At 37.1% G+C, this 64278-nt stretch overlaps 1 protein-coding gene across 3 annotated transcripts; it reads left to right on the top strand.

The window, feature by feature from the left end:
- The first annotated feature begins 12830 nt into the window (after positions 1 to 12830).
- Positions 12831 to 55877, top strand: LOC139937414 (homeobox protein Hox-A5-like). 3 transcript variants are annotated; one of them, XM_071932550.1, is made up of 3 exons: positions 12831 to 12931; positions 35991 to 36637; positions 51514 to 55877. In XM_071932550.1, the coding sequence occupies exons 2-3, from the start codon at positions 36169 to 36171 to the stop codon at positions 51807 to 51809; spliced, it is 765 nt and encodes a 254-aa protein (XP_071788651.1). In that variant the 5' UTR covers positions 12831 to 12931; positions 35991 to 36168; the 3' UTR covers positions 51810 to 55877. The 3 variants fall into 3 exon arrangements, with proteins under 3 accessions (XP_071788651.1, XP_071788650.1, XP_071788652.1); XM_071932549.1 differs by lacking the exon at positions 12831 to 12931 and adding an exon at positions 26749 to 27021; XM_071932551.1 differs by lacking the exon at positions 12831 to 12931 and adding an exon at positions 27207 to 27311.
- Positions 55878 to 64278: the final 8401 nt, after the last annotated feature.

The raw sequence follows: 64278 nt of genomic DNA, 5'->3' as shown, positions 1-64278 counted from the left end.
TGTTTAATAGTGCTGTTTTTCTTCTGAAAAAAAAGAAAAAGAAAAAGGTTTTAGTTAGAACCACCCTCCACCCTCACATCGGTCTGTTGTCTTGCAAGCAGACGAAACTATAATAAACGATAAACGTTTACGGGGTAACGCGCATTGCCACAGTTTGAACCACACCACAACATTGTGTACCATCTCGATTGAAAGTAGTACACTTCGCAGTAATAATAATAAAACAAATAGCCTAACTGAATCTGAATTTGACTTGGCAATGTACTCGGCAAAACATCACAATATAAACATCTCACAAACTTTTTTTTTCCAGAGAGCACAATGAAGAAACTTCAGATTTAGACATGATAGGAAAACCCCTAGTTTGGAAAAACCACGTAGTCAGGTACAGGGACTAAACCAACCCGTCAACGTGCAATGCCCGCTAAGGGAATCGAACCGGGGTCCACTGAGGTGAAAGGCAGGGACAGAAACCACTGAGCCAACGATATACATTATTGTTTCAAAGAGAGTAATTCCGTACTACCAATGGTAGCAATCTTGCTATTTTCCAAACCTCCCATCCCAACTTGATGCAATAAAAGTACAATCTAAAACCACATTGTCTTATCTCATGAGGATGTATACAGTTTGGCGTATAGGAGGTTGCCCTCTAGAATGGAAGTTCAGGTTTGGTTATCAGGAAGCTTGGTATAACTTCCTCAACGCCCAGTATTGGCGACTTATTTTAAACAGTTTAAAGTCAGTCAACATGGTACCGGCGCGACTGGGCCTTCCGTTAACAGGGTGTTATTCACAAATAGAACTCACGGATGAGGAAATAATACGCTGGGTGTATTTACTCGAAGTTCGGTCTTTGGAAATCAACAGGTTTGAGTTCCTACTTAGTTTGGTATAAATGTTTGTTTTCAATGAATCTATGAAGTTATTGTTTTCAATGAATCTATGAAGTTATATTCTCAGCGTGCCTTACCTTTTCCACCTCCACAACTGACTTTTTTTCTTTAGACTTTTCATAGTTAATTTCATAGTTATTTCATAACATTGATATTCAAACCTAACTCAAACCAAACTTTGAAAATGTTTTGAAACCATCAAAGACACATTAGCCTTATCAAATGAAAACAAACTAACGAAGACAAACAATAATACAAAGAGAGAGAAAACTTGACCAGAAAAAAACTTGGGTTGTGAACACAAAAGTTCGTATGGAACGTTTGGATTTTTATTTTTTTTTTATTTTTGCAAAACACTTCCTGTAGTTTTATTTTGTTGCTGACCGAGTACAGTTGCATGTTGACAGGATTACAGTCAGAATTGGCCAACATCTCGAAAGAGCGCCCGCCTTTGACAACAGCGCTCATTGGCTTGAACAGAGTTCCTGTCTAATAAACTACAACTTGGAACGTTTGGAGAAAATATTTTTTTGTGTGGAACAAACTTCCTTGAGTTATATTTGTTACTGGGTTACCGAGAGAGTTGCTTGTTGACGGGATTTTAACTTATAACATTTCGATAGAGCGCCCGCTTTTGACGACTGTGCTCATTGACTATTAGAAAGAGCTATTGTTTAGTGTAGCCTTCAGCTTTCTGAGCAAGTTCGATCAGGGTACAATCGTCGACTAGTGGTTAGTTCGTCACGTACGAAGCGCATGTGCGCTGAAATAAAAGTGCGAACGCCTCTAGTCGTTTTCTAGCGACCGTATGTGAAAAAGATGATCGTGAGCCATGGCTCTATGCCGTGAACACATACAAAGTCCATACTCACTTCTTTTCAGCTATTTTAAGAATAACTGGTAACCAACGATGCGACCAACCTTGACCAGCCTCGAGTGGATGGTTGCAAAAAGTCGACTAGACTGGTCCAACTATCGTTGACTAACGCGGGTTTGATCGGAGTTAGTCGAACCATGGTTAACTATGGTCGTTGATCGAACTTGTTCAAAGTAAAATAAAGTTGTTCCACTTCCGAATCAACGGCTACGGCTACGGCTACGGCTACGGCTACGAACACTTCTAGTACTTAGGGTGTTGTTGAGAGCAGCCTAAGCTTCAATGCATGACGACGCGCCGGGTGACCAAGCCGAAGTCACAGCCGCTATTGCGGAGACGGCCTATTATTTCACGAAGGCTTTCTTCAAAATCACAAGAGGGCGGTATTGGACTTTAGCAGTTGAACTAACCATCACAGTGTTCAATCAGAGAATGCATACGGACTTGCTAAAATCGTAAAACTGCATACAAACATGAATTAAATGTAAATTGATGATTAATGTAAACTATTTTTAATTTTTCCAAGTGATAAAATAATCTTGGAGTTGAAAAACTTCATTAAATAAAAAGTGAAATCGGTTTGTTTAATATCCCCTACTCCAAGTAAGTAATACATTGAGGGCGCTATTTATGTTGGGCCTTGTCTTCTGGATGCGCTAAGTCACTAAGTTTACAACAGCAACCAAATACACAAAAATAACCGCAAGATATAATACAAACAAATATCGGCCTCTTAAAAACAATCAAGTGCAATGTTTTACAGATAAAGGAAATGCGCCTTTGAATGTTTTACATATTATGTACGCTTTAAAAATGATGTGTTATTATTATTATTAATAATTATTATAGTCTGACAAAACTAAACGTCAGCATTCTTTTCATTTGCTTGCGGGTTGGCCCCCTTCTTGTAACTTGTGTTCTCTCAGGAAAAAAACAACGCCTGAGTTCCCTAAAGCGACTTGCTGTAAGTTTTCATGAAGCATCTCCACCAGTTCCAAAGCCATATGACCAACTTCAAGCCAACACCGAGAGTGTCAGAATTTTACACAATCTAGTTTAACCCACCCGTATTTGCTTTTCAGTTGTTGCATTCTGTTGATTCATAGCTCTTAACGATGATCGTTAAGGTTGTGTTTCATTTCATTTATTGGATGTGAAGCCCATGACTCACCTAAAGGCAAACTTGGTGACTATACTAGCTAAAGAGCCCAACTGAGAGAACACAATGGATAGAGTTTCAGATTTGGATGTGGGAAGGAAAAACCCAGAGAACTATTCCAGTGAAAACTTAAGGCCCGAAAACCCCAAATCCACGTAGTGCCCCGGTGAGACCAGGGTCATGAAGATGTAAGGCGAGGAAAGAGACCACTACACCAACCATACTGCACTAACACAATATTTGCATGCTCCTTGTTTGATACTTTGTAAGTATGTCTTGATGAAAACTGTTTTTAAAATTGAAACATTTTTGTTTTAATTTCCTGTTGTAGCAAAACAAACTTACAGGATTGAATTGGACGAACAAAGAATTATGGCGAATTGTATACAAGCTTCTTCGATAGCGCCCTCTTGTGAACTCTCCCCCTTCAGCCCATGTTATTTCACATAACGAGGGACATCATCACCGGCGGATAGATTTACCCGTGACACCGACCACTTGTAGCTGAACTTAACACCCCAATAGCCTGAACATCTGACGTCATTCTTCAGGGGGTCCAGTCTAAACACCCCACTGCTTCCTAAATTAATGAACGTATCAGTGCAACTATAACAATGAGGGCGCTTTACACACCCACGGGTTCTCGACAACAAAGCATTTTCTAACATCATGTTGAGTGCTTCAGTTTGAGTTTAATTATAAACAAAAGGGCTCCATGTTTTCAAAAGTCACTCATCATTTGCGACCAATGAGGTGCAGAAGATTGATTTACACATTGATTTGTTTTGGGAAAGTGGAGCCCTTTGTTGGTGTTGAAATACTCTTTATTACTGGTCACGAAGACCATTCTCGTATATCAAGATAATTTATGGAGATTTACAGATTAAAACCTACCAGATTATGCCAACTGTACGATGCTCAGGCACGTAGACATACGTTGCCCACTGAAACAATGTCGTCACCGTACAAGCAAGTCTACTCGTAACCAGGTAAATGCTCTAGACGAGAAATGGGGTTAAGAATAACATTTTGGACGGTATCAAAATAAGCAAAATTGAGATGGGTTTTGTATTGCTCGGGATGGTGAGAGTTGATATGATGACTGATTGATTGACTGAGAAACACGAGAACTTGAAAGTATTAAAGAGAGTCGAATCTCAAGCCGAATAAAAAAAAAAAAAAAAAAAAAAAAACAGACCCTGGTTTGCAAGCCTCCGATCATCGATACCAAATTACTTAAATGTTCCTTAAATCTGTACTGCCACACTCTGGTGACAAAAGCTTCCATGCTGCTGCCCCTAAACTCTGAAATAATTTACCCTACAGAAGCAGCTACTCTAATTAACTAGCTACTTTAAGAGAAATCCATTAAAACTATCCTTTTCCCTTTTTATCTTTGTGAGAAAACAATTTATGAAACCAACTGTAAGAGCGGCATAGAAAACAAAGGATCAGATCACTAGTCCTGAAGTGTGGATGTGGTATTAATCTCTGTTGCAAGCAACACAACAAACGAAAGAAGGTTGACCACAAGAAGATGGGCAATATAACCTACATTTATGATCTACAAATAATAAGTGTGTACGATTAATATTAGTAAGTCATTTTTGGCTAAGTCGAAGTCGTTATCTGTTTTTGGCGACGCGGCACAATATGCAAAATGGGTGCACTGCACTTCTATGGCCAAACAAAATAGTTGGTAAAACCACTCAGTTGTATTTGTATTCATTATCCGAAATTTCCGAACTGTCGGAGTCTGAAGTTTAGTTTTCCAAAACTAGATCTGATTTGTTTTTAAGAGACGGAAATATTATATTATATAAATAAAACAATAAATAGAACATTAGAAAATATTGTTCAAACAGCATTGGTTGCTATAATTTGAAGATTGTGTTTTGTACGCAACATCATAACTTGGTTAGTCCAAGGGCGCCCTCTGTCTCTGCTATAGAGAGAAATGTCTCAATAATTAATAACACACTATAGAACGTTGAAAGAGGCCGTGAACAAAACATAAAATAATGTTCTTTTGAGAAAATATAAGTTTGAAAACTTTACATTAAGCACAAATCTTTCAAATAAGCTGTCTTGATAAGAAAACATGAACGATCAACTTGACTGTAGAACATTGCATGCAGCTTTTTTTAGGAGTAATGTTGGTTCTGAGAAGAACCGGTGGTCTTGACGTTTCGAACATACTCTACTTGCCTTGTACGTGGATACGTCGATACCACATCGGTTCAGCTCAGAACCAACACTTCTCCCAAAAGAGTTGCATGACATGGTTGTACAATCAAGTTGCTCACTATAGTTTTTCTTATAAGGTCCACACCAAGCAAAACATGATCTTAGTGCACAAGGCCTTATAATATCTATTTCACTTTTAATTGGAGTTCATTGCAGTACAGTTTAGTCGTTATACAATTACACAATGAACTGTGTACCATCTTGCGAATTTCAGGCTATGAGTTTCATTTTCTGAGTACAGGGTGTTTCGAATCGCTTCCCGGTCACCAGGCTATACTGCCGTGATTCGATCATAGGATCACAGTGAGATTACACACAGCATTCGGTACATAATATCTCCTACGATAACCCACCTCACAATGCCAAGCTTCTCATGTCATCCCGCACTAGCCATAATTCATGCTCATCAATCCCCACTCTGGGATTTTCAGACTCAAATCTACAGATTTATGAGCGAATCAAAGAAGAAATATTGTCACCAAAGTACGAGGAGTGATGGTTGACTTGGATGGATTGCCACCGGGGCGCCAAGGGGATGAAGACCCACTACATCTCATGGTCAAAGTACGGTAGTTTGTGGACATTCTGTGAGGTCGGAACCACCAGGCATGCCAAGCTCTACAGAGACACCACATCTCAGATAGAAATAGAATTGCCGTGAAAGATTTCAGTAAGTGTAGTTCAAGGGTGATTTGAGGGCCATGGTTTGATGGAATGCTAGTATTGAAACGAGGGGCAACCACATGCGAATCATCGTGCCACCGTCATAAGTTTATATAATGGCTTCTTATATAGCGCTCTTATAATTCATTCAGTGACGCCTAAGGGGTTTCAACATTCAGTATTTTACTGCAAGGTGTTGTGAAACCACGTTTTTCGATTATGATACCAATTCCTGTATATAGCATCACTTAATGGTTTACGCTATGCATCGAATCAAACCAGGAACATCGGGGCGATCCCCTTCTATTTTTTTTTTATATAAATGCACTGGGTCCTTATACGAGTATTACAAAACACACGCGTCTTGCTTAAGAACACAAGTGTCTCGACCAGAATTCGAACCCGCACTCTGATCATAAACACTAACATGCTCTTATCTGCTCAGCCAGGACACGTCACGGTACATTACATGATTATGGAAGTGAGGTTCCTGTCCACAATATACGAAACAGTCAGGTAACTACAATGGGTTTGTACATGTGAAAACAGTCTTTGGATTGGGAGTAATACACTGATTGACGAATGCCACAAACATAAAATGAAGCTAAGCAAAATGTTCCCGAAGAAAAACAATCGCAGTGTCAACAAAAGAAAAGAAAAACAACATTGTTGGTTGCAACCCTTCCACGTAAAAACGAAAACCAAAATTCTAATTAGCTAGTTTTGTTTCTTCTAGAACCATCAGTTGTATGTTCAACAGAAGCATGAACATGGGCCAATATAGAATCACAACGGCTTCTGCATTATAGTTAATGCATTTTACTTTATTTTAGGGGTCTTGTGTCATTTGTATAGTCGAATTATATTTAGCTATCTTTTTATTCACTGTCAAATTGTAAATTTGAGACAGCAATTCAGTTTTTAACTGCCAGTGTCTTTTTTTAAATACTGTTGAATAAATAAACCATTAGTTTAATAAAAAAAAAAATAAAAAAAAATATATCATGGTATTTCGACATTGCCTTGTGAGGAACTAGAAATGGTAATCTCGCGAGATTCAGTCATTCACTGCGGGATTAATGATCTGCATAATGTGTAAAATCTGAGCTGGGTTGTTTTTCACGTTCAGAAACTCAGTTCGATAATTTCTGGACCAGATAAACATACATGTCTCCAATCTGGGTCAAGCATAAAGATGCTTAAGCAAAAACAAATTTGCTTAATACAAATAAGTATTTCGCTATGCAAAATTTAGCAGTATACCGGTCACAGACTGTAGATGAGAAAATACATTTTACCATAATTTAATATTCTAGTAAAAAACATAATTTTGTCGTTGAGAGAGACAAACTAGAAGAAGGCGAGATGAATTAAGAACATGGTGGCATTGCTTGGCAACAGACAGAGCAGCGCTAGAATGAGATGGAGAATTGGTGAAGGGGTTTTCCTCCTGCAGTGGAGTGAGATAGGCTAGAAAGAAGACGTAAAAAGAGTGTACATCTTTTGTTAATGACGGGTTACTGGAAGTTCCCCCTGCTTCGTTGACATACATGTTCGTACTGTGTACTGTATCGCATTGTCCAAAGAATAACAAATGAATAATGTATCTGTTCTTATATATTTTTTTGCGGCGTTTCCAATGACACTTAATTGCGATGAGAAGCTCTCTATTTCGTCGTGTACTTTTTTTGCTAAATTAATAATTCATGATGAATGTTAAACAAATCAGTAATGTTATACACATGCTGTGGCATAATATTCCACATCAACATACATAATTATACTCCTGCTTCGATACTGAGTGGATTTCAAACCGGCAATGTATTCCTGGTCACGCTAAACAAGCTGAACACTCGCATAAAACCTTTTGAAATTGTAATATTTTGGATTTAAATATTTACAAATGGGACGAACTGCGGAACTGCAGTCGCTTATTCAGACGCAAGTATCCTTCCGATTGATGTAATCGTCTTTGCTTAAATGGAAACCGATGTTTCTTAAGCCTCAAGATTTACATTCAATATTGATGAGATTGTATTTTAGTCTCTACTGCAAGTCAACTGTAAACAAATATCCGTTACCTGCCAGGTAAAGTGCCGTAAATTTTACAGTGGAAGTTTTGTGAATTATGCCGTGAAGGGGTAGTTTGCAAAACTTCTACCGTGAAATTTACGGCACACTACCTGGCAGCTCAGGTGTCAGGTAAAGTACCGTAAATGTCACCGTTATTTTTTTTACAGTGTAATGAGACTCTCCTTGCGTTCACACGACTTTGCGTAATAATATTTAGGTATGGAAAGGTTTGCGGTAAGACCATGTAATGACTATCTCTAAATGAGTTGGGGTGGTTCTGTTAAAAGAACCGTTGGTTTCAACTCGACGTTTCGATCAGTAGGCATAAACTCTGATATTGCCTTCTTTCTACAGAAGACCGCAAACCTTTCCCTATCGTTTTTTCCAACGTGCAAAGTTTCAAATCCTAAATATTTAGGTAAATAAGACTATTTACATCAGTGTAATATGCAGCTTATGTCAAAGGTCAAACAAATCATCCAGATTAACTTTTATTTTTTTTATTAGTCTTAAAGGCATATGGACACATTTGGTATTTATTGTCAAAGACCTGTCTTCTCACTTGGTGTATCTCAACATAAGCATGAAATAACAAACCTTTGAACATTTGGGCTCAATTGGTCATTGCATTTGCAAGAGAATACTGATTGAAAAAAAAACCACCCTTGTTGCACAACTTTGTGTGCTTTCAGATGCCTAATAAAATACTTCAGGCCTAAGGTATTTCACAATTTGAGTAAAAAGGACCTCTATCTATAAAAAACAAAATGTTACTCACAGGGAGCCGTTTCTCACAAAGTGTTTCATTATCAACAGCTCCCCATTGCTCGTTACAACGTAAGTTTGTATATGAACGATTACTTAGAGTATTAAGCAATATACCCAGTGCCTTTAAACAAATAGTGTGTATACTCTAAATAAGACTATTTTTTATATATATATTTTTTTTTTCTGGGGATGATAAATGTTGTCTTCTGTATGAAGTTAGATTAATTTGCTGTCAGAGGCTCTCTGATTATAATTACTGGACGAGAAATATTATTTGGTCTTGTCTCTGGCCTTGAACGTGAATTAGAAAGTTGAACTAGCGGTAGATTGATGACTTGTATAGCAAAGGACAATGGTGCTATTGACCTAATACTCATTGTTTACTATCTTTATTAGTCTATGACAATTATGATTAAACGCAGCGTTTTCCTAATGCCCATTTTTTTATAATGCATAAATGAGGTTGTTTATATTTTGGTTTTATTTATTTATTGTTTTATTGTAACGGTTTGTTGATGTTGATACCGTTATTGAAGCCACAATGCTGCTGCTGCAGTTGTTGTTGTTGTCGTTGTTGCTGTTTGTTTGTTGTTGTCAGTGCTGTTCTTGCTTATGTTACCCTTGTTTTGGCCAGTTATTGTTACTCTTGTTTGTTTTATCTTGATTGTGTAACTCTTTGTGGTTACTATTGCTCCCATTCTGATGTAGATTGATGTATATTGTAAAGACACTGCATCAACACAATCAATGAAACGCTACATTGTGTGTAGTACGCTTGCAAAGACAGCCCGTGTCCTACATCGAGAACTGCGTTTCTATTTCTCACTGACTCCAGAGGGGAAAGAAAATAGTAATCATGCTAGAACGATTTAGGCAAACCAGTCGACTGCGATTTGGGACCACGGTTAATTTTCCAGCAATCTAAGACGGAATTACTTTTGGTGGCGTCCGTGTCAATTCGTTGCCGGGGGCAGGGAGGAGCGAAGATGATGTTGATGACTTGGATACACTTGAGAGGTGCTTGGAGCACCGTCTTAAGGTGTGTGCAGGAGAAGTAAACCTGGCATTTGTGATGTTGCCGATGGAGGAATGATAAGAAAGTAGATATAAGAAGATGTTGGTGATGTGGGGATGGGGGAGGAATAAGATAATCAAAATGGCCTGGACTAAACGTCTTGAGGAAAACCACTGATACAATTACAGAAGGAGCTAATCAAAAAGAGAACATCCTTCCCCATATAAGGAGATGAAGAGATATAAGACGGAAAAAACAAAACCTAATCCCCCCTAAAAAAAACTAAACAAAAACAACCACAACAACAACAACAACAACAACAACAACAACAACAACATCAACAACGAAACACTATGGAAAGGTTTATTATCACCTTAGTATTGTTATATAACCATTGTTTTGACAGAAGTAACCTCTTTGAAACCATACACCAAATTGATCATTTCAGGAGTACGGTTTATAATGCTGACCCCTCCCCAACCCTCCTCACCCTCTCGCGGTGCCCTGAAGATAACAACCCTTGCCTCATCAGCGTAGCTACATATTGAGTGATGGTAATGATTGTGATTATACTTCCTAATCAGTGAGAAGGAGAAGGCGGTCCCGGCGAATGATTCAACAAGAAGGACAATCTAAAAAAAAGGTTCCTACATTAATGAGACTAGAGCCTCTCCAACTCACCTCACCCGTGTCCAATTCTAGTCCCAAAACGTACTCAGAAACCGTATTATAGAGTTGCAACCTTGAGGTGTGTATTTTGGTAATTAACGTTTCGGGTACACGGGTGCTCATCTTCAATGCTCGTCATGGTTGAGTGAACTCAACGTGTCCAGCTATCCAACTATTCTATCTGTGCATATTTTATCCCCAAGAAATTGTGATATATTATGTTGGATCTAACTAAGGTTTTAGGAGGAGACCTTTCAAGACACTGGGCACTACTGGTAATTATCAAAGACCAGTCTTCGCACTTGGTGTATCTCAACATATGCATAAAATAACACAAGCCTGTGGAAATTTGAGCTTAATTGGTTGAGAAGTTGCGAGATAACAATGAAACACCCTTGTCACACGAAGATGTGTGCTTTCATATGCTTGATTTCGAGACCTCATATTCTAAGTTTGAGGTCTCGAAATAAATTTCGCGGAAAATTACTTCTTTCTCGAAAACTACGTCACTTCAGAGGGAGCCGTTTCACACAATGCTTATAACTATCAACCTCTCCCCATTGCTCGTTACCGAGTAAGGTTTTATGCTAATAACTGGTTTGAGTAATTACCAATAGTGTCCACTGCCTTACAATGATGTTTCCATGTGGCCATGTTTCCATGTGTCCATGAAACAAGACATGTGTGTATGTACATTTTGATTTGTGAGTGCTGTGTTCTGTGAACGAATTGTTCCTTATCGTGTGAATTCACGTGAGATGGTTCCTTCAAAGTAAATCTAGGCTAATGACCACAGTTGGTATCCTGTGAATTTAACATATTACTTAAATGAATAAATACAATAACAAAAAACAAATCCCACCCTCATTTATCTCAGCTCCGGCAACTGGTATTTTTATGTTGTAATTTGCTTGGTTTTGTCAGCAAAGTCTTTAGCTGTTGTAGTTTCGAATAATGTATCCTCCTTTTTATGTTTTTATTTATAGAAACAATATTTTAGATTGTATTGATGAAACAACCCCCCGCCCCCCCCCCCACCAAAAAAAAAAACAAAACAAAAAAAACAAAAACAAAACAAAAAACCATTATCATTATTAAAAGAAAATAAATGTATTTACCGAAATTATGCGCGTAAAAAAGAAAATAACAATTTTTGTCAGCTGCTTACGAAATGGCACTTCGAGTTAATGGTAATTTTGATAATCACCGCCCAGAGTTAGGATGTTGAAACATCAAAGTAGTACTTTCAGTTTATACTTCGGGTGATTTAGGCTTGTCATTCCTTTGGGCAAACCTGAACCGAGGTAGTTGACTCATTTTAGTATACCACTTGATTTATTCATTGGTATTACCTCGTGATCGATATTTATCATGCTGCCTCTATCTTGGGCATGTTCCTCGTATCGCATAACACTAAGGAATGCTAATAATTATGTTGCAAACACGAACCAGACTAGTTTGTTCGTACGGCCTCGGTTTGGTAACATTGATATCAATGGGAGAAATTAAAGATGTCTGCACCACGATAAAGGTATATTTACTGTCCAAGTTTGGTAGAAATCATGTTGCATCAACGAATCAAATTCAAATGTTTTCTCATTGACAATGAAGAAACGCATCACTTCGGGTGATTTAGGACCGAGGTAGGTACCACGTGATTAATTCATTTGTTACGTCGCGACTCACTATCCAAGTTTGGTAAAAATCATGTTGTTTATTCTTCTCAGAGAAGAAATGCAACACACAGAAATTGAATTTGCTGATCTCCTAGTCCCCCTAAAAATGCAAAAACGAAATGAATTTTGGTTATTTATGCACTGGTGGAAAGACGATCTGGATAGCAATCCGCAAAACAATGTTACAAGGAGATGCTATTTCCGCCCCTGCATCCTATGTTTCTCCCAGATGATCGCTACATCTCAAGGAATTAAACAAGAAGGAAAAAATGCACTAATTCATTCCCAGCCACGTCTAAGCGTAGACGTGTTTACCAAAGCAGTCTCGCTTACCATCAATACAGCTCTGATTCGATTAGTTACACGCAAAACGATTACCCTTCTGACACGCGCGGGAACAACTTGAGAAACCAGAGATAACTTAGGTATTATGTGAAGAAAACAAACTGTATCCAACCTCACATAGCTGTGCGGCTGTAGCGTTTATCGCTCAATTACACGCATCAGAGAGACGAACATCCCTAGAGTCTTAAGCCGCATCTCTGAGTTATCAAGTACCGTGGCTACCTCTCCCTGAGACCCGATAGGGGTACCCGACTGAACGGGGCCCATCCCGGCCGTGTCCGCGGGGGAGAACTCGGTAAAAAGGCAATTAAATCGGAGGTTACGCACGGCCGGATAACAGCGACTTTTCATTATACTTGAGGTCCTGGGAGAGGGTCCGTCACCCGTAGCATCATCGTCCTGGAGACGGGGGAAGGAAGAGAAGAGGAGGTTGAGACATCTGCCGGGAATGAGATGGAGGATTCTCAATTCAGTTGAAGACAGAAATCCTCCTGGTGAACAAGCTGAGACAAGAAGTTCTTCAGCGTCCAAGGCCGGCAGCAGGTGTGTTACATTTTTGTTTTCATGTATAAAAATAAAATAAAATAAAAACCTTTTCGGAAACTTGTTTTTTTTTTTTTTTTTTTATGGATAATTTCTAATCAGGTGTTTCCATGAAGATGTACTTAAATGAAACTTGCTTGTATAAAACTTTTCTCCTAAAAAAGTTCAGAGATTACTGTTTGTTTGGTTTAAAATTTATGTTTAAGTTACAATTGTTGATGATAACTCTGGATAAATTTTATAATCTCATAAAATTTATGATGCAAAAAGTAAGTCGGGAATATCCAACGGACACAATTCCAACAAATCATTTCTGGATTGAGTACTTACAACAAATCTTTATTTGTACTTTAAGTGCAATTACAAATTTTGATTTTAAAAAGTCAAGGTTGACAACGAGACATTGATAGAAAGGTAAAGTTGCATCAAGTTATTGCAACGTAGCGAGTAGAACATGTTTATCAAATAACCAGTGAGAGAGACTTCGTTAAAGTCAGTGGACACTATTGGTAACTACTTAAAATAGTTATTAGCATTAAACCTTACTTGGTAAAGAGTAATGGGAGAGGTTGATAGTATAAAACGTTGTGAGAAACGGCTCCATCTGAAGTGACGTAGTTTTGGAGAAAGAAGTAATTTTCCACGAATTTGATTTCGAGACCTCAAGTTTAGAACTTGAGGTCTCGAAATCAAGCATCTAAAAGCACACAACTTCGTGTGACAAGGGTGCTATTTTCTTTCATAGTTATCTCGCAACTCCGACGACCGACCGCGCTCAAATTTTCACAGGTTTGTTATTTTATGCATATTATGTTGAGATACACCAAGTGAGAAGACTAGTCTTTGACAATTACCAATAGTGTCCACTGGCTTTAAAGGTAGCTTATGCAGACACAAACTACATGAAAACTTGTTGCTTTATCACGATGTTAATGCTGTCGAGTTAATATCATTGCAACTTTTAATGCTCTAGTCAACTGGTGGACGATTTATTCGCAGGTAACTCGCAATTCACTGGTATCCAGTAGCCAATATCGATGAGCAATTATCACAATCCATTTTTGACATTCATGTAAAAGCTGTTTTTTTTGGGGGGCCCACGAAACTGACAGGGATTCAAACAAAGCGAAGGACATACGACATTCAATGAATGACAGTAAAATAACCAACAAAGTCACACGGGGGGTGGGGGGGGGGAAGACAATATTACGTAATGGCGAAATTACGGTATTTAAAACAAGGCTTGTGTATGTACTGATTAAGATGACGTTGGCAATATGATGTACAGCGAGTTTAAAGAAAGTTGCAGGCTGTTTAATTTCCTAAACACATTTTGTACGTGGAAATGGCAGGGTGAATTATTATCACTAGCATGGACCAAGCACTTCATACATATATTATATTTTATTTTATTTTTTTTTTCTAAGCGGAGCCCCCCCCCCCCCCCCCTTTCTGGTGGCATCGAGGGTTCGGTTTATACTTCACGAAACATTTTACAGACACGGTTACTTTTTTGTTCGACTTCTTTGAATGTGAGACAACATCACATAACGGTTCTCATGGTTGAGCATAAAATAAACATAACAATACAGATATAGGCCTATGTCAGTTCCGATGATATTTTATTTTATTTTATAAAAATGATATCACTCATAATGGTGTTCAATTTTGTGGGGTTTGTTTTTATGCTTTAATGATTTTAACCATTGCTTTAGCTATTATACCAAATCAAAATACAAAGGACGGATCGGATCGAAAAGGGGGGGGGGGGGCACCTTTGAGATACTTAACAAATCGTATATATTGTTGTTTTGGTAGAGTTTAGATAAATGATAAATCGCATGCTTTAAAAAGTATGGTCAGTGTTTCTTCATTGTAAGTCACATTAAGACCGTTGTCTTACAAGAGGGCCAGGTAAGACAGATCCCGCCTATTTCTATATTGTGCTTTTTGACCTGCGATCGACTATTCCAACCCAACGCAGCATAATTATAATTACCCCCTAGTTACTGAGATGAAATATGCAAGGAATACCCATCACTTCATCACTCATTTTCGAATTGCCTACAAAGAAGATGAACACTTGCCAAACACAGAATGGTGTCTAGTCAATACCGAGGGCATCTAACAGGTACAGTAACAACAAAACATGTAAAACCACCATCTAGAAACTAATAGGGTGTCCAGCGCTCTCGGGCAGGCTTTGGTACTGGTGTTTGCTCTCCTCGATGTTTAAACAACATCTCAAGAAACTGATGATCGGCTTCGCTGAAAACAATGCCTTGGGATTTTTAGCACTCATGTACAGCCTAAGAAGTGTTATACACCTTTATGATGAAGAGCCGAGGGCTGGGTTTCTCGTCTCTACACCCTGGATGACATCGCCAGCTAACGGTAGAAAGCTAGGCGCCGGTTGATTGGTCCTACATCAATCACGATCCCCATCACCGGATACGATGGCTAGCTTGCGTCTGACGTAAACGTCTGCTAGAGAGAGAGAGAGAGGGGTGGCGGTGGCACTTTCGACGGCAGCGATGAACGCAAAGATCAGGACAAAACAAAATCATCCCCCGTTTTTGTTGTTGTGAGGAAAGGAGACAAGAACAAAAGCAAAATCAATACTTCCTGTGTTGGGATCAATTTTATCACAAAGGTTTTCTTTTTAGGAATCCTTTAATTTGACAAAACAAACAGCAGTCAAACCGACAAGGGAAAGAAGTGCAGCTGTGAATCATTATGTAAAACTCATTCTACTCTATAAAACAAACACTGTATAAAAAAAATACTGTAGTAAAAACAAATAATGTAATCATAAAACAAATACTGTGGTAAAAAAATACCGTATACAATAAAATAAGCCTATAATGCAACCATTGCCCAGTAGTTCAATAGTATTTACTGTTAATTGGTCATGTGGAAAATATTCATCTGTTTTCATGTATTTCCAATTCAATGTCTATGTTACATTTGCGTTTGCTATGTTGTCATTAATCCTTCGAGAAAGATTATATTAGGATCGAAACATCAGACCATTATTTTTTATTTAATTAGGAAGCTTTTTAAACAAAGTTTCGCAATGCTTGATGAGTGTACCTTTTGGTTTCTTTAGCAGTTTGTATCTAATTCGTTTTCTTCTGTCATTAAATACAATTTATATAATTGGTTTGAATAAGAGTGAACAGTTTGAGTTAAAGAACAACAGTTTTGATTTTAGAATGTAGAAGACAAGGTTTCGCACTTGATGATTGCATCCGTCTGGGTTCCTCTTTTTTAAGCCAAATTTGTTTTACACTTGCTTTCTTTGAGCTTCTTAAACAACAAACCATCACATAATTGAAAAAAAGAGAGTTTATATTCTTGACGTATTTAAAATAGCACGGATATTAATTTACCCAAGTTCTCTTTTCCCCCAAATGTAATGGTTAATTATTATTTGTATTAGGTGTTTGGCCATATATGACAAAAACCTGCTATTATTATAATATAATATTAACATGACTACTAACATACAATTATTATACCAAACTACTACTTTATATTTTGTTTAGGAGGGGGTGGGTGGGTTCGTAATGTTTTGCAGGAGCAGATATGAATAATAATAATTGACCATTTAACTTAATTTCGGCTGAAGTCTCCGACTTCTAACCTTGATTACCTTAATTCACGGAGAGGGAGAGAGAATCGCTGAGATTGTTTTGGTTAAATGAATAACGAGCATCCGTCGCAATAATGAGCTTTATTTAAATGAATGATATTAATCAAACATCACTTCGCTTAAATCATTCAATTTATAACAGTGTCCACACTCCTCTAAAACATCTCATTTCAGTCTGTGGTTAATAACCATGTCATTATATGATTTCACTGTTCACTGCAAGCCAGCCCCCCCCCCCAAAAAAAAAAAAAAAAAATCTATCCCCCGCAGTTTCTTGGTCTCGCAGCTCAAAATTACTCGCACTATTACATAGATGATTTTCCGGTAGAAGACACAAACCGGGTATATTTAACTGTCACTTCTCGTGAAATCCCGTATCTTTTCTAATAATCAGTCTAGGGGGCCCTCGTGTGTTCTCTAGTATGATAGTTTATTGCTAAGGACGGTAAATATACATACATGGCTAGAGTTGAATTGGAAGAAACCCTCGGGCTAGTAAAGCGTGTTGATTCACAGAGAGCAACGCGTACGATAAGGACTATATCCGGTTAGGCTTCAAGAGGTAGAAGTTTAACCGTCAACAACGGCTGCAGTGCCCGTGGCCCTCGCCCTGTGAACGCAAGGTCTGGCTGTTGTAAAGCGTATCATTGTCAATTTTATTTATTCAAATCTGAACCGGACGAACTAATCCGTCCGATCCAGCTCAATTCGGGCAACTGCAGTCCAATTCAAAATTAGCTAGTCAAATCCAGTGAAATCTAGTCGAATCCGGTTCAATCCTGTTATACAATCCACTACAGTCTTCTACAATCCACTACAAAACCAGTTCAATCCAGCTTAATCAAGTACAATCCAGTAATAACAATGCAGTACAATTAAGCACAATCCAGGATAACCAAGTACACTCTAGCCACCAGCTTAAAGACAGTGGACACTGTTGGTTATTGTCAAAGACCATTCTTCTCACTTGGTGTATCTCAACATATGCATAAAATAACAAACCTGTGAAAAATTGAGCGAGATAACTATGAAGGAAAAAACACCATTGTCACACGAAGTTGTGTGCTTTCATATGCTTGATTTCAAAACCGCAAATTCTAAATCTGAGGTCTCGAAATGAAATTCGTAGAAAAATACTTCTTTCTCGAAAACTACGTCACTTCAGAGGGAGCTGTTTCTCACAATGTTTTACTATCAACCTCTCTCCATTACTCGTTACCAAGTGAGGTTTTATGCGAATATTTATTTTGAGTAACTACCAATAGTGTCCACTGCCTTACATCCTACACTCCAGTACAACCCAGTACAAGCCAGTACAAATCAGTAGAATCAACTACCCTCCTGTACAATCCGGCTCAATCCAACTCCATCAAGTCTAATCAAGTCCCCAGTACAATCAAAAGTCAAAAATGTCTAATGAGCAATAACAGTTTTAGCAAATGGTGATTTAAAAAACCCGTTGAGTTCGCGAAAAACCAATCAACCAGGCAACAAAACAAACCTCAGCAAAACAGGTTGCAATTGTTTCCAATAAAGTTGGAATAAATATTTTTCTTCTTTTATAGGCTACCATAATAAATCTAGAGTATCATGTACCTAGAGTAAAGAGTGGACCCTGGCAATCCTAATGGGCATATTCCATACAATCCAAAAACAACATCAACACAAGCAGCCCAGCCCCCCCCCCCCCCCCTTAAAAAAAAAAAAAAAAAAAAAAAAAAAGTAAATTGCCTTAAACACCCATTCAATGCAAATATTTCACCCGCATTACAGTATCAATGTGGTTTACGTCATATTTTGTAAATAATCGAGGTTCATTAATTGTATCAATGGTTGCTATAGTATTACTGTCATTTGGGGTGCACAACTTCTGGTAACTGACCTGACTATACACTGCAGAAATCAGGTGTTAAAATTGACACCATATAGATACCGAATACAGAATCGTTTTTTATTAACAACAACTCAATAGTAACCTTTTCTTGTTAATGGTTGCCTACGAAAGGGGATTTCTGTGGGTGGCTCTCTACATATCAATAAATAGTTTGGTTGTATACGATACGCAGCTACTTTACGATGGCGTTCTCGCTAAAACATTACAAATTAATGAAGCATGTCAATACTATGTTTTAAGTCCCGAGGTTATATGTTGAAAAGCAGAGTCAAACTCAAATCCATTTTTCCATCGGAGTTAATCCATACATCACGATTCCCAGTGGGGCGATTAATATGTTTATGAAAAAAACATGTAACTAAAAAAAAAGTCGACCAAAGATTTGGTATAGAAGAGTTATTGTGACAAACATGAGTGATGTGGATATGTACTTTTAGACCTCTGCTGTTTAAGTAGACACAGAAATGCAAGTGGTAGCTTTGTGGCTAATTCTGTAACTGATGTGGAATTTAAATGATAACGGGAACAAATATCACATACATAAATAAATAATATTAATAATAGTATTAAAAATAGAGTACAACAATATTACTTCGTCTTCCCCATACATTGTCCCGTTTACCAAATCGGTTTATTTGAATCCGATTTCATAACTGTCCCTTGATGATGTAATTATATAAACCAAATAGCGTTAAGTTTGCAATGCCAACTTCAGCCACTTTATTGTGAGCGATCATTCCAAATGAATCCTAACTCTGAGTAAACTCTTTTAAAAGCAGTGGACACTATTGGTAATTACTAAAAAATAATGTTAAGCATAAAACCTTACTTGGTAACGAATAATGGGGAGAGGTTGATAATATGAAACATTGAGAGAAACGGCTTCCTCTGAAATGACGTAGATTTCGAGAAAGAAGTAATTTTCCACGAATTTGATTTCGTGACCTCAGAATTAGAATTTGAGGTCCCGAAATCAAGCACAAAACTTCGTGTGACATTGGTGTTTTTTCTATCATTATTATCTCGCAGCCTTGACGACCAATATTGAGCTCAAATTTTCACAGGTTTGTTATTTTGTGCACATGTTGAGATACACCAAGTGAGAAGACTGGTCTTTGACAATTACCAAAGGTGTCCAGTGTCTTTAAAGATAAGGGCCCAAGTTCATAAAGCCTTTATAATAAGCATTAAAACATTCTTAGAACAGAAATACATGTACATGCTTAGCAGAGACAGCCAATATCCCCTTAAATTTGCATTGTTTTGACTTATTGTTTACTTAGCAAAGAGTTTTGCTAAATAGTTTTATGAAATGGGCCCAGATTGAATAAAATGATTGGATATGATGGTGACATGAAAACTAAAGGAAAAACAAAATTTCGACCATTTTCTCTACAAATTGAAAAAACTACTGTTATGATTTGCATATCAAAATCACACATTTTGATTGCACTCGATGACGTCACCCGTTCCGAACACTTGGCGGCCATAACACAACAATTATTCACTCAATGCTGAATAATTCATGAGCTACACAAAATGATACAGCTTCAATTGAATAAATTAATCAGTATGCATACAGTGACGATTACCCAATACTGCCATGGTTTGGAAATAATTACCATTAGAGTCTCTTTGCACATGGTGTTTATTTTTCATAAAAAAAAGAAGAAAAAAAAGAAAATGAAAAAAAGAAAAAAAAAAAAAAATGAAGCGTAAGTTCAAGGCAAAATAATATAATAGTAATAAAATATAAGTCTTATATAGCGCACGTATCTACTTAACAAGGTACTCAAGGCGCTGAGTATATACAAACTTTCAGGTAATTGAAGTGATGAAGATAGGTCTCTTATTATTCAGCTGAGTATGACCCAAAAAGTAACAGTTCAATAAAACAAACGCAAATAAACCTTCAAATGGATGTGTTGCCTTACTTTTGATTTTTGAATCTGCCACAAAATTGAAACAGAATCGAGACATATCGAAGAGTACTTTTTAAGCAAAAGCTTAGTATGGCTTCTTGCAAGGAGGTAATTTCGATTCAAAATAGTGTAAGACATCATTATGCTTGCTACGTTATTTAGAATTGTTGAGTGTTAAACACGATTGTGCGGCACATAAATGTAGCCCGAGCCCTAAATGTAGCCTGACCTAAATGTAGGCCTTAGGGCTCGGGCTACATTCAGGGCTCGGGCTACATTTAGGTGCCGCACACACGATATTATAGATTTGACACCACATGTGCGCTCGTCCTTTTTTAATGTTGTACTTTTTAACATATCCAGTGTACGCTAGACACCTGCATTATTTTAGGCCACGTCAACAGTACACAACACTGCTATTATTTCCAACAAAAATAAACCACCATCGCAACACGTTGAAGTAAAAGTTGAATTATCTTCAAAAGAAGAAGACAAAAATAACAACAAAAGTGTACTCACTTCTGGTCCCAGTGACCTCCACTCCAGTCGTGTTTCCAATTTATTAACTCTTCCAGCCCATCTCTCATCATTAGTGTGGATGAAGCGAGTCCCAATATGGAGATTTATAGGCTCGACTGGAGACAATCAAGCTACCAACTTTTAGTCTGATGTACAAACTTCTAGATAGGCGACTGTTTGATGTACGCTCACTGTGCCTGACATCAACGGCTGTTTGTAGCCTAAGGTTTGCAGAAAGAGGAGGACATGTTGGTTATGTTAAATACAGATATGGACGTACGAAACAATGACACTCAAACTTCCATTTGTGGTCTCTTGAGTTTCTGGCAGAGTAAGAAGTTCGTTCGTTTGAAACCACGAACTCATTGACCTATTTCAAATAAAAGCATTTTTTATTATACAAAGTAGATTTGTATGATGTTATGTTGTCTCTAAATAGGACGGGTTCACAACAACCTGAAGAAAATTGTGATTTAGACCAAGAAATTTTGCAGTCCAAAACGTCATAAGATTACGAATTACGCATTGCAATGATAAAAATGTAATGTATTTACACCAAAAGACAACAAATAAATAAGGTAAATAAATACATTAAAAATAGTGCTAATAAAATTACGGTCAAAACCAACACTATAACAAATTATAAAAAGTTCAAAGTAATTTTTTTATTTAACAATTATATTTCATTTCAAATAGTCGTCGATGGTTGATGAGGTTAGGTTTTGGTGTCCAGGGCCAGACAGTGTGTGTCAGTAAACTGTGTTGTTCTAGTATCCGATTTGTGATTTACACGATCGTGGTTACGAGGTTACCACCAATAGGAGGGAGCGATGAGCGAAAGCCACCCACAGTTTGACCTTTTGGAATGGTGCACCATGGGAGATGACCTCCGACAAGAGTGCAATGTGGAAGTCCACCACTCAGATTAGGGCACTCTGAAAAGTTATCACTTTAAAATAATATATCCCTTCTTGATAGGTGGCAAGGTGCAATTCCACGTATGATCTGCTTAAGCAGATTGTTTAAATGCTAAGCAGAAATGAGTAGGATACCAGTCATAAATTGTACACATTACATAGTAGTTTGACTGGTAACCTTATTCTTTTAATTTTGTTGCGATTGGCTACTTTTTCTGCTTAAATGCAGCCCTGTGAAATTAGGCCCAGGTCAAAAAAAAAATAAAACAAAACAAAAACTACAACAACACCTCACAGTTGACTGCAAACGAACCTAACATCATGCTGTACCTGGAGTGGGGTGCCACTTTGACACTTTCGAGTGAACATTGTTTTTCGCTCAAAGAACATAATATTAAAATAATATGGAATATTTTGCTTTCTAGCAGTGCTCTAGCAGCGCAAATGTCGTGTGTTCGAATCCCACCCGAGTGATTTGCCTGTGGATCTATTACATATAGCTCGGAAAAGCAATGAGTATCCAGTGCTTAATACACGTCGCTGTAAGGGAACAAAATACGTTTTAATTGTGCTTTCATTAAAATTATACATTACTGAACTATTTTATTTATGTAGTTTTATGTTGTTATCATGCTACAAAAACACAATTGTAAAGCCGACACTGTGGGAAGTTCATTATCATAGTCCGAATGAAACAAAGTGTCGTCGGCTTGTTGTCGTGCATGAGAGTCTACAATGATTGTGTATGTAGTGCAACAATAGGCAGTTAGTCTCGCCTCAATGCGCCACATCAATTTCTCTCTTGTGTGGATGCTTTAGATGGGGAGGACTAGACTTATTATTTATAAGAAAACGACTGCAGACATTTATCACTATTCACACTCTTATCGTGGATCTAATACAAGATTTAAGAAGGGCATTGAGAGAGACTTAGTTCTTTTCATTTTCATGGGGAAAAAGAGAGAAAAAAAGTGAGTTGTTAAACCGAGCATTTTTCATTCGAGTTGGACTATGGTGAGTCATGTGACATTGATCAATCATGAATTGTTGTTGAAAAAAGGCGGGAAAGGAAAGGTGACACTTTTTTGGTCGCAGTTGTGTAAAAACGAATGAATGGAAGTTTAAAGGGTAATGCGTTATAGGGATGGTTTGACTACAAGTTGTGTTTTCTATTTTTGTTATCACACCAATGTTGTTATGGTTCAAAAGTTGTTTCTTTGGATTTTTGCAATTGTCACTTGGCAGTATAGACATGGTTACAATTAATAATGTCTTTACTTGTATCCATTTTAACCAATACTAATGTAATGGAACTACAACAAAATGGGCGGCGGTCATGCTTTTACTACAGCTAATTTTTGTTATTTATTTTCAAACTTTGTACCTTAGACCAACAACTGCAAAGGCAACCACGGCGAGATAGAGTCGAATCTACAAAATGTTGTACAATTCTACAAAGATATTGCAATGTTGTTTGAAATGATTTTAAATGTTATTGACATTGACAATAACATCAAATAAAACTTTATGCGAAATTGACATTGACTAAACGAACAAGTCCCCAATTTGTTTTAGTGATACTTTTTTCTCACGACTTCGGCTCAATAGTCTTGACGGGGTTGAGGGTTAATTGCCTTCCGGGTCTTGACTGAAATTAATGAGAGGTAGAGGTGGGTGCAAAATTTAACTTGAAGACATTTCAAACGGGAGAGGCAATCACAATGGAGCAGTTTTAACCGTTAACATCGACCAAAAAACTAACCCGATATAAATCAATCGCGACGCCCTCTGTCATCGCTTCAAACAATTCGTAAATTAGCGCGACTGTTTCGCCTTTCTCACACTCTAAAGGCAATCGCAAGCACAGAGCCCCCAAATCAAAATGGCACCAAGACGTCGAGAAATCAACCATGATACAAATAAACGAATTCCCTTTTTCATCTCACTTTTATTTCCTTCCCGGTGCATATAAATCCTTCCACGAACAAGTACATCTTGTACGGCCACACAATGTGGATTGCTGGGTTGCCAAGCGGGTCGATTTCACCCACAGCGCGGCCTAACCACGAGCCCTTTTCCCCGGGTCGTGTGACCCTTGCAACCCTCTTGGCCTAATAACTTCATTTTGCCAACTGTTTCACGCCCATTTCACGGCATCGAATTCTTCACGTCCTAACGGCATTGTACTTCCAAATTAATGCAATGAAAGCAAGACGTTCATTGTTTTCTCTCTATGCAAACACTTTTTCAAGTGTTCTATTCTCGGCCCATTTAATTTACCTTCGTTCCAAATAAATAACCAAACTGGATAATGATGGAAAACAACATGTGCTCTTGATTTGCCTTCTTAAATAATAATAAGATAATGTTAAAAGGTTATAGGTCCGAGAAGATTATAATACATTTTCGGACAGATTCAATCAACGAAATAAATACAGAAGCATTACAGAAATTAAATGTCATACTTATTTCAACGAGGACATTTTCCAACCGACTGTACACACAGGTACGGTAGTCACCCTTTTAAGTAGCTTATAAATTCCAATTTACAAATTACACTTAAAACAAAAGAAAACCAACGTCCGATATCTTATAATAAAATAAAACTCTCGCTTAACTTTGGCACACCCAAAGAAAACAATACGCGGTACTTGTATACATTTACAAGATCCCCACAACTGTGTCATAATCGTATGCAAGACGTCTCACCACACATATCAAGCTAATTATAGGCGGGCCCATGCTATGACTTTCAAATTTCAAATATGAGAAGTTCTAAGACCGGGGACTAGAAAAAGGGTTGCATTTACATGAAAAGGCAATTTACACATCTAATGAGCTGTTGGGCCGGACTCCATCGGGACCGTGTGTTTCCCGGGGCTGGCGACCGTGTTTTGGATTCACACTCCCCTATAAATATTTCATTTTAACCCATCAGAATTTCGCATGGAAGAGTGACGATAAACTGTTAGTCTTGTTAATTTATTTTTAATCTACTTAATACGGAGAGCTGTGTACTGCAATTGAGGAATTTTGTCTTGGGGTTCAAAAGTTTGAAAGTTGTTTTTTTTTCTTTTGAAATAAAGAACATTAAATGAATGCAATACAGATGTTATTGATGCTGATTTCACGATGATTATGATGATAACTATGATTATGGTTGTGATGTTTATTTTTTAAACTACTTAAAGCCATTGGACCCTTTCGGTAAACAGTGTTGTCCTAGGCCCACACTTTGTGTACCACAACTTCTATATAAAATAACAAACCTGTGAAAATTTAGGCTCAATCGGTCATCAGAGTCGATGATAACAACGGAAAAACCCACCCTTGTTTCCGCGCGTTTCGCCGTGTCATGACATGTGTTTCAAATAAATCCGTAATTCTCGTTAACGAGAATTTATATTGTTTTGCTGTTTTCTCAAAAAGTAAAGCATTTCATGGAATAATATTTCAAGAGAAGTCTTTCACCATTGCCTTCTGTAAACCCTGTAAATTATTTGTAAATCTGTGAACTTTTTTTTTTTTTTCTGAACCGAAAGGGTCCAATGGCTTTAACACGGGAGCTATGCACTGAAATTGAGGAATGTCGATCCTGAATGCAATGGGTTATTGATGTGGATTTCACGGTGATTATGTTGATAATGATGATGACAATGAATGTGGTGATGATTGTGGTGATTGTGATTGTGGTTGTTATGTCTGGGGAGATGGCAACATGATAAGGTGGTGACAATGAAGTGATGAGAGTAATGTGATGGTACTCTCAAAGTTTAATGGTGATTTGAGTGGTGAAGGGTTGCAAATAAAAGGTTGCATTATGGTGATTCGACTGAGTGTAGTAAAAAGCTGGTTGAAGGTGGTTTTAGGGTGAAATCAGTGGAGAAGGTTTGGTAAAAATGTAGTCTGACCGTGATATAAGTGATGAAGGGTTGTATGATGGTGATTTGAGTGGTAATGGGTAGAGATGAAGGTCGTTTGATCGAGATCAGTGGTGATGATTGGTAAGGGTAGTTTGATGGTAACTTGAGCGGTGATGATTGGTGTGATTAAAATGGTGATTTGAGTTACGACTACGACTGTGGGTATAGCAGTGGGTGTGTCGATGTTAAGGGACACTAGGAGGTGGTAGTGCGTGACTGTCGTGTTAATTTTAGCAGTTGACAGTGGGTGAGGGGCGGGGGCGAGACAAAGATGGGGGCATGGTGGTGATTCTGGGTAGTGATTTGGGTAGTGATTTGATTGTAGCATGATATGCCGGACATGGTGAGATGCCTTATCGCAATAATCACCACTCTCGATCATTAAATCATAATTCCGAAACTCAACTCAACTATCACGCGCTATATGACAATGATAAATATGAATATCCCCCAAGGCGGGTAAAACCACAATTTAACAATGACATTTATTTCTGCGGTTTGAAATGCCACAGTGTTGAAATTGAACTGACTTCATTTTCGCAGGATTGTATATCTTTTTTTATTCCCATTCAAAGGGCAGTGTATGCAGAACGCCATAGAAATTATGGCAATTCTGGCCTAATGATGAACGGGTTCCATTCAAGCTATACCAGGGTTGAAAGGGGACCTCTCGTCACGCGTGGTTGAGAAAAAAAGCTTTTCGCAAACCCATACAGGAGAGGTATATTTATGGCGAATTTGGGCTTTGTCATCCTTTTGGCTTTGCCAGTTCCTTTGTGAATCTAAAAAAATATGATACCTACACGGCACCTCTGCCTATGAGCTAGGGTTAGTTCATACCACTGTTAACGGGAAACAAGCTTGCAACTGTAACTTGGAATACAAACACAATCACTGTTATGCCAACTAGCTGTGTGGAACACTAGGGGTAGTTCATGTACTGTAACCGGCAGTGAGGACATGATATTGGAAGATCAGTAACACAAGTCCGACTGTTCCACTCTTCTTGCTTGAATCAGAACGACCTTGGTGTACTGTACACCTTCTCCAACAATCCCGCCAAATAAAGGTAAAGTTTCAAACGGCGGTGTCAAACTAACTCCTTAGTCCCTCGCTGGTTGATGAAACATTGTTATGGGGTACGAACCGGACAGGTCCTCCCCTAAGACACAGCACCCAAGAAACCTCAAGTCTTAACCAGCTTCGTGACCAAGGAGGGTAGAGGGCGGCAAGGGACCACCGCTCCTTTCATCCAAAAAGGTGAGAATTTATGCCCCCTCTGACACGCCTCGCGTGAGTCGTCCAGGCGTCTTATTTGCACCTTGCCAATGAAACCTGTAATTAAATGCTTGGACAGTGGCGTCTACAGTGCATGCTAGACTATGGAAAGGGGTGAGACGGGGAGCCCAAGATAATACGTGATCTGTGGTGCATATTTGTTGGGGGTATACGTCTAGTGAGCATTTTTGTTGAAATAGAAACTTCTACAGTACAGTGAGAAAGGCTTTGTTTGCTGTTTGGGCAAATCTGAGTGAATTTGCAAAGTAAAGGTGAGTGAATACTGGTATCATATTATTTTAGATTGTGTGCAACATAATCACAATAGTTTAAGATTTTATAAATACATATAACTGGGATTATATTTAGATATTTAAATTATTTTGGGATTCATTATTTAGCATGCCTTCATCACATGATGTAGTTTTGTATAGCATTTGACGTTATCTTATTAGCCGTTGCAAACTGCTTACCAACAAAAATGACCTATGGATATATGCAAACAATAATTAACAAAATACTATTATTTTGTTGTAATATTAAGTAATCCGAAGTGTCAAACTAATTAAGTTCAGAAAATCCATGCCCTTGAAACTGATGATACCCACGCTCTCCAGTCTACCAAACATCACCAAACCCCGTCAAGGGATTATACTGATGTCACCTTTTAAAAGTTGAGCATTGAATCATCATGACTTGGGGACGAGGTTTTTCAAAAACGAATCTTCCCCATCAATTTTCAGTAGAAAACAAAAATCTCCTGGAGTTGGACATATTATACACCCGGTACTACCCTGGTCTCGTGTTGTGAATCCACTAATATAATAAATGGCTTGATAGATATTCAAGAACCATAAACTATAATAATGGCTGCTGTTCATCACCATTTTAAGCTCGAAAAAGCCTGGCTGGCAAGCGCACTGGCTAATAGAACTTGACGGGTTTCCTGAGATTAAGAGCCATTACTGAGCTAAGTGGTGATCGTTACGACTAATAAAGTACGCTAACATGTTACCCCTCTCGTAATCAACGGAAAATTATTTAATATAGCACACTTTATCCAATAAATGGGCAGGGGCCGCTGTGTAAGAGCTTCATTCACCATTAATCTCAACCGATGAAAAGTGAAATGAATGACATTTTGTTGGTGTTCCTTTATAGTTTTGCTAGACCTTCAACGAAGCGCATTTATACAAAAACATAAATGGCAGGGTAAGGTTTGTGCTTTTAGTGTCAGTATCACAGGTAAATGCTCATTTATTTTCATGTTGATTTTTTCCCCCTTCTTTCTTCCCTGAGGGTGACTGAAATTGAGCACCGAAAAAAAAAATATATATATTTCCATAATATTTGAAAAGTCTGTATGTTGCTTGGACTGAACGCGGCACTGAATTAACAAAATGGTACAGTTTCGTTTATCAGTGAGCAGACTTGTGGACGCTGTAGACAGGGACACATTTAAAAGAGCCTTTAAGCACAAAAAACAGCTACGCATATCAACAACCACAATAAGGTTACCAGCCAAACTACCTAGTCACGTGTACAATTTGTGAGTGGTATCCTGCTCATTTCTGCTTATCAGACAACTGTTAAGCAATATAATCTGCTAGTTCGTAAGCAGCTCGAAGAAATTGGGGTCTGGTTAAAATAGCTAAATTCTAAAACTCTATTATTTAGAGTTGCATGTGGTGATCGTATCTCACAACACACCGAGTTGAAGTCACTGTGGGTTCCACACTTAAAAATCTGACAATAAAAAACTACACTATCATATTAGTGTTAATTTATCATGGTGTTCAATTTGTATCGGTGTTTAAATAAACGAATTACTGTAAATGAGTATCGGTGAATGTGCAATCGTCATAATTTGTATAGGAAGACGAATAATGCATGTTTCATAATAATCACGATTTGTATAATAATGACATCAATACGTCTCTTTGCGTTGACGAATCACTTGACATAAAACTAAGTCATTTACAAACAATATTGTTTTTAAAAACCCATTGGAAAAACAAATCCATACCATTAGATGTCAATTTATTTCGTTGGAATCTCCCTATAGCCTTGTATGCTTTTCTAGTGGAGTATACTTTCATACGTGGTTGACACACCTCTAAGATGTATATACGATCATGGCGGGTTACACTTCTTGACTCATGGGATTAGATCATTACGCAAGCTGATGGAGCGTCTCCAAGTTCTCAAGAACAGCGACATGACCCAAATCTTAATACAGGAGTCCTCGGAATTGATTGATTTACACTGATCTAAAAAATGTCATGCATAATGATCCACAGGTAAACATAGTATAACTCAGAGGTATGTGTATACTTATCATTTGTTGTGCCCTTATTCGGCAAACATACAAAGACATAATGGTTAAATATATTAATGAAGTGGTATTAACGTCGGTTTGCTCAAAATTCGTCAAACTAAGAACTTTTGATCAAAAACTCTGACTCAAAGTTTTAGAGAACCATTTCATCTATCATATTAACATCCCTTAGATCGTAGATAATGCTGCGGAAATGCAGTTGCAGGACCACAACAACTTATGTGTATCCATACAAAAATAAAGAGAAAAATTCCCCACATATTTAAGCATACTAATCGAACGAACGACAACAACAACATCAACAATAAATAAAAAAAATAAAATTTAACTTAAAAACAAAACATTTGTATGAATTAAAACCGAAAAACTATTGAAACAAAAACTTAAAGTTTGGGTCACGGTGTGAAATGAGCATATCATGAGAAAAATGCAGTTGATATAAAATCATTATTACAAATTGGTTGTTATGTTTTTGGCAATGTCAAAGTCAGCTTTGATACATGAATGTAGTAAAGCGAATCTGAATTCAGCATCATAACAGTTTGACTACCATCACACTGTAATACTCCGAACCCAATAGTCCACACACGAGTTCAAGACTGCATGACGAGGCAGGCACGGTACACCGTGAAAAGCGAGAGGGTGCGAAAACCTTGTCGTCACGGGGCCGGGCCGTACGGCTGGCCCGACGGGTGAAAACTCCACCTTCTCGCTGCCTTGGAGTCTCTTGCCCCTGGCTGGGGTAATTACTCACAGCTACCGTATACTGTCATCGTGTTGAATGGGGAGCTGTGACGAAAAGGTCTTAGGGCTGCTGTACAGCAACTTTCATCGTGAACAGCCTGTTCGCCACCCCGTTTATGGAAATCACACAATCCTTGGTTGATATGAATCGAGGCTAAGTATCAAAATGATAATTTTGGTTTTTACTGGAATTATGCAAGCTCGAAGGATTGATAATGATTTATGTTTTGTTTTTAGGAAAGAAAGAGCAACCTTGCCCCTGTAATATGACTTGTTGGATAATAAGACAGTTCATCTGTAAATTCGTTTTTACTGTTTCAATGCGTGTTATTTGAACACTTAAAATGTCCCTCATCATTCCACAGGGTGCTGTTTTTAGACCATAACAACCGACCATTTGCGTTTTAATTGTTAACATGAATTCATTTATTTATATTTTCAATGAAGTGGTACTGCATTCCTACCATTCACAATTGTATCAAACAAAAACTAAAAGGTCAACCAAAAGTCATTTCTAGGGAAATGTTAATAATACAACCTTCTACTTGATGTAATTTTTTTAACATATTATGATGTTGACATGTGCAATTCAGTTTTTTAACTGCGAGTCACGTTTTAATAAACCATTTTTGAATTGAATTGAATTGAATTCATACCCAGTCGATTGTATGATTTGAAAATGTGCGCATGAATGATTTTCAAAAACAGAGAGTGTGACCCCAGCTTAGTTACTTATGAGTCAGTCAAAATAATGTTTGGTTTACATTCTAAAAAAAAAAAAAAAAATGCGTATACAAAAAAAAGTTATGAAGGAACAGAGAAACAAAAATGTAAGGGTGTGCCTGGGGCAACAGTTACTGTATCAAGTAACTGCCAAAGCAGGGCATGTTTTCTGAAGTAAGTGCCCCTAGATTACATACTACTATTTATTACAAACTCAAACCAATGATTGAGCCCCGAGTGGGCGACTCATGGATTCAAACCATTTTAACAATGCGCGAGAGTCGTGTAGATAGCAAGTTTCTATATTTAAAGGCATTTGACTCGTTTGTAGTTGTAAAAGATCAGTATTTTCACTTGGTGTATCTCAACATATGCATACAATATCTAATCTTGGAAAATGTTGACTCAATTGGTCATCGAAGTTGCATAAGAAAAATTAAAGAAAAACAAAACCTTTTGGGTGTTTTCATATTCCGAAAAAAGCTCCATGCCTGAAGTCTTTTAATATTTGAGTGAGAAACTACCCCTTTCTCAAAACTACGTTACTTCAAAGGGAGCTGTTTCTCACATGTTTTATATTATCAACCGTTCGCCATTGCTCATCACAAAGATACGTTTTTATGCTAATATTTATTTTGAATAAAAAGTGTCCATTGCCTTTATTAAGTTAAGGAAAGAAAGACATGGAAATTACCGGGATGAAAATACGCACTTTGCAAGTTATTATTATAATTCAGCCATTCCATATGTATTTATTATTGGAGGCAGTTGTATTTTTTTCAAAAATTTTGTTCTGTTTTGGGGGTTGCCTTGTGTTTATTATATTGGTAAACACGTATACTGCTGCCTTATGGCGAATAATATGTAACTAACATGTGCAGGGGTAAACCAAATCACAGTTATGGGTTGTCTTTTAACAGCAGATGTCCCTTGTGACGTAGGGGTCAAAATATCAATGCCAAACCAACGCATTCAGGAACCTTCATGGTGTGTATTGTTGTGTTCCCTCATATAGTTGTATACACAAGTACACTAAACCATATTATTACCCCAAAACTGTCACCAAGGATGACTCAAGTGGACTGTAGCTCGCGCAAGCCAGAGGATACCTGCAAACAAGAATGCTTGCTACATGTATAATATGAACAAGAGACACCGAGATTAACCTCAAGCATGTACACGGCGTATGTGTACATGTTGTACGCCATATGAGCAGAGGAAAGCAACAAGGTTATAGTGGTATCAGAGAAAGTAGTAGTGCCTTCATCTTCAAAAGTTTTCTTCAATCAACATTTATTTCCATACAAACACAATATACAAATACAAACAATAGGATGTTACAAGACTGAAAACTGTATGGAGGCATGGCCCATTAAAGCAAAGCTTGTAAGCTGGGATGCCTTTACAAAACAAAGGAAGGTAATATTTTCTGTATTAATGGTAACAAGGTGCAACTTATACGTTTCCATTTCCTCGAGTGCTTTTTAAACTGATTTGAAAAGACAAAGCATACCAGTTGCAGGATTTCCACTGTACAAGCTCCCATCCATGCATTTTGCGTGTTCGAAAATAACAGCATGTGCACCATGAACTCTGAAAGAGCAGTACCTTCCAATATACACACACGCTGTTGATACAAAACAAAAACACCTTCTTTATCAAACCCAACTGAAAGCTGTCAGACGTGCAGTTGTGCCAGCATCGAAAAGGATACAAAAGTCCAGCATATTGGTCGTCACCAGTGCATGACAAATGGCTCCAGAAGAGAACGAGGCACTGGACTGGAACCAAAACCTTTTGTCCGTGGGGCAAGATGCGCCTTTTCCCCGCCGGCAGTACAGTGATGTGTGACGGGGACAGACAACGGGCCGCTGGGCTCGGTGGTCGAACCGATGGCATTGTCTTCATATTCGGGGAATCAATGGGGGGTAGTCTGTCATGGTGTTTTGTTCAGTTGAATAAATGATAGAAAATCTGGTAAATGACAAAGTAGTTGTCACTGCTGTATTTTTTATTGTTTGATTTATTTATAGTAATTGTATTGTTTGTTTGTTTTAAGTATTATACCATCAATTACATAATTTCTCGTAGTGACTGCCGTGTCACAACAAAGGGTAAACAAAAACAGCGAACCTATACTTGTGCAAAGTTGTATTGATGATATAGGCCTATTACATAATAAGAAGAAGTGTACATTATTATACTGGCGTTATTTTTATTCATTTGTTTATTTATGTAGTGTTACAAATCGGTGAACATTTCATTTCACCAAGATCTCTAGAGAAAACAGTAGGTTAAAAGGCAGTGGACACTATTGGTAATTACTCAAAATAATTTTTAGCATAACAAAAAACTTGTTTGGTAACGAGTAGTGGAGAGCTGTTGATAGCATAAAACATTGTGAAAAACGGCTCCCTCTAAAGTAATGTATTTTTCCATAAAAAAGTAATTTTCCACGAATTTGATTTCAAGACCTTAGATTTAGAATATGTTGAGGTCTCGAATCGAGCATCTGAAAGCACACAACTTCGTGTGACAAGAGTGTTATTTTATTTTTATTTTTTTCATTTATATCTCGCAACTTCGACGACCAACCGAGCTCAAATTAATTTCACAGGCTTGTTATTTGTACGCATAAGTTGAAATGCACCAAGTGGGAAGACTGTTTATTGACAAAAACCAACAGTGTCCATAAATACACTTGTTTTCTCCCGCGATTTTATTCAGTATTTGTTTGCCAATTACGAAAATCCATACAACAGCTGAGTAAGGTGATGCAACTTTCTCGAACAAACCAGTATGTATAGTATTACTTTATTTCCCATGACCATTAGTAAAAGCTAAAAGGCTAAGTTTACCTTTTGTCTTAGGAACCGTTCCATTGATGTCATCACAATCATAATATACATTACAACTAACCTGTGAAAACTTTAGTCCAAAAGGTGCTCTCTTAATGTAAAAGAGTGAAAAACACAACTCTTCACATTTCGAGTTGTCCTTCAAATGGCTCTTTAAAATAGTGGTGCTTATTTCACTCTTTTAGAGGGATTTTACTCCAGGACGGAGTGAACAAATCACTAAAAAAGATGCAAACTTCAATCTTAAAGAGTGGGAGACCACTCGAAAAAGAGTAGTTCCCCATATGGTTCTTCAAGGAGTGCTTTTCACTCTTTTTGATTTAGAGAGTGGTCGCGATGTTGAGATAATGTGGAGCGGTTTATGTCCACGCAGGACATAATAATTCGTAATAATAATAGGAATACAAAAATCGGGGAAACAAATCTTTTCTTAGATTGAACATTTTGTTGAATCGCTATCACATTTATGATAAAGGAAATGTTTCTCAAAAATAATATTATACATTATCAACGTATGTGGTGCTTCAAAGTAGGCTAACACGTGGGCCCAATTTCATAGAGCTGCTTAAGCACGACAAATTGCCTAAGCAAAACAAATCATGCTTAGTAAAATCAGATTACCCGCCAAGACTCCAATCAATTGTTATGGTAAGTAAACAACATTCAATACTAGTCACACGCAATGTGTATTGCATGACATTTTGGCCAGTAATGTGTGTAAAATAAGCAAGCTATTTTCGTGCTTAACCAAATTTTTTGCTTAAGCAGCTCTATGAAATTGGCCCTTGGTCATTATATAACTTTTGAAATAATTACCAAAGGTAGAAAAACATTCATGAAATGAAGGTAGCCAAAGCGAGTCTGAGTGGCAAACTAAGTAGTCTGAACTCTTGTTGATGCATTGGGAGTCAGTGCACACTGTAGTGTCTATGTACACAAGGTATGTGACTGTAATGAATACAGCATGGTTGAGACTGTTGGCAAAGAATCACGTTCGTGTTTATACTGAATACAATAATGATACTGTTTATTTTGTTTAATTTTAATAATTCAAATTTACATGAGATTTGAATAAACATTAAAACTAGAAGCGTCATCCCATTACGTCATCATACCCAAAACAAAACTTTTGATTGTATCCATGCTTATGGCGGTTAGGTTTAACCATCTCATCGTTTTAGGCACGTAGCCAGCTTTATTGTGTGTCAGGGTATGTTGTGGGGGGGGGGGGCAAAGTAATTTGTTTGGTTCTCCATTCAGGATATTAAAGTTAAACACGTGTACTAATATGACCGAATTTGCACAACGCATAACTGTTGAAACATACGTTTTCACCGCCAGAGGGATACAATGCAATTTATTACGATCGAGACTCGGCCAAGCTGTCACCAATAGCATAAACACACCGTCCTCAATTATAAAGTAATGAGAAGAAAAAAAAGAAAAAAAAAAAAATGACGGCAAAACATATTTTGGTTGGAAGCCTACAACAGCTTTCGATAATAAAGAACTATTCAAAGTAACATTGAACTTCGAAATGAGATGCCCATGTAAATAATCATGATTGGGATAACATTACACTTCCGAGTGTAAACTTGTTATGTGTTTTCACATGCACCATTTTGTCTTACATTTTCACTTTTGCCGTCCCCATTCACGCCCGTGTAGGGGTTATTGTAACTCCCAACCCCACCCCTTCCCATGCCAACATACTGGTAACGACATGGTGTTGTTTGAATACAATGTTTCGTATGATACACATTTGTATTTTTGTTCTTTCATTTTGGACCTTTGCTCTGAATTTTATTTTGTACTGTTATTGTTGAGACAAATAGTAATTTATGAGAAATGTATTATTGCACTTTCACTGGGCACCTACAGGTAATATCACAGAAAAAGAGTTGTTGCATTTCAAATAAAACAATAATATTGTATTTTCCAACACTTCGAATAGAAGAGAAGTGTACCCATCGTACACTCTTATATCGGTGACCATATAGAGTGTAGATAGATATAGAGTTTGTATCTATCCTCCATTCATACACCATACTCAGTGCACAACTTGAGTTCTTCAAAATCTGAAAATTATCCATGTATGACAAAGTATACTTTACATCCAGTTATTTATGAGTATTTCTTTTTATGGTTGTATCTCTATTGAGTGTGTGTCACCGAACAAAAGCCCCCCGCGTCATCAGTCACCTTTTAGGTGAAGGGGGAACTGTTTGTTTAGATGATTGGTTGCCTTAATCACGTGGTTTACTGTGTTTCTCTTCCGTATTTGGTAGTTGGTGCTGACCTACGTTGAGGTAAGTCGTGGTGTACTCCATTCATCATCTAGCAGTCGGTGCTTGAGTTGATCGGGACAGCTAGACAGCCAGAGCAGCTCTTACCACGGCAGCAGTCAAGCCACTAATATCCACAAGGGTCACAAATCAACGAGGTATAGCCCTAGCTACAAGACAGATGAGCTCTTATTTCGCACACTCGTTGTCGACGGCCGCGTCAGGCGATTTCCACCATGGGTCGGATTACCCTTCCGCTGCGGCTGTGCAGGGTTACACCCACCAGGCACCCCATTACCCGGCCAACAGTACCCCTGTTAACTACAGTTACAACTACGGGACGCAGTTGGACGGGAGTTTCTACCACATGGATCGAACCCCGTCCATGGAGCCAACCGTGCCCCTAACCCACCCCCAGAGCTCGCCCGTGTCCGGTGTAACGGCTACCACCACGTCGGCTTACAACCGGTGTCAGAACCAGCATCAGACTTCGGGGGCCGCAGCCGCTGCGTCCGGGGTCTCCTGCGTGAAGATGACGAGTCAAAGTATGAGCGGAGATTGTGTCAAGTCAGCGATGAAGGGTGCACAGACAGCCCGACAACCTGAGCAGATATACCCATGGATGAGACGAATTCATTCCAACACCGCAGGTAAATCTTAAACTTTCAAATCTTTGCATTAAGCTCGAAACAATTTAACCAAAGTCAAGCCTGACCAAAATGATTAGTTGCAAAGTAATTTGGACAAGAGTTTGAACATGGTTGATGGCCTACACCGCTGGTCATAACCTGTGTTCACCCTGTCGGTGTCCTAGCTAAAATATGGCCGTTTTACCTTTATTTTGTTTTTAAGGATTTGGGTACCTTTTCAAAATTTCCATAGATTTACATTAAACTTACAGGGTTTGAAGATAATGCTAGTGGAAAGCTTCCCTTCAAATATTACTTACTGAGGTGCTGTAGTTTTTGAGAAATGAGTAAAACAATGTCATGAAAATACGTTTGTAAATGATTAAAATAATTTTCGTCTCATAAGACGAAAGTTATTTTTATGACATTGTTTTACTCATTTCCCCCCAAAAACTACAGCACCTCAGCACGTAATATTTTCAGGGTAGCTTTCTACTGTCATTATCTTCAAACTGTGTAAGTTTAGTGTAAATCTGTGGACATTGTGTGTTTTTGTCTTACAAAAGTTACATAGACCCTTTAAACATTGTTAAATTGAACTTTATAAACATTTTCCTGTTTCTTTTTGCAAACTTGTTTTCCTGTATTTTGTTCGTTTGCTGATGTCACGTCAAGCAGAACTGAACCCATTCTTAGTTAGTCACAAACCATTTATCTAAACCTCTAGGGATCTGTCTTGCTAATATGGGATTTACTTGATACATCTTTTGTTTTCCCATCATTTGCTTTTTTTTTGTTTTGTTACCACTGAAATTTAATTAATAGATGGTCGACAAGAAAATGTAGTATCAACCTATTTATATTGACGTGTCGTTTGTATGCTATACCTGCTCTTTATTGCACATTCAAAACTGTAGCTCAAATTCAGCCATTGTGGAATTATTAAAGCAAAAATAATTTAATTTAATTTAATTATTAATCTTTTGGAGAAACAAACGAAGATAATGTTGTCCCTACTAACATCAATGGGAGGGGGTAATCACAATAATTTTAACGAGTGGCTTAACAATGCCTGTTAGGTTCTCTTCATAAATAAACCCACGTACCAAATCATTATGTATACGACACATCATCGCAGGCAAATACTGCAGCTATTCATTCAATTATATCAACTTCAATTTGGCTAAAATCCTCTAATTTGCATCAATACAGCCCCTTTAGTTAATTGTTATTTAAATGTTTGCTTTTGTCTGATTCCATTATTGTGAGAAACACGTGTGTACCCAGAGCACTGGATACAAACCACCGAAGCATGACTTCACTGTAGGCATAATATGTATTCTGTTACAGCAAGTTTTAAAGACAATGGCGCAACTCAAATAATAACAAATTGGTTTGTGGTAGGTTTTGTCTCATGAGAAAACATTCCTTACTTTCACAAATAGTTGGAAACGAAGACGTACAGGTTAGCCATGTATGTTAATATAATTGTAAAGAAGAAATTTCACAGACAAAATTGTCTGTAATTTTGTTTTTTGTTTGACAACATTCCTAAAACGTGTTCGGCATTATCTAATGTTTAACAATCAAACCTCGACATTGATGGACATTTTCGAGTTGTCGTGCATGAACTTAAGGTACCAAATTAAAAGTGAGTTGACCGCAATTCATGCGGTATAAAGGGGGAAATAACTTCACTACAAACAAATATTACACATATAAATCAATAAATAATGAAAATAATGAAATCCATGCGATACCTTTAAACTTTGCATGGCGCCCATTGGCTTTGGCAATCCAAATAAATGTATACATTAAACCAAATGTTAGACAGCAGCAACAGTTGTCTTGCATAACATGAAAGGTATTTAAAACAAATGCCTTTGAGCCAAAATATTTTGAAAAACAAACAATTATATAAATATTAAAATAAAGTTCCCGGTGCCACGCATTTTATGTTAATTCTTTTTCGTGTTTTTTGTTAACTATTTTTTCTTAATAATTCATATATTCGTTTATTAATTCAATTAGGTTTATTAAAAATATCACAAAATACACGACATAAGTTCAAAAGACCTTAAATTGGCTTGTTTACATGTTTACAACATAATTGTTAGATGCTCTGCAGAATAATTATAATGACAATTACAACACATGTTATTTAGCCATTACCCTAACACCGATGTGTGTAAGCACTGTTCTCAATACTTGTCCGAGTTCCGGAGACAACAACAAAAACCAGGCATATAACTCGGTGGGATTCGACCTTTGCAAATATATAGCATACGTAATACCAACCACCGAGAAAGCCCGGTAGCTAGAGGCAGTTGGAATCCTGCATACGGCGAGAACCGCAACGATTTAAATAGATATTAATTTTTTTTTTTACCCATATACACCGATGACTATTTTGTAAACTGTACATTTCGGCTTTTAGCCGCTGTATTGCAGTGTTTTAATAAATAAACCACGAATAATAATAATGTTTGTTAGCACTGAATACTCAGTACTTTCCCGAGTCCTGTGAACATCACATGCTTATTACTCGGGTGGAATTCGAACCCATGACCCTTGCAATTCTAGAGCAGTGTCTTACCAACTAGACTACCGATGTTGCCCGGTAACTAGAGACAGTTCGAACCCTATGTTTTAATAGATGTATTAAAACCCCATCCGAGATGCCTGTGATTCTGTTTCTCAGAGCTCGGGAAAGTACCGAGTATACAGTGCAGATACACACAACATAATATTCTTTATCTTCAATGCAAATACAAATCTATAATTGTATCATATAATACCAAAACCACAAATAAACTTTGATTTTTATTATTTCGCCCGTTAATCAGAGACCATGTCAATACACAACGTAAATTGCACCTGCATGTGCCGTAAACAGGTGACAGAGCTTTTTATGTAACTTTACCACAAAGCCAACAATACTACGGCACATAACCTTTCTCAAAGTGCACTCACTTCTTTGAGGTATTACCGTGATGGTCAAACCCATGGCCAACGGTCTGACTCTCAAAAGTTATTTTTATGAATAATTTCCATGTATAAAATATTTAATTAATAAGACTAGTATAGTCACTGTGATATATCTCAAAAAGGAGGCTTACACTTTTAGATGGCAAATCCCAAGAAACTTCAGTTATAAGACAGACTTTGTAATTGAAGCTTTAACAGATGAGCGATAGAGGGAGAGAGAAACATCATACACGTTCAGAATCGGGTTGTCGATCCCTTAAAGACACTGAACACTGTTGGTAATTGTCAAAGACCAGTGTTCTCACTTAGTGTATCTCAACATATGCGCATATAACAAACCTGTGCAAATTTGAGCTCAATTGTTGTCAAAGTTGCGAGATAATAATGAAAGAAAAGAACACCCTTGTCCCACGAAGTTGTGCTTCAGATGCTTGGTAAAATTACTTCTTTCTTGAAAACTACGTTACTTCAGAGGGAGCTGTTCCTCACAATGTTTTATACTATCAACCTCACCCCATTACCCGTTACCAAGTAAGATTTTATGCTAACAATTAGTTGGATAATTACAAATAGTGTCCACTGCCTTTAAGAGTCTTGATTAGGCTGGAGGGATGATCGCACAATACGAGTAGATTAACCAATGACAAAGCAGAGAAAGCAGCGTTTTGTAAATTATAGTGTTAATATGGCTTGGAATTCGTTTACTCGCTATCAATTTATGAATGTTCTCCGTGAACTGGACCATAGGGTTCACCTTTTTATCGTTCAAGAAGAGGGGGGGGGGGGGGGGGGGCTCACATTAGTGATGACAAAAAATACCAATTAAATACAAAAGGTTTTGAGGAATCAGCTGCTATTTTGTCAAAGGACTTCAGGTCGTAGGTCGGCTTCAACGTATCCGTTTCGCCAATACAGTAAGCCATGCGTAACAGCAGCTTGATTGTGACTTTACAACTAATCTCAATAATAAACTATGATGATGATGAAATTTATTATCATTGTTATTATTATGATGTTATTGTTATTGTAATTTCGATTCAATGCACTTGAGTTTGCTCCATATGGCGTTTGAATAGAGATAGCTGATTTTAAAATCTGAATTGATTATAAAATAATAGCTGAATACTTTATAGAAAGCATGCATCCTATATACAACACGGTGGATCATTTATCATACCTTATCAGCAGACTATAAAAACTGATAATGTTATTGTTTTAGAGTAAACGACTATGTGCATTGATACAAATAAGTTAATGTTTTGTTAGGCCAAACATGTTAACCAGTAATGCAGTCAATGGTTTTATCAAATTCCCGAATACGCTCAGTTTATTCTTAACTCAAGGAAAAGGTTAAATTTCTCAAAACATTTTAATGTTAGTTCTATGTTGAGTCATATGGCGGATAGTTCTCTTTGTTTACCGTTTCGAATTGGACATTGTAACACATTTCAAACCCCGCTCCAGGCAGAACAAATGTAAGGTTCACTTAAAGGGAAGGTACACGTTTGGTATTTTTCAAAGACCAGTCTTCTCACCCGGTGTATCCCAACATAAGCATAACATAACAAGCGTGTGAAAATTTGAGCTGAATTGGTCATCGAAGTTGTGAGAAATTGATGGAAGAAAAAACACCCTTGTTGGACGAATTTGTGTGCTTTCAGATATGCCTAGAAGTATTTGTATTAATTTAGTGAGAAATTACCTCTTTCTCAAAATGTATGCTACTTCAGAGGGAGCCGTTCCTCACAATGTTTTATACTATCAACAGCTCTCCAATGCTCGTTCCCAAGTCAGTTTTTAAGTTAATATTTGTTTTGAGTAATTACCAAACGTGTACATTCCCTTTAAATACACTGGGCACTTGATGTATCTCAACATTATGCATAAAATAACAAACCTGTGAAAATTTGAGCTCAATTGGTCGTCGAAGTCGTGAGATAATAATGGAAGAAAAAGTGCCCTTGTTGCACAAAGTGTGTGCTTTCAGATGCTTGATTTCGAGACCTCAATATATAATTATGTGGTCTCGAAATCAAATTCAAATGTTTTAGTGAGAAATTGTTTCTTTCTCAAAAACTATACGCTACTTCAGAGGGAGCTGTTTCTCACACTGTTTTATACCATTATCAGCTCTCCATTACCCGTTACCAATTCAGGTTTCATGCTAATAATTATTTTGAGTAATTATTAATAGTGTCCAGTGCCTTAAATATAAATATAATAATTATGAATTATGAACTCCATATGTTTACATTGTTCGTGTTTGAAATCGTATATTCAATTCATAATTTGTATATTGTATACACAGCCACCTTTAATTTACTGTCCTGGGTATATTACAATGTTACGGTCATATGTTGTTAAATGAATATTCATATTTGCCCATGGCAGTCAGACTATGGTACGTCATCCTGGTCAATATAAAGTCTTGTTTGTCAGAGGTTGACTCGTGCAAACTTTACTTTTTTGGAAACATATTTTCGAAGTGAAGTTTCTGACTAAGAGAATCCCTTAATCAAAATTGTGGCATTAACATTTAAAGGCAGTGGACACTATTGGTAATTACTCAAAATAATAATTAGCACAAACCTTTCTTGGTAACGAGTAATGGGGAGAGGTTGATAGTAAAAAAAAACATTGTGAGAAACGACTCCCTCTAAAGTAATGTAGTTTTCGAGAAAGAAGCAATTTTCCACGAATTTGATTTCGATACCTCAGATTTAGATTTTGAGGTCTCGAAATCAAACATCTAAAAGCACACGGCTTCGTGTGACAAGGGTGTTTTTTTTCTTTAATTATTATCTCGCAACTTCGACGACCGATTGAGCTTAAATTGTCACAGGTTTGTTATTTTATGCTTATGTTGATATACACCAACTGTGAAGGCTAGTCTTTGACAATACCAATAGTGCCTTTAATATACCTCCACGAAGTAAAATGTAGCATGATCCATAGAATTGTGTGGTGTTCGATATAATTGAAATACCCGAATCCATATAATTATTGTCGTTGTCTCAATTTCAAACTAGAAGTTTGTTTTAGAAGAAAACAAAATCACCTGCTTTACGCGGCATGTCATGAGTGGGCCTTCAGACTTCCGTGGTCGCCTGTAATGAGCTTTTATGAACGTGTTCAATATTTCATTTATGCATCTCGATACATTATTTTGATTTCAATAAGTTGAACCAGTACAATAATTAAACTTACATTAGCTGAATTGTTCAGTTTTATAGCAGTGTATAATTTGCACATGTAAAGATAAGATCAGATTATACGATTTGTGTAGACTATCAATTAGTCACAACCCCCAAAATGACGGGGGGGGGGGGGGGTGCATTTCTACCACACTACCAAATCTAACTATTCATATCAAAGGCCAATGTTGTATTTTAGTACACAATACCCAAATGACCCGCTGCACAGAGAGGTATGCATACATTCAATACTATAATGATTGCATTTCACTTCACTCGCATTTATTAGTCAAATTCAAACCTCGTTTCATCATAAAACGGAACATTATTCAGATAAATATCTCATTAATCCTTGAAAATACATACCCACTAACCCATCCGACGTAGTAAATGACACATAATCAACCGTTTAATTGCCAACTTCGTTAAAATTGGACAGCCATCCCTTAGCACGATGACGATGTGTGCATAGAGCAGTGCGGGGGTATAAACGTCTTTAGCGGACTGCCAGCGCGAGGTCACCGGGTCGAGGGACGCGCAGGCCCCGCTGGCGTTTACGACTACACATCACACTTCGAACACAATGCTCGTAGTATCAGAGAAGCGATCGTGTGTAATGGATTGTTACGTACGTATACCTCGTGCATCCTCAAGAGACGTGCATCTTGTTGTGTGTGTGGTGTGTGTGGAAATGTTGCCTATTACTCTATTGAATCACCGTAAATCTGAAATGAAAATGAAGTTTGTGTTTTAAAGGGAGGGTGCACCTTTGGTTATTAAGCCTACTCCAAAAGTGAATGACTATGACAAGTTTAGTAGGAAACACTGCAGCTGTTGATAATGCGCAGTATTTTGAAAAACATTTTCCTTAAAAAAAAAAAGGAAAACAAAATATATATTGAATCAAATCACAAGAGGATTTTTCATTTTTTATATTTTAACCATCTGTTTAAACCTATCTTTTAAACCATAAACCATTGTTTTTTTGTTTTTTTGTTTGTTGTTGTTTTTTGCAGAAAGTATTCTCCTATACAGTCAGCATTTTTAGTCTAGAGCCTGCACAGACTACTCTGAAAGCCCTCATGGACAAATTATATAGTGACTTACGAGCTGACTAGCAAGGCATTGTTTTCAATTCAATTCTGACAAACGTGACATGCTACAACAGAAGTTGTCATGTTACAACATTACAATGATAAACGGCTTGGGTCCAAAATGATAATAATTAATAAATACTTTAATAAACCAAATATTACCTTTATGGGAACAACAAATATATGTTGTGTTTCCTTCTAAAATTAATTACTATTGCATAACCAGTTCGTGGGCGTTAGTAGACGCTTTGACCATTTCATTATTAAATTTAATTTGTCAATTTTTGTTTGTTTTGGCCTAACACACTTATTTAGTTATCATTTATACATCATCAAATATATAATATTAAAGGAACACGTTGCCTTGGATCGGACGAGTTGGTCTTTGAAAAGCGTTTTAAAACCGCTTGTTGTTAAATGCATATGGGTAGAAAGAGGTTTTAAAAGTAGACTACAATGATCCACACAAATATGCCTCGAAATTGCGTGGTTTTCATTTTACCTCGTCGACAAGCTCGGTCGGCCATTTTTGACTCCCATAAATGGCCGACCATATTAGTTCGCAAAGTAAAACGAAAACCACGCAATTTCGAGGCATGTTTGTGTGGATCATTGTATTCTACTTTTACAACCTCTTTTTACCCATATGCATTTAATAACAAACGGTTACAAACGCTTTTCAAAGACCAACTCGACCGATCCAAGGCAACGTGTTCATTTAAGGAAATGTGAACCATTCGAGGGAAAATCAATTGTTGAGATTTACAGTTGTCTCTAAAGAGAATCGGATAAAATACAAGGAATGATTAACCCAGACACTCATCAAATGAATATCTTACTTTGGAAATAGTCACTTAAGCCAGTTTATGAATCATTTCGACCATGGGCCAATAATCTCTGCTGCACAAAATCAAGCTCAAAATATTGTCATCCCTAATATAAATATGCCGTCAATTATGTATACAATTTAAAGTAACTGACAATACAAGAAAATCAAAGAACAAAAGACCATTATTGGATCATTCAAATTTTAATTATTGCCTAAACACTTTGATTATTATATAACCTTTTCTCCGGGGTATCCCAGGTTAAGGAAAGCTCTACCTTTGTATTGCATTGGCATGAAACTCACCTCTTCTAAATATGAATTATAATAAGGAATGTAAAGACGCCTGTGCGGCACCATAATGTTGCCCGAGCCCTAAATGTAGCCTGACCTAAATGTAGCCCCAAACATGTACCTGCACGGGCTACATTATGGTGCCGCACAGACACCTCTTTAAATCAGCGTTTTTAATTGAGCTGTAATATGTGTGTGGGTGTGTTTTGTCTTGTATTTAAACGGTCACATTTCAAGGCAATTTAGATTGAAGGTTATGGTTAGATGGGTCTGTCTCCGGAAGAGATAAATTTATTATCGATGCCAGCAGGGTTAGTTTTTGCCACTATACTTTTTGGGGTGTCGTCTGGTAGCTGTTGTTTGTATTTCTCTGTTGGCCTGGATGACGTATCCCAATACGGTGGTTTGGGGCACTGGCCTGGCGAATGGTGACCAGATACTTCTCTAAACTAACACACATGACAAGCTCTTTTTTTTCAATTATGTATTCTTTAAAAATGTCGAATAATATTACAAACCACCAGAGAAACTTACTGGGTAAATCCTTTAAAATATTATGTTGTGGGTCTTTGATTATGTTTATCAACATGACGCAACAAGCCTTTTAAAATAATGTTATTCATTATTGACATTGCTCAAAACTGGTTGAAATCCACGGTCAAGTGAAAATGTATGAAATGGTGTGCTTATAAATTTAATTTAATTAAATTAAATTAAATTAAATTTAACTCAATACAATCCAATATGACGTTAACTCCATATTCTTTTTGGAAAATAGTTCAATATGAGAGTATCAGAATATAGAACAGGTAACAAATCAAAAGCGCACAAAGTATACAACCTTAATAATAGCGTTAAAGCAAATAATAAATAAATAACTAGGAATGATACAGGATCCCAATCATTCGGATGAATATCCCCTCCATTGTTGTACCTTCCCTCCATAAAATATTGCGAAGAACTTTTGTGGACTATTTCTAAACACGTGTATAGACGGAGGCAATTAGCACCAAACCGGACGGCTTTTGTGCTGGCACTTCAATCCTGGAAAAGGTTTTTCATGAATGGCGTAATAATTATTTATACAAAGCCTTTCCAGTTTGTAATTCCAGTGATGGTTGATGCGCGGTGTAATCATCACGATTGTAAAAGAAATGTAGTCAACAAAAAGCCATGTCAAGATCATGCATCGGTGATCGTTCGAAGCTTGATCATTTTGTCCACTTTCATCATGTACTTCTCTTATATACTCCGAATATTTCACATGACAAAAAAACATGTATTCTGTAAAAAATAAGTAATGGTTAAACATGGCCATTGAAAGTTTGTGCTTTTTTTTTTTTTTTGCACGGTTTTCCTTTTACGTCGCGAACTATCACGGTCGGCCGTTTATGGGAGTCAACATTTTGACTCCCATAAATGGCCGACCGTGTTAGTCGACGATGTAAAAGGAAATCCACGCAATTTCGAGGCATATTTGTGTAGATCATTGTATTCTACTTTTACAATATCTTTCTAACCATATGTATTTTATAACAAACGGTTACAGAACGCTTTTCAAAGACCAACTCGACCGATCCAAGGCAACGTGTTCCTTTAACTAATTATATGATTATTTCCTTAAAAAGTTGGAGTATAGTCGTTATGGAAAAATATATCAGGTTACATCCCGGTATAATGGTTTTATCCCACATCATTTGAAACTGCAACATGTTTTTGTGTACAAGCAAATGGCAAAGTTTACCAGATTTTCTAATTTCATGGCCAGCTCTTCGTTTTGTTGTAGTTAGCGTCCACTCTGCATGAAACACACGATGTTAATTTAGTAAGAGCTTTATTTATTTATATGACACCTCTGCTTGTTGCAACGGTGTCTTGTGATGATTTCCTTTACTCTTTACATTGGGTGCACTTTCTCGATTGAACGTTGCTGGAATAAGATGGGGTTACTTCTTGTCTTGAGATTCGAATTAGTGTGTGTTGATTTATAAACAAACTTGGTAGACGGGACAGCTAAGTCGAAGCTGTCAGGGGAAATGCACTTTTAAGATCAGGATTGAGTTGATCTTAACTTGGTTGTAGTGTGCCGCGGTAAAAATATACACGAACATGGAACTAATTTTAATCAAGGACCCCCCCCCCCCCCAAAAAAAAAAAAAAAAAAAAAAAAAAAAAGGCTAAGATTGTATATCAATCTTTATTGGAAAGCCAATTTGACGTTGCAATTTTCAATTATGGTGTATTCGTTTATTCGTGATATCATTATCGATTGTTGTCTCGAGGAAAATTCCTGTCTGGAATTCTGTCAAAGTCAATAAAATATATATTTTTTTAAGACCGGACAATGGTCTTTTAAATTACCGCAAAGAAACCGAAGTCCGGCAGGGTACACGATCGTTTTACAATACAAAACATAAATATTTGTCACAGTGTTTATGAAATTTTCAACGATTTGATTTTACTCATTGAATAGTGTACAACGGAGTCAACTTCAACATTCCTAATATCTAACAATATTTCACATACTGTTGATAGTATCCCTTTCATCGAAATGCCTTGAACGTCGTGGAGCAATTATTTATGATCTTACTTGATAGTGTTTTTATGTTTTAAATTTAGGGCTCTCGATTATTTGGTGAAAACTTGCCTCGTTTTGCCTCAACCACCTAAGTGACATAATGTGTACATCATTGCATCAGTATGCATGCACAACCCGCAGCACACACCCCGAGACTGTAAGTGTTCCTCAGGAATTGTGTAGACTATAAGCTTGTTGTCGTGGGACATATTCTTGTAAACATTATCAACGCGCAATCATGACCCGTTAGAGTGGTGGGGTCTCATCTTCACATCACAGTCAGGATGTATTTCACCAGTCACAAATTAGATAAATATACAAGTTCAATCGACACGTTCATGGATGAGTTTAACTTAGGTAGAGGAAGATACATCAGAGTGCACAGAGTACAGTGATGGTTAGGGATAATGGTGTCACGATTCACGCTCACGTTTTTTATGTTAATGCAATGATAATTATTTTGTTTTAAACATGACGATAGTTTTGAGGTACACACCAAAGGATTTTCATTGTTAATTTCTGTTTTATATTATTATTCAGACGTCTGTACTGCATCATAGAAGGAATTATTTTAGATCGAATGATCTTTTAAACATAATTCACTCTTTACTTTTTATTTGCATTGAAAGTTGTGATTGTTCGAACAAGTCATTTGTGTGATGCCACACGATTTGTCTGTCTGTTTGATGTTTTTTCTCTCTTTTTTTATTACATAGTTGTCATCTTTTCAAAACCTAATGTTTGTTTTTGTTTCTTTATTTTCTCCCCCTAATAAGCACAAACAATTTATATAAGAAAAAGTGCAATACAACTTATCTGAATTTGTCAACCCCTCGAGCCTTGTTATACAATAATGGGTGTATTGGCAATGTTAGTATGTTGATTAATTGTGTTTTTCTTAAGTAGAGGAAGCAATTAAAAAACTATATACAAATATATAAATCATTCTGAAACTATTTTAGATGTGATACAAATTATGGGCAATAATGGGCAAGTGAATCGCTTAGCTCTATTCTCTAGATAAACATAAAAGCATGACATCCAATAATTACCAATGATTAATTATAGCTGATGAGGTGGACAATCGGTTTAATCGTTAGGATCAACTATTAAATATATTATTTTGTAACTGTTGAAGTGAAATTTTCACGCATAATTAACCGTGAATACAGTTATTTGTCAAACGGTAATAATGTTTTATGTCACCTAGTTTCAAAGGCTTTTGTTTGTTTCAATTGTGTCCGTACATGAGTTATGGTACCTCTATACAATAGTATTTATACAACAGTGCGATGTCCCCAAAAAGAGCATTTATATTAAATATATTTGCAACAACAAAAAAGTGATTTAAGTGCAATGAGATATGACAATGGATTTGCGATTTGTATAAGTTTTAATTCCCGCGCGGGATGTGAATGATTGTATGTTAATTTATATTTTATTGGTTTATTTAATTTAAAACAGCATTAAAACGAACGGACAATATTCGATGACTTGATATAAAAAAAAAGTGTTTAAAATCATAAATAACAACACAGACTTGTTATGCGCACATATCCACCCTGAGTGTTCAGGGCGCAGTAAAAAAAAAAAAAAAAAAAAAAAAAGACCCTATACAAACTAGTAATGTTACAAATTAAAGTGGGTTTTGAAAGAGTTTTGCATCTGTGAAAAAAACGACTAAACGAATCATCTTCACTTGTTACGGTTTTAAATAATGTTGTGGAAGAAAAGAACATAATACAACCAACATGTATAAAGCTCAATTAATTTCACAGACAGTAACTTGGTTAAACCTCAAATACAAAGTGTGTCGTGCAATTACTGTCAGACAATTAATGTATTGGACAGTACCTGTCATTGCTAATCAAATCTGAGAACGTCTACCCCTCCCCCAATCTTCAAGGTATCGTCTTAAAACCGGATCTTATGATTTCCTATTTTCTCAACTTCGGTTTCCTGTGTCTGACTTGGACACTTATCTTACACAGAATTGTCTTTGCAGTGGTATGCGATGGCTTTGTTAGGGATGGAGCTCATGGGGGCCATAGCCGACTTTCTCGGGGCACTCCTTGAGGAATTTGCGGTGTCAGGTTTGGCACTCCTCGGAGAAACGTACTCACGTCATGTCCGGTGAAATTCTGAGTAAAATATGACTATTGTCAAGTCATTATTTAAAGCAAAAGAAAAACAAAAGAAAACTTTTGGAAACACAAGTTGCCATGTTAATTGACTCACAATGTATTGCTAGATATGTCAAGTGTTGGCCCGCATTAAAACTTTAAATTTTGATAGATTTGAACAAGTTATAAGCCTCATTAAAGGCATTGCACGAAAACATCCGCCAAAATAAATGTTTAATAAAACAAACACAAATGAATTTTTGAAGGGATCATGATATTATCATGAGAAAATTGTTCACGAAATTAACCTTTAAGGAAATAAATTAGATGAATTAAACTACAACACTAACATCCGAGTTTGTCGCATTCGTGTGTCAGTTTATCTTGTTCTGGTGGTGAAAAACCTCTCCTCGCTAAAAGTTAATCGACAATAAATTAATACATTTTAAAATAAAAACCAATGCCTCATTTAAAAACACTGGACACTTTTGGCAATTGTCAAAGACTAGCCTCACAGTTGGAGTATCTCAATATATGCATACAATAAAAAACCTGTGAAAGTTTGAGCTCAATCGGTCGTCGAAGTTGCGAGATAATAATGAACACAACAAATACCCTTGTCACACGAAGTAGGTGCTTTCAGATGCTTGATTTCGAGACCTTATACTCTAAACCTGAGGTCTCAAAATCAATGTAGTGGAAAATCACTTCTTTCTCGAAAACTACATTACTACAGAGGGAGCCGTTTCTCACAATGTTTCATACTATCAACCTCTCCCCATTACTCTTTACCAAAAAAGGTTTTATGCTAATAATTATTTTGAGTAATTACCAGTAGTGTCCACTGCCTTTAATCTTACGATTGGTGATGATCGATTGGTGATGTTTAGCATCAAGTAAAGACCCCCCCCCACCCCCTCGCCCCCATAACCGGAACAATCTGACGATCACACAACTAAAATGTCAAAAGTAAAAGTGTCTTCATATTTTATTTTATTCAGCATTTTGAAAAGCCATGCGCAAAACAAAATGCCAGATTATCTACTCTTTGTGCAAGATTTAGCTTGTTTTTCGTCACCAAACATCATCATAATAGCGGATGTTTTTGTTTGTGAAGAAAGACACCGGACTGGATACAGCAGAGCTATGTTCAGCAATGTAAGATATATCACAGTATTGGGACACCAACCGAAAATATACGTCAAATTAACAAAATGTTGTGTCTCTAAACAGATTTAGAGAAGTCCCACTATACCTGGTTCTGCCTTTAAAGACACTGGACACGTTTGGTAATAGTCAAAGACTAGTCTTCACAGTTGGTGTATATCAACATATACATAAAATAACAAACCTGTGAAAATTTGAGCTCAATCGGTCGTCGAATTTGCGAGATAATAATGAAAGAAAAAAAAAAAAAACTTGTGTCACGAAGTTGTGTGCTTTCTGATGCTTGATTTCGAGACCTCAAATTCTAAACTTGAGGTTTCGAAATCAAATTCGTGGAAAATTACTTCTTTTTCGAAAACTACGTCACTTCAGAGGGAGCTGTTTCTCACAATGTTTTATACCATCAACCTCTCCCCATTACTCGTAATCAAGTAAGGTTTTATGATGATGATTATTTTGAGTAATTACCAATAGTGTCCACTGCCTTTAAGTACAACTGGCGTACCAATGGTACCTGGATTCAGATTAAATGTGTGTTTTTACAGGTAATTTCCAGTTGACCATAACATTGATATGGAGTCAAATAATCCTTAAAACTTAATTAATTTTCATTATCATTTTGCTTTTCTCCAGGTAACCAGACGAATGGTCTCGAGCCCAGTAAACGATCACGCACAGCGTACACGCGGTACCAGACCCTCGAGCTTGAAAAGGAATTCCATTTCAACCGCTACCTCACAAGACGGCGTCGCATCGAGATTGCGCATGCGCTCGGTCTTACCGAACGCCAAATCAAAATCTGGTTCCAGAACAGGCGAATGAAATGGAAGAAAGAGCATAATGTTAAGAGTATCTCCCAGTTAATGAGCCAGGAGGCGGCCGCAGCTGCAGCAGCAGCCGCGGCAGCCGACCACCAGTCGATGCGCTGATTACACTCGTCAGTGCCTCCTAGTCGGACTAAATACCAACTCGACCTAAGATGAAGTGAAGTCACGCCGTGTTTGACCCACACGTAACTCGAGGTAACTTTCCATACACTGGACAAATGGAACTAAAGGAACAATTCTGATAAGAAAATGGAACATTTATGTCGGGTGTTTGTTCCGTTGGGAACGAGGAAAGAAGGCCAGACGAAGGGAGAGCATTTATTTTGTAGATTTTCGCTGTGAATATTTCGCCTCATGTAATACATCTGTTTTTATCATTATTTATTAGTGACTGTTGGACTTGTCATTTATATAGGTACCGTTCAATTTCTTATTATTGTGCACTATTTTTGCCCGAATTGTTACAAAAACTGATTTGAATTGGTTGCGTTTTGTGCAATAATTGAGCGCCCGAGTTATCAAATAATAATATTCACACTCAAGGACTAGTATCTTCTTCGAGATATGTGAATGAAGTCTGTGAGCCTGGTGGTCACGACATTTTTTTCGGTGGGATACAACCCTCTTTTAAAGGCACTGGACACTATGTAATTAGGCCTGGTTAAAGCCAGTGGACACTATTGGTAGTTGTCAAAGACCAGTCTTCTCACTTGGTGTATCTCAACATATGCATAAAATAACAAACCTGTGAAAATTTGAGCTCGAATTGTCGTCGGAGTTGCGAGATAATAATGAAAGAAAAAACACCCTTGTCACACGAAGTTGTGTGCTTTCAGATGCTTGATTTCGAGACCTCAAATTCTAAACTTGAGGCCTCGAAATCAAATTCGTGGAGAATTACTTCTTTCTCGAAAACTACTCCACTTCAGAGGGAGCCGTTTCTCACAATGTTTTATCTTACCAACCTCTCCCCATTACTCGTTCCCAAGTAAGGTTTTATGCTAATAATTATTTTGAGTAATTACCAATAGTGTCCACTGCCTTTAAAACAAAACTGACTTGGTAACGGGCAATGGAGAGCTGTTGATATTATAATAACAATGTGAGAAACGCCCCTCTGAAATAACGTGTTGTAAAGAGGTAATTTCTCACTAAAACAAAATAAACAATTCAGCTGAATCCGTTTAGTATCGATCTGAAAGCACACACGTACTGCAACAAGGGTGTTTTTTTCTTTCATTATTCTCTTGCAACTTCGATGACCAATTGAACCAACATTATTACAGGTTTGTTATTGTATGCATATATTGGGATACGCCAAGTGAGCCATTTGACAATTACCAAACGTGTCTAGAGCTTCAAATCATTCGAAAATAATGAGTATACTTTGTGTTTGATTGAACAGTGAGCATCATTCCACGCAACGCCTGTATAAGTCTAAACATCGCCAACCATGTGAAAAATCATGATGTGAAAGATCACAACAAAATGGGTCAATTGGTACAGTTTTCATTGATAACATTGCCTTGATTTGAGCCATAATAAATTACCGAAGTCGCTGTTCGCTGCTAGTGTTGTCACGAGAACAATGGAATATAGAAAATAATACGACCATCTCACACTCGGTGAGCAATTTACTGCAACAGTACTGCATAATTAACCAGTTTGGATATTATTCATTTAGATTCAATTAGGTTTATTGACATAACAATTCAAGGGCAATAGACACAGGAAAATGTAACTTTATTTCAATGGTTCGTAAAATCTTTCATTTTTGTTGTGTAATAGTAACAATCCTTAGAAATTTGGCAACAATTCATCATACACATACAGAGTGGACAACTGAATTTGAATTCAGAATTGTAAAGACAGAAAATGCCAGGTAAATCATTTTTTGGAAGTTCAATTGCAACTTGATTTTTGTAAGACAGATAGACTGATTTGCAACATTCAGTCAAACAAGTACTTTTTGGACAGTGTTTTAACTTTTTTTTTTTCATTTAGAAGGGACAGGCACATCAAGTATTCAAAATAAGTTGGTTTTATTTAAAGGAAATAACAATATTTGAATGGGAGGACACAAAACTGAGTGCTGATAGATTTGGTCACGCCGTATAACTAAGATTACGTTTTTAAATTTGCGTATTATTATACATCATTGTCTTGGAGCTTTGCGCGCGTCAGAGGGACAAAGAACTCATGGTGCTTGATTGGTCTTAAAGGCAGTGGACACTATTAGTAATTACTCAAAAGAATTATCATCATAAAACCTCACTTGGTAACGAGTAATGGGGAGAGGTTGACAGTATAAAACATTGTGAGAAACGGCTCCCTCTGAAGTGACGTAGTTTTCGAGAAAGAAGATATTTTCCACGAATTTGATTTCGAGACCTCAAGTTTAGAATTTGAGGTCGCGAAATCAAGCATCAGAAAGCACACATCTTCGTGACACAATGGTTTTTTCTTCTTTCATTATTATCTCGCAAATTCGACGACCGATTGAGCTCAATTTTTCACAGGTTTGTTATTTTATGCATATGTTGAGATACACCAACTGTGGGGACTAGTCTTTGACAATTACCAATAGTGTCCACTGTCTTTAAAACAACAAAACTTTGTTAATTTATTTTTTAAAGTTGTTATTAATGATGAGTTTCAACTAGGTATATTGATGTTTGAATTACCAAAACACAAACATTCCTGGCTACGTTTGTCCAGAACGTATTTAAAGACGCTCTTTGTACTAATATAATGGAATATACTTGTAGTTGTCGGGATTTTGCAACACACTTTGTCCTTAATTTGGGATATTACAATCGAAATCAGCTGTTGCGTTTTAAAATAATTGTTTAGGTTTCCAGGTAAATTTTTCTCAGATTGTATTATTGAATGATTTCAGGGAGCATATTTGACATAATTCTTTTTTAATAGAAAAGATCATAATCATTAAGTTTTTAGACTCAACCTAAACGATACTGTTGTATATCATTACAATTATTGTACACCTTTACAAACATTATTTTACTGTTAAAGTCATGATTTAAGATGTTGCTATGTTATCTGTGTCACAATTGATTAATGATCGAGTTGTCCCCAGCTTGACAATTTCCTTTTGAAAACATCCACTAAACTTCATTGTCTCGAAGACAGAAGTGGAAATGGTTTTTGGTTTTTGAATCTTGGAAATGTTCAGACAAGTTAGGCAGGCACGGTATATCTTTGGTAAATACTTATAAAACGAACGACCAAACCAAACTAATTGGACAAAATACACTGCAGTTATTGATATTTTTTAGAAACAATTCCCCCTCCAAGGAATGGTGTTTTGGAGCAAGGGATTTAATCATTTTCACTCTGAGAAAAGTAACATAAACATTTATTTTTGACTAAAACCAAAAGTATACTTTGCATGTAAGAGTGACCTCTTCTAATTTAAAGCAGACACAAGCTTGTCTTCTCAGGCTGCGGTGTTCTCGTTTATTTATTATATATATTTGTTTTAAAGACCATGGACCCTATTGGTAATTGTCAAAGACCAGTCTTCTCACTTGGTGTATCTCAACATACGCATGAAATAACAAACATGTGAAAATTTGAGCTCAATTGGTCGTCAAAGTTGCGAGATAAAAATGAAAGAAAAAACACCTTGTCACACGAAGTTGTGTGCTTTTAGATGCTTGATTTCGATACCTCAAATTCTAAATCTGAGGTCTCGAAATCAAATTTGCGGAAAATTACTTCTTTCTCGAACACTACGTCACTTCAGAGGGAGCCGTTTCTCACAATAGTTTATACTATCAACCCCATTACTTGTTACCAAGTAAGGTTTTGTGCTAATAAATATGTTGAGTAATTACCAATAGTGTCCACTGCCTTTAAGAATATTTGGTTTTGTCAATAATTGTTTTGATTGTCACCACATTTGAATGATATAATTTAGTTCCATAATGACATACAGTCTTTCTTTCGGTCCATCAAACTTTACTATAATCAGTTGAGTATTTTTTTTTTTCTTAGTAATTAAGCTATACATTGAATGAAGTGTCACAACAAAGGAACTGTGTTGTACATATTTGACAACAATTTATATAACTGTGTAAAGTAAGTTACTGATAGATCAAGTTTAGCTTTTGTCTATACGAGTTTTTTCCCTAATTAATATTATGTAAATTCAACCGAGTAAATCGATTCGTTCTACGAATTGGACAGCAATTTGTAAAGTCAAAACTATCTCGTTGTTGTAGTCTTTTCAATGTTTGGTCGAAGGTGATAGAAAATGCATACAATGAGAAATTAGCAATTTGTACGGGTAATAATACTTCAATTATGTTGTGGAAAATGTATTGTTATTATTTCTTTAAGAGCAATCAGCGCGAGAAGGAATTATACATTTACATGCATCAATGGTTGAGTGAGTTCAGAAAAAAAACGAAGCCATGCTGAACTCCTCATTTGCATAAACATGGCGCAATTCGTTGTATGCTCCAAAAGGCTTACTATACGTTTAAGGATAGTAGCAACCATACACACAGTTTTGACACGTGTTCTTTACCTGTTATGTCTGCATGCAACGTAACAACAACAAGTTTACCTGTAACAAATTCGACAGATTTTATGTGGAGGCACCGAAGTGGGAATATGTTTCAACTTCTATTGTCAAAGGTCACGTGCTGAAAACATGTTCATGTATAATAATGAATTTAAAAAAAATGTGCGCGTGGTCGGGGGTATACGTGGTGTGGAATTTGGTTGTCGTCTGATATTTCTGTCCATATTTTCTACGGGTGGATATCTCTGTGGATATTTTTAAACAGGTATGGTCCAAAAGGATTACCTTAGATACACGAATGGATTAACACGGATTAACATGGATTAACATAACATTATGAAATAATATCAAGGAAAGAACACCGAAGTTTTGTTAAAGTCTTATAATTTATTTTTCTTAATAAGCTTGTCTCATAGGTGGATAAAAAACCAACATAATAAACCTGTGGCTATTTGGGCTTAATTGGTCATCGAATTCTGCCCCCCCCCAAACAAAAAATAACGGACGAAAGAAAAACAAAACATTGTCATTGTTGCATACAATTGTTCGCTTATTATATACCTGATAACTATTCATGCTTGAAGCATTCCTAAGATTCAATTTTGAGGTAAAAAATTACCTCTTTCTCTGCGATGCATTACTTCAACAGCACTCCAGATATTTACTAAGAAAGTTGTTTATGGTCGTCAATTTGATGAGTAATTACCAAAAGAACAGCACCTGCCCTTGAGCAACATTATTTTTCTGTAACTTACCGAGTAACATGTTCTGATCATTCTCACCAAAGTGAATTATCGGATATCAACAAAAAATACCTGTGTTCATCCACAGGTGAATGGCTTCGATGAATGTAGACTTCCAATACTTACTTTGCGAAATTACATTTATTTCAAATGATATGATACAATTGAACTCGCATCCTTGATCTTAAGTTTGATGAAGTAGACGTTATAATTGATGTTTATAATTAAAACATAGTTAGTACTAAACATATTTAATAAAGGTTTTCACGGCCAATTATAGCAGAAACCCATAATACACGGACTATATGCAATTCCCCGAACCCACTTAAGGTTTCTTTTGAGCTTATGATCAATCTTCAATTTCATGTTAGAACACACATGAATTATGTTCTGATCCAGAATCGCTTTAGTCATTCTATTTCATTTAAATAAGCATTCAAGACAACACTTTGACCATTCTTAAAGACAGTGGACACTATTGGTAATTGTCAAAGACCAGTCTTCTCACTTGGTGTATCTCAACATATGCATACAATAACAAACCTGTGACAATTTGAGCTCAATTGGTTGTCGAAGTTGCGAGATAATACTGAAAGAAAAAACACCTCAAAATCTAATTCTGAGGTCTCGAAATCAAATTCGTGGAAAATTACTTCTTTCTCGAAAACTACGTTACTGGAGGAAGCTGTTTCTCACAATGTTTTTTTTTTACTATCAACAGCTCTCCTTTCCTCATAAAAATTGGGGGAAAAAATGGCCGAGAAAACATTTAATTATGGTATACAAATACAAAACAAACAAACAAACAATCAACATACAAACAGAAATATCTTCACATATTCCAGGTTTTAGCCATTGTCAAATAAAAGTAAACAGAAATTCACTTCTCTACAGAACGTAAAAGCAGGTGTTCTCATAAAAGAAATGATTTTCCGCATACAGCCCGCGGCACATTGTCTGCCCTCCCAGTCACCGCCGACATGGAGAGCGAGCTGCTCGAACAGCGTAGGCTTAATTCACTGTACAAATTATTTACCATGAAACCTTGTATTGTCTGTCAACGGTATGATATGATTGTGCAACCCGGGCCTCGAGAGGGACTTGTTATGTTGTAGCCTCAACGATCCTGATGAAATACAAACCGGTAAATCTTAAGGCCGTTTGGGTAATATTGGAAACCTTAAAAGCTTTTCGATGATGACAGTTGGAAACTTAAATATCACGTTATAAAACATGTTAATCCGAATTGATCGGTGGATGATGACATAACTTGAGCCCTTGGATACTTTTTGGAGACGCATTTTTTTGTCATAGAAGCGGACACACTTTCAATCCAAACCAGTACGCCGTACATGAATTTGTACTGACCATTTTGAAATGTCATTAAAATCAACTAATTAAGTTTTGATAAAACAAGATTCCATCGCAGGCTACTAGTAAGAAGCTGAAATTTATTGCATATAATACGAAGTAGATAATGTACGAAACAATCCTTCGAACGTTTTGGACAAGTTCAGCAGCTGTATGCTCCAAGTAAGAATGGGTTTGTATGGCCTACCCTCCGAAGACATTTTCCAACAGGGAAATGATGTCCTCACTAGTCGGTTCTTTGTTTCCATGGGTCCTCACTAGTCATTTGTGTACAAAACTAATAGGGATTGCTTCAATACAGGAATAACAAAAAAGTACAATATGACGTCATCTGACGTAATGGTAAAACACGACTGTGTGAGTTTTACTGCATGCAGATTAACTTTTACAATGGTAGAACCTTTCCGGCGAAAGCTCCAACAAGCGAGAAACTGATAGTAATTAGGGCCTATACATGTTGAATTATGAATGGAAAAGGGTGTTATTACCAATAGTTGCATTATCTCTGGGAATAGGACTGCGTAACTTTGTGGTTTAATTTATAGAAAGGTTTATTAACTGAACAAATTCAGACAAGCGTGTGAGCAGAGATTAGAGATGACCGTCCGCCAAGGTTTAATGCGAATGCAGAAAAAGTGAAACAGTTTGCTTATTTACCTTAAACGTCATTTCATTTGCGTGTTTTGTTTCCCTTCAACATCATTCTATAAAATAAAAAAACCGTTATATCAACATACAGTGGATTTTGCCGTAAATGAGAACAACAAATACCTAAGTTTAAAAAATTGAGGAAGACGGTGAATTATAAGGATCTAGTGTAACCAACTTATTACTTTGGGTGTCGGATTTCGTTTTTTTTTTTTCTTCTTCGTTTTTTTTTTCTCGTTAATATGGATTTCATTGATTTTGGGTTGAATAAAGAAAACAAAATACTAAAGCGGGGCTATAATCCGTGACCAATGGATTCATGTGATTGCGCTCTTCCAACAGAACCATCTAGCCCTAGAACGATTGTCCAGGGCTGAACAAATAGGGAGACTGCCGACATAGGGCCACATAGACATGGCTCATTTGGTCGAGCGCCGACACATTTATCCGGACGTCACTGGTTCAAGTCACACTCTAGCCAATTAACCGTTGTTCGACCCACAAATGTTTAAAATTAACCCACAGTCAGTTTCCCTTGTAACTTGAAAACACACTGAATTTATAAAAAAACGAACAACTTCTTTCACTTTTGAGATCGGTGTTGTTGCTCCCTCCTTTTGTGTCAGGGAAGTCTTCTTTATCTGTATGTTCGGTTTATAATTAGCCCATATATTTGACAGGGCCATAGACCTCATTGGTGTCTGTCTTTAGTAAAATAAATCTTAACTCTGTCTGCCACTAAATCAGTTACTCAATTGACCACAGACTCGTATATTATAGCCTTTTGGTTTGTACTGTGTAACGCCTTGAGATTAATGACAAGACACAATCTCGAGTCTCAGACCACCCTAGACATCCAGTGACCCTCGACGTGGACATAATTCTCACACTAATGACAACTGGTTCCAATTTCATAAAGCTGTTAAGCAGAAACTACTGCTGGACAGATTTCTTTTTGCTGAGCAAAAACTGGCACCAGTTGCAACAATGCAAACACTTGAAGTAATTTTGGCTGTTGACATGTTACTGCTAAGCAATGTTATTACGTGCTTAGAAAGTACTTGTGATTATAGGCCTCATGAAATTGGGTTCTGATGCTTATAATTTTTAACATGTTGGTAAACACGGGTGGATGTATTATATGCCTTAATACAACAGATTGTCATCTGAAAAGATGATACTGTCGGAACACAGGTTTGTCGCCATTGCTCAAACCTGGGCATTAAAAAACACTCGACGGCTTTCCTCCTGTCAATAAATTACGCGCCAAAAATCAATAGCTAGCGGGGTTCAAAGCGAAAAACAGGCGGGAAAGTACACGAGGAAGTTCATGGTGCAGGCGCAGGAAGGGTCGAGCGTGGAGACGCGGGCTGGGGATGACTGGACGATGATTGCTTGCTGATTGAGAAGACACAATGACAATATCAACTCAACATTTTGGAGATGAGGGTTAAAGGCAGTGGACACCAATGGTAATTGCTCAAAATAATTATCAGCACAAAACCTTGGTAACGAGTAATGGGGAGAGGTTGATAGTATAAACATTGTGAGAAACGGCTCCCTCTGAAGTGGAGTAGTTTTCGAGAAAATAAGTAATTCTCCACGAATTTGCTTTCGAAACCTCCGAATTAGAATTTGAGGTCTCGAAATCAAGCATCAGAACACAACTTCGTGTGACAATGGTGTTTTTTCTTTCATTGTTATCTCACAACTTTGATGACCGATTGAGCTCAAATTTCAACAGGTTTTGTTATTGTACGCATATGTTGAAATACAGCAAGTGAGAAGACTGGTCTTTGACAATTACCAATAGTGTACAGTGCCCTTAACAACGGTCTAAAATTTATCACATTGCCGTTGTGTTGTTGTTGTAGTTTTTTTTCAGTTTTAACTTTACTGGCAATATAAACACAGTTTTATCATCAGTGGTACCACCAAAAAAAAAAAATAAATAAATAAAAATTGTACCAATGCATCATGTGGTCTAAAGTAATGTTGGCGTATTCCCGAACTTTCCAGCCAATCGCGATCGAAACCTGGATAATATTTGGTACTGCTTTTATAGAAAACGTAAACATTCGATTTTCCCTTGAAAACTGTCTGGGGTTGTTTGGCATATATTATTAGTAAGTAATGACACGGAGAGGAATGTGATGAGCGTACTAACCAAACGGGATAAGTTTAATGAGCAGTTTTCATGGAACCTGAAACACAACTAAAATTATCGACAGAAATAGGAACAAACTGTTACAACTCTCAAACAAACAAAATGTAAGGGCTATCTACCCAAAAAATAATTATGCACCAGCCATTTCATGGGATAAGTGTCTGGAAAACAGTTATAAAGAACGAGTACATTCATTCAAAACAAAAACTTTTGTTTTGAATGAATGTACTCGTTCTTGATAATTGTACAAACAACAATTATTTCTGAGATACTTATTGAAAACAAGAAGATAAGAACGAACTTATATTTACAATAATATTACTACCAACACACAATCCAGCTGTTATTAACTAACCTAAAGAAAAAACAAAGCGAGTAAAAAATGCATATTTCAATCATCATGTATTGTTTTGTTTAATATATACTGTACGTATATGCTACTCTGGTCAAGCGCGCCCTCTAGATGATTTCGATATGAAATAATAATGGAATAGTATGAATAAATAAAGACAACTTGGCGTGTTGAGTGGACGGTATGTGCTCCCGGCACCGTTAAATTGGCCCGCCTGCCTAGTCTCGGTCGACTACGGGTGAAATGGGCCGAGCAAGCCCTTGGACTGACGGGGACGCTCGCCGATACACTCCCTGAGTTCCCAGGTATATTGTAATCTTAGTTTCGATGGGAATTTTTAAAGGGATTGGCTACATTAATCTGATGGTTATTTCAAGAACTTTCAATTATTCATCCACATACAGACAAAGAAGTGTATATACAAAAATAAACATTTAAAACCTTGAACATGTTTACTTCATTGTGTCAATTTCTCACACTTTCTCTGTTGTATATAGAAACTCGTCAAGACGTTGTACCTCCTGCCAATTCGGTTTTCTATTTGTACCCCCTCCCCCCCCCCTGTCGGATTCGTTCCTAACAATTACACACATTTGTATCAAAGTCGTCAATCCGCCACCACAATGGCAATTCTCTTTTTGAGTCCACGATAACAGTTCAAACAATTATGTCCAACCTCGTACTCACCCCTAAAATCACTCCCTACCCCCCGCCCCTCCCTTCCCGAACTCACACACCACTTCATTGATATTCAAGACAAGTGGGGGATGCTCCAACATCCCATCTTGAGGCAGTGAACTGATAAACCCACCCTCCCAATTTTCCCCGCCAAGATTAGAACACGTTCACATGGGAGTAATTTAACTCCGGACCAACACCTCCCCTTGATGACGAGTCGGAAGGAGTCACCATTATATTTTTATTCTTTGTTTTTATTTAATGCAAGAGCAGGCCATAATACATGTAGAGAAGCGTTAAAGGGACGATATACTACTAATAATGAAGAATTGTAATTTGCACCAGTGTTGTATAAGACCGGTAAACCCGATACCAAGAACAAGAACAATAGCAAGACCATGTCCAAAGACCGGTCTCGAGACCTACAAAAATGATGCGTACACATATCCACCTTGCTGGGTCTCCAAGGCGCTGTAAACCAAGAAACAAACGAAAAATAGACACAACTTAAACAAGTCCTTGAAAACTTGTGACAAAGCACACATCTCTTCTTTAAATACAGGCAGTGTCCGTATCCTATCCGCCCAGGGATGGATTTCACAAAGAATTAAGACTAGTTTTATCCCGAGTTAGGACGAATAAAGGCAATGTCAGTATCTTATCAGTTAAGCTGCCTCAACACAACGCGTTGTAACGAAATCTAGTGACGCCCACTATGGCGAATGCGCATTTTCTCAAATTGCACCAGTCTTATGAAACAAATTATACTCATAATTATTGCGAAGCTTCTGTATACTGCAAGTTATCAATATTCCCGTCTTGGTGTTGTTTTGTTGTAGAGATAGTGACACTTTTGTAGTATCTTACATGTAGCCCCCAAAGTAACAATTTATAAGAAAGTGCGCTATAGTGTAAGTTTGCGTTTTTATATATGTATAATTATAACCGCCCAACTACTGTATACTAAACACGATCAAATCACTGACTGCAAAAAGGTCGTCTCTATTTAAATAAACAGTTTGAACCGATGGAAACCGATCTAATTAAGAATTCAACAGTTCGAGGACCAATGTTGCATGTCACAGTCATTTCATCAACCAAGGAAAGAAAACAATGGAATCCCCAATGCCAGATGTCTTTATTAAAAATTCTGCTCTTTGTTTTGCCCAAACACTAGAATGTTTCACCGTCCAGCGATGAAATCGCGGACCGGAGGAAGCAGAGCTCTCTGTCTGTCTCTACACCCGTCGATTCATCATACTAAACGGTGCTACAACATCGTGGCAGTCACATACCGAGTCATCAAAGCATGTTGCCATAATCATGCACCCATGATTATCGATCATTAATCTCAGAATTCAGACTTTGCTACACCCCTGCTTCTCTTTCGAAGTGGATTGTTAAACTGTCTCTCGACCAGGTGCACCGTAGACTTAGAGACAATTCGCATTCTGCTAATTTCCCATTTTTGAAGTTACACCATTGTGGGAAGAGTACATCAAGAGCCAATGTCTCGTCCATTTTGTAATTTGAAATGTTTAGTTTGGTTTCATGTGACAATGACAACTCTTGCAGTTTTACTTCCATACACTGAAATGCTGATATAAATATATACAATTAAACTGTACGGGTGGCCTTAGCTTTAGATACAAACTGGACCTTCGTAAGAAAAAAAAAGAAAAAAAAAAAAGAAAGAAAAAAATATCAATATTATAGTTAATCAGAGAAGCAAATAATTATGCGAAGGCATTTTGCGAAGAAATCAAGAAAAAAGGAAATTTTTTAGCCAATCATAGTTTTGAATTTCCGAACATTGGTGTAGATACGCACCAATACCAATATCGTTTTAAGGTTGATATTGACAGCAAATTGGTATTTCCGTCGAAGAAAGTATCTTGATATTAATGGCTGAAAGCAGGTCCATAAGGAAGTTTTAGCTACTCTACTTAAACTCTTGTTTAAAACATAACCAGATTGTTAGAGTTGAATAGTTTTGTGTATGTTGTCATGCTTTTAAACCATTGGATACGGGTTCATATCCGACCTACGTATTGATAATACAA

Source organism: Asterias amurensis, chromosome 5 (assembly GCF_032118995.1).
Source record: "Asterias amurensis chromosome 5, ASM3211899v1".
Classification (NCBI taxonomy): domain Eukaryota; kingdom Metazoa; phylum Echinodermata; class Asteroidea; order Forcipulatida; family Asteriidae; genus Asterias; species Asterias amurensis.
The sequence above is the reverse complement of the archived record's forward strand: the minus strand, read 5'-3'. Positions and strand labels throughout refer to the sequence as shown.

Bases quoted from the DNA above. Each gene is read 5' to 3' on its own strand.
- LOC139937414 (XM_071932550.1), top strand. From the start codon at position 36,169: ATGAGCTCTTATTTCGCACACTCGTTGTCGACGGCCGCGTCAGGCGAT. The intron at 36,638-51,513 runs GTAAATCTTAAA...GCTTTTCTCCAG, and splicing joins AATTCATTCCAACACCGCAG to GTAACCAGACGAATGGTCTC.